This window comes from Rattus norvegicus, chromosome 17 (genome assembly GCF_036323735.1).
Source record: "Rattus norvegicus strain BN/NHsdMcwi chromosome 17, GRCr8, whole genome shotgun sequence".
Lineage (NCBI taxonomy): Eukaryota > Metazoa > Chordata > Mammalia > Rodentia > Muridae > Rattus > Rattus norvegicus.
Window position 1 is genome coordinate 57,779,221 of NC_086035.1, and position 71,482 is coordinate 57,850,702.

Genomic DNA, 71,482 nt, shown 5'->3' on the forward strand with positions numbered 1-71,482 from the left:
AACAAACCCCTTCCCCTGGTGACATACCTCCTCCAGCAAGGCCATACCTCCTAAGCTTCCCCAAATAGGGCCACCAAGAAATAAGCATTTAAATGCTGGGATCTGTGAGGTATTTTTATCATTCAAACCACATACTATCTATGCATTTTGACAAATGGCTGCGATTTCAACTTGGATTCCACAAACTCAAATGCATCTCCATAAAGCAAGTATTTCTTAATGCTGGATATAGTGAATTTGGGTTATTGTGGCACTATGAAAGGCTGAGGCAGGACTACCCCATGGCTATATAACAAGACTTTTCCTCAAAGCATGTGTGTGTGTGTGTGTGTGTGTGTGTGTGTGTGTGTGTGCACTCATGTGTATGCATGCTTGTATACGTATGTGTGTCTGTGTCTGCATGCATGCTTGAGTATATGCATATGTATATGCTTGTGTGTATGTATGTGTGTCTCTGTGTGTCTGCATGCATGCATGTGCATGCATCCATGCATGCATGCTTGCATGTGTGTGTGTGTTTCAGACGTAATTCATCAGCTAGCAGCCCTGTCTCTCAAGCCGATGGCAACAGAAGAAACCCAGAACAGGCACAAAGTGGTCAATGTGTGCAATAAGCCTCACTTGGCCATGCATCTTTCATTTCTTCATGTGATACTCCTTCAGTATGTGATACAGGACCCTCACAACAAGCAAGCGCTCTGTCATTTGAACCATTGCTTGACCAAGGAATAAATGAAGCCATTGAGGTGTCTGTTAGATGCACGCAAAGTAAATCATGACCACTGTAAATGAAACATTCTACAGAGTTTATGGTATATCCTGTCATACACAAGATGGAGCTGAGCCAGATATGATATGGGTGCAATTATGGTTGTCAAGAAATCCTCAAGGAAAAACATCTTTGCAGAAAAGAATCACTTATAAGCTTTGAATTGTGAAGCCCATGTTCATCCATTGAAGCTCACACAGAAAAGGCCATTCCCAAAGACAGAGGTCTAAGAGCTAGCTTCTCGTTGTTCTTCCCTGGTTTAAGATAGAAAGGGTAGGGCAGCTAGGCAAGATGATTCAGTCATCAACATGCACATTCTTCAGGGCGACTAGTGAGGTGGGTGGCTCAGTGACAAAATACTTGCTTAGCTCAGGGTCTTGGGAAAGAGGTGGGAAGTGAGGGGGAGAAGGAAGAGAGAGCATGTATGACCAGTACTTCTATATTTTTCTCAACAGCAGTGAGAACTTTCCTTTTGTTTCCTAAATTTCTCAGATTTAAGGTCAAACTTCATAAATACGGCCTCTACTTCTGCAAAATCTGCTTCTCACAGAGCAGTTTAAAAGACAGTGACTCCTCTGGTCTGTTGCCATGGTATAGAGCATTCATCATTTAAAAGTACCATCAACATTGCTTCTGGGGCCTGGTGCTTGAAGGTCTGAGTGAAGCAGCATTTGCAATGCTGGCTGGTTATCCGAAGTATTGTCCAGTGCTGAAGACCTCTTTCCAGTGTAATTAAGGAATTAATTCACCCAGGAGGAGAGTTAATTCTTCTCAATAGCTATCTAGGAAGAATTTGTGATAGTTGGTACTCTAACAACCTTCTTGATCCATGAGGTCCTTTTAGGATGGAAGCTACTGGCTGAGAATTCTGTACCAGAATCACCATTGAACCAACATGTCAGGCCTAGACTGCTTACTTCTAGGTTCCTTTAAAAGGTGAGAAAAATAAGCCCCCAATTTTGTTTAAGCCACTGTTGAGTACAGTAATAGCATGGCTGGCTATAGCCAATCCTCACAGATATGCAGTACATAGGAACTCTGCCTTTGTACTTCCTAATTATAGGGGTCCTTCTTTTCTCTTCTTAGGGTGCAGGAAGCTAAGATGGCCAGCAAGAACATGGCTATAGATGCAGGCTTGGGTCCTTGCTCTGCTGCTTGCTGTGCCTGAGTCCTCTTGGTGTCCCATTAGAATGATGATATACATGGCACACAGTAAGGAATGGATAGTTTGTTTCCTCATCTTCCCCTTGTCTTCACATTGAGTGTTTGATTTTAAGTACCTCAACCAAAGTGTTAGGTAGATAATGGCAGAGGAGCTCTCTCTTCAGAACTGAACCTGCTATCTTAAGCTCAGACTGTTCCAGTAGGGCTGAACTGTGGAGAATTGCTAGCAGCCAAAGCTATAGGAAGAACAGAACGCACAGTGGGAGAAGAAACAGCAAATGGAGTGCCTGGGCTCTCCCACTGAAACCAAAGCAGGGCTACTGGACCCAGGGAGCAACACTGTTTCTCATAGATAGCTGCCCCCAGAGCCCATCAACATCATTTACAGCCTATAGACTACTGGATGAACACCAAGAAGAGGCCACATATGGGATCAAAGCAAGCCTCATTTAGCAGGTTCAATGGAAGCATCTCTGCTGCTAAAAGTATATAAGGACCTCACACTCCACATCCAGGAGAAACTCTCTAGAGGCCACCACTGCAGCCAGGCTTGTAAAGAATCCCCACACCATCCTAGTTGAAGAGAAACCGTGGGTAGAATCAGTCTCATGGGGGGTCTGAGAGGGTGCAGTAACAGTGCAGGAAGGAAATAGGGAAAGGACACCCCTAGCTGAGGGAACAACAGCAGAGTTCCAGTCCTGGGGGAGGGGGAAACCCAGTTTAGACCTGAAATTTCCAACTGTCTTATTCTTGGCCCCTCTGGCAGGCCAGGGATCCCTATCAAGTCTAGGCTTGCCCAAAACAAGTCACCCGATCTCAGAGCTGGAAAGAACCTTCAGGAGTTCAATCCCCTTCTCCCATTCCTAGATGGGTGGTCAAGTTCAAGACCTGCAAACTGTCCTCTGACTTCCACAGAGCCAGACCTAGGGTGGGGTTTCCAGTCCCTGGGAGTTGTGTTTTGTTTCAGTGTTGCTTTGGTGAAGAAACTTTTGATTTTGTACCTTAATCTGTGAATGAAATTGTCAACCAAATGAGGAGAAAGTCCTTACTTTGAAACTGACATCTTACTGTGAACAGAAATTTTGAATGGCCTCCAAGGCCTCAAACATTCAAGCCACATACACACACATGCACACAGCATCAAGGCAGAGAGGAAAGGAGCCTGGAAATGCCAATGGGATAGACAGAAGTTCCAGCTGGAAGGGGAGGATATATTTATTTTTATAATTGTTATTACATTTTCGTGTGTGTGTGTGTGTGTGCGTGTGTGTGTGTGTGTACACATGCATGCATGTGTGCATGCTTGTGCAGGCCAGAAGACAAATTGTGGGAGTCTCCCAGGGATCAGACTCAGGTCATGAGATTTGGAGACAAGAACTTTTATCTCTTATCATCTCTCTGGCCCATTACATTCATTTATATGGGGTGTGTGTGTGTGTGTGTGTGTGTGTGTGTGTGTGTGTGTGTGTGTGTTATCCCAAAGCAACACATGTGTAGAAGCCAGAGGATAATTTTCAGGAGTATGTTCTTTCCTTCCACCCTGCTGGTCCAGAAATTGAATTAGGTCATGGGGCTCATCAGCAAGCACGTTTGCCCACAGAGCCGTCTTGTTGGCCCTAGTGGTTGTTTGAATTCAGGAACAGCAGCTTGGTTTGTCGGTCCATGGGAAATGGAGTCTCCATCTGCTTCCAGAACAGTCATGCTGGGCTGGCAGAGTGCCTGAAAAAACAAGACAGAACAAAACAATATACTCAGGGCCCCAATTTAAAGCCTGCAGGCTGCCCTAAAGGAACTTTCTCCAGAACACCCAAACTTGGCTACATTCTCCATGCTACCCACTCAGGCAAGGCCTGCTTCTATGTCCCACACATCTCTCCTAGCAGGAGCTGAGCACCCTGTGAAGTCTGAGAGTGGCTTGGAATGGACGCTAGGTCACTGCATCTGAGTCTCTGTGGAGGAAGCCACATGTAGGCCCTTCAACCCCACTGAGCTCTGGTAGAAAGTGAGTGTGCTGTGCCATCTGTCCCTGTGGTATCTACACCCTGAACCACGCAGCTGGCACCCAGGCAGTTTCTGCACCAGTTAGATGGTAAACTGACAGGTTGCAAAACCAGTTAAGAGCAGGTTAACCAGTCTGAGACAGTAAAGGGAGCTACACTGTGAGGAGAGGCGTGATTCCTCGGATGTGGACGTCTCCATCCTGCCATTCCAGCTGATACTTTGCTGTACTCTGCCTCCATCTGTGTGATTACTCCTTGTCTGTCTAAACCTCATATTACCCAACAGTCTCCTGATGGCTCTAGCCAGAGGGGACCACGGGGCAGTGTCCAGAATGCTTACCATTTGCTTTAAGTGCTAAGGCAGCTGGGCAAAAGATGAGCAGACAGGAAGTTCCTGTGAGTTCCAGGGCTTTATTCCTATCAAATTTTATGATTTGGGGCATGTTTGCCTGACAGGCCTCAGTTGAGGCTGGAGAGGCAGCTGACCTCGAGAATCAGGGCTCCTCTGATTTTTTACATCTGGATAGAGGTCATAGTTTTCCCTGACTCTGACATCTGGTTGTCATCACCGAGTCCTGCTTCACACCTTGAACTTGCCTTGGTCTCCCTCTTGCTCAAGTGTCACACTCGTGGGCTCTGACGTGAAGTGTGGGTGCTGGAATGTAGACATGGGAGATGCTGCAGCTGCAGGAGGGCCCCCTGACCTGGGAGAAGGCTTGCAGAAAAGACTGTAGACTGGGCTGTCTGCAACCACAATATCCCCTTCCTGGCCTCTGTTACATTAATAATTCCACTTGAGACAGAGGCTCTCAAGGTCAAGGCCACCAACAGGCAGGAGCCTCAGCTGCCTCCCACAATGTTGCTGAAGTCAGGACTGTTCTAGTGAGCAGGCGGTCAGACCACAGGGACCTTTTCAAGGGGCTGTGGTCTGAATTTATGGTCTTGAGGCCACCATTATTCTTTTTAACAAAACATACAGTTTAGGGACCAGTCCTTCTATGGTGGTATTTGATTGTTTCCCTCTTCTAATTAAGGGTCACAAAGTGTACCAGTCCACATTCTGGGACAAGGACCTCCCACTATTCAGGCTTGTCAAAGGCCATTTGGAATGTGTCTCTTACAGCCTGTACTCAGCCAAACTGTCTTCCCACACACAGGTGTCCAGAACACGCAGACTAAAGCAAAGTAGGACGAAGATGAATCAGCAACTACAACAGCTTCAACACTACTCACCCTCAGACTTCAGCCGATCCCACGCTAACAACTGTTCACAAGAGCTTTGCTTCCCTCGTCACTCTGGAGGAGCCATTGGGATGACAATGGTGTATTACCTAATCATTTCAAATGAGCAATCAAGTCCCAGTGGCCAGTGGGATCCAGAGTGTGATAAATGCCTTTGCTGCTATTGATCCTTCTGTGAGTTTCAACTCTGAGACCCTAAATCCACTGTCCCAGAAAGGGAGACACAATACCAGAGAGGTGATGCACATTCAGGGTCTTTATTAATAAAGGAAATAAGTGTTTATAATTATGGAAATACTTCTGGTGGTCCCTTGTAGGGGCTGGTTGCATCTTTAGAGGGTTCCTGGGGCTTACAGAAACACAACTGTAAGTATTTGTAAGAATAAGTAAGATACCTCGTTTACAGTCCTTCAGGCAATTTCCCCTAAAGAAGCCAAAGAAACCACTTCCCCATCATGTCTGTATGTTCCAAAACAACCACAGGCATAATTCCTCCTGTACTTTTTAGTTCAAATGGTTGAAATTAGAACTTTAAATTTTACAAACTCCAAATTATTGAATACCAAACCAACATATGTAATGAGAAAAATAATTACAAATACAGAATGTGGAAATCTTTTTCTACCAAAAAGCCACGGGCACACATGAAATTAACATATGGAATGGTGGTTAGGGCACACACGAAATTTACATACAGAATGTTGGTTAGTATTGACCTTAAGACCTTGGCAAAATGGTTTTTGGTCGGATATACATTACCTAGAAGTATAAAAAGTTACAGGTCAAAATTTCAAGTTTCTAAGTTTAACATTACCACTTCTTTCCCAAACATTTGCTCATGGGCTTGAATATGGGAAAAACTAGGGTTAAATTATAATGTTCATTACGTGACTGACCAGCTGCAGGAAAGTATAAAGCAATTTCAAACAAGACAATACGGAAACACAGCTTGTTTCAGACTGAGATACGTAAGGCACGACAGTTTTCCTTCAGGATCCTTCTCTCTCTCACAGTCTTTAGATGGTATCAGGTTACTTGACAGAGGTCATTACAGCATGTACACGGGTACACAGGTATGCACTGAGGTCTTCACATGTGTACACATGTGTACACATGCAAACGGCTGCTTTCACTTTTTTCTTTTAAGGAGGGAAGTGCAGCCCCACAGAGTCCAGTATAACTTAGCCTTCACTTGCCCCTAGCAGATGATTCAACCACCATTGCAGACCACCAGCCTGCTTACCCGCTGCCCCAGGGAGATCTACAGGCCACACCCCTTCCCATGAGAGCCAAGCTCTGGACAAGGGCGACCATGAGAAATAGGTGCAAACCAAGACTGCAGATGTGTGCGTCTCGGATGGTGTGTCAGGAAGACTGCAGATGTGTGCATCTGGGAAGGTGTGCCGAGGCTACTTGGACTCTGCTTTGTGTTGTCCAGTCAGTGCATGTGAGGTTCTTAGGTAATAAAATGATATGGTGTACATAAGAGACTGTCAAAGTCCTGTTTGAGCTTAGGACCAGAGGACTGACCAGCCATGGGCTCACACTGCAGAAACTTGGCATGCCCGAAAACAGGTTAACTAAATGTCCCAAAAAACTAATAGAGATAGAGAGGCAAGGATGGGGTGGTGGTGGGGAGGACAGGGAGATAGGTAAGAGGGGAAGAAAGGGGACAAAGGCTTTGGAAAATGTCAGCTAACAAGAATACCTTCCTCAGGCAGAAGGGTGAAATGGCACAAAATTCACGAACTATGCAGGCAAATGCAAGAGTGGAACCATAGGCCTCTTTATACGTCTGTCATGGTGTATGCTCACACAGTATGCCACCTGTGTACGGTTCCCAAGCACTTTTCAGAATATGCAAGATTAATTAATCAGGTCATTCTAGACAAAAATATATGTTTCTTTAAAGGAGCAAGGCGGTAGGTAGGCAGGAGAACAGTCTCTTCTTAGGGCAAATTCCCCACAGGAATACAAAGATGAAAGGATGGGGTTTGGCAAGTCTAGTGGGCACGGCTGCAAGGTGACCATGAAGTTGTGGGCTGATTTTGAGAATGGTATCTTCTAATGTAATCTTGCAGCTCTGCCTGTGCAAACATCTTTATGAGAATTAATGAACATGTGATTGGTTTTCGATGACACTGTGAAAAGGAGCAGAGCTGAAGTTGGAGCCGGGATAAAGGCTTTAGAGCCAGGGTGGGCCCTCTTGGGTCCCTCACACACACAGGGATAGACTCTTAAATAAAATAGCACTTCCTTAAAAATCTGCCACCTAAGAACTGTTTATACATCATAGAAAAATAGCAATTTTATAAAAAGCAATAAAGTTACTTTGTTACCATGGTCTATTTTAAACCAGCCATCATTTTTCATAGAGAGAATTCTAAACATTCACACAGAAGGTAAACCTATGGAGACTGAGTGCAAAGCAGAGCGCAGCACGTCTGCCCCGATGCCAAGGCATCACCTCGAGGGGGAGTGACAGCGAGTGTGACCCTTCTGAACACCGAGGAGCCATTGTGAGTTTCACGGCAGTTAGCTCACACGTTACTAAGATTCAGGAATAAAAACGGGTCGTATGTACTAATTCACATTCCTCTTACACTGTTCGAGGCCAAACTCCTGGGCCACGCTCCTAAATGTGAGCGAGGGCTGGGGAGATGTGGCAGGGAATGGATGAGATCAGGGTACAATCAGAATCACCCACTGCTTCCGTGTTTGATTTTTCACCTAACACCAGATTTATACAAAGCTATTTGCCAGGTTGGCCTTATGCCCCAGAAGGGAACTGGTGTAAATACTTTGTTCTAAATATATGAATTACATATCCATGCTATAGAGACAGACGGTGCCCACAGACCACCACTTTATCTCCGTAACAATCGTAGGGATGGCTGTCGAAGGATGAGTCGGACACTGCAAACCCCAGTTTCCAGCTTCAGCATGAGCAAGACAGGTGGCTCAACCAGAGAACGCTCTGCTAGCCGAGGTGCTGGGAGCTCCACGGGCAGCCGTCACACCCTCTCTACTCGGCTAGGATCATAGGAATCTGCAAATAAGAAAGACGAAAGGTCAGGGGTCATTCATCTCCCATAGTTTATGTTTAATCTTCAGGCTACAAGCAAAGTCGAGAACAAAACTCACATGTATAGAAAACTGATTTTCAGACACTTCTGCCAACTTATTTCACTAAGGAGTAAGAAATGACAGCTGGAATGTTTTCAAGGAACAGGCACCATCATTACCAAATACAGACTGATAAAGCTAAGCGATTCAGTATATTGATAGACCCTCCTGACACTCAAAGTACAGCATAAATAATAATAAACTTGCAGACTCTTCACTAGCAGCAATGGCCTGGCCTAATGCTAATTCTTTTTGTTGTTTTCTTTGTGTGTGTGAGAGTGTAGTGCACACTTGTGTGTGAGGTGAGGACAGAGACTGATGGGGGATACTGGCCATCTTCCTCAACTGCTTTCACGTTGTTCTTAAGTTTGTCCTTGTGTGACCGCCATAGTTTCTGAGGTAAGGTCTCCTGCTGAAGCTGGAGGTCATGGATTTGTCTGATCTGGTTGGCCAATGATCATCACAAATCCACAGTCTTGGCTGCCTCAGTGCTGAGATCACAGGCACGCTGCTGTAACTGGCTTTAGGGCTGTGGAGTTTTAAACTCAGTACTTTGCATTCCTATATCTCCCCTCAATCTGAATGACAGCATTTTTATGAACAAATCCCTCCCTCTGAGGCTTGGGGAACTGAACTGTCAAATACATGGCTAACAAGAACAGTTTTTCTGTCTCCAGCTGCCACCAGCCAACAGGCAGGATCAGAACCGGCTGCTCAAACTGAGCCCAGATGACCTGAATTTCTTGAATGGAGCACCATAGAAAGGGACAAGAATCCCAAACTGCCACTGGGATGGGAAATGTATGCTGTTGACCTGGACAGTCTGACCCTTGGCGCCCTGGAGACTGAGGCTCGCCTCTGTCATCAGAGTTCCCTGCCTTACCAGTCCTAAAATCTGTAAGAGTACAAGATAGCCTTTAAAATGTAGAGATCTCTCAAAAAATATAAACAGAAATAGAACTATTATAAAATCCAGCAACCTCACTCCCAGGTGTCTGGACATCCATGTGCGCTGCACTGGTTATGTCAGGAGGTAGAACCACCCAAGCGTCTGCCAACAGAGAGTGAGGGAAGAAACGTTCTTTCTGCAAACAAATGTCTGCACAACGAATCAGCATCAAAAAGGAGCACTCTTGTCATTCACAGTGACACAGCTAAGCTAAGAGAGCACAGCACTGGGATGTCACATGTGGGTTTGCTTTTAGGTTACCCCTGTAGTAAAAGAGTATAGGATGGTAGTTTCTAGGAGCTGGGTGTAGGGCAGAGAGGAGACAGTGGAAAGAGTACAAAGTTGCAACTGTAAGGTGAACTCCTGCCTTGAGGTAGCACATTACAGGGGACATAGTTAACAGAGCTCGTGCACTTAAACTGTGCCAAGGGACTAGGAGCTGATGGACATGTTGATTAGTGTGATTATCATACTTAGCATACAATACATGGTCACTCAAGCACTATGTGCATCCTAAAGAGAGTAGCATCTTACCCACTTACTGTCAAAACCTCAGTGAGGACAGAAAAAGTAACAGCAAGGCTTACCATAGCCTGGAAGATGATTTTTTTTAAAGTCTGCAGGATTGGTATGATTTTATAGAAAACAACCCTCTGAAATGCACCTGGGAAGTGACATCCTATGATGGGTGTCTGTCCCATCTCCTGCAGCCTCAGGTTTTACCATGTGTCACTGCAGCTGGCTGGCCACACCTGGATACGAGGCACAGTGATGGTGAAAACTAAGATTGTGTTGGGAGCACTGTGCAGCACAGGAGGGACAGGGCTGGCACTCAGACGTGCCACTGAGCCTGCTCACTGATGGACTGACTGCTCTGGCCCACCTGGCTAAAGGACGTAGAGCTCCCATGACTTAACACCTCTTGACACTGCCCCTAGCAACAGCCCATGTGACCACACAAGAAGACAGTTACAGCTCGGAGCTCAAGGAATGCTGCTTCTTGCGTGCTGAGGATACAGTGGAGGGTGGATAATGGAGGAGAATGCCACACTCCAAACAACCTCAGACCACACAGGCAACTGGAATTGAACTGGTCTCCTCAGTGCCAGATATGCTGGAGACACCACCACATAATGGCCCTCAATCCCAAGACCCAAAATTGAAGCTGAGGACCCAAATCCAGGAGCCATGTAAAGAACTCTCTAGAACACTGGGTCTGTCACAACCCCTTTGGGGGTTGAATGACCCCTTTCACAGGGGTTGCCTAAGACCACCCTGCATACCTGATATTTAGTTATGATTCATAACCATAGCAAAATTAAGAGCTATAAATTAGCAATGAAATAATCTTGTGGTTGGGGATCACCACAACATAGAGAAGTATTAGAAAGCTGAAGCATTAGGAAGGCCGAGAACCGCTGCTCTAGAACAGTAAGTTCTTTACTTCATAGGCAGGCTAGGTCCAACAAAACTAGTCTGAGTCATATAATGTTAGTTTAAAATTTCTGGTAAGTACAATAAAACAAATTATCTTTAATAATATACTTTATTTCACCAAATATATCCAAAATATATTCACTTAACATGCCCAGAATACTACCACTTCAACATGTAACCTTTAAATGTAAAATTATTAAGATATTTCAGATTTTCTGTGTATTTTATCCCTATACAGCTGTCTGCCACTTTAGTTCCAGGAGGTGCGGACGCCCTCCTCTGGCCTCTGTAGGTACTGAATGGATGTACTACACAAAGCATGCATGCAGAGAAAACACCCACACTCATAAAATAAGAAATAAATGAATGTGGATGAGTTGGGAAGTTGGAAGGATCTGGAAGGAGTTGGGGGAGGGGAAACGAATCAGAATACATTGTATGAAAAAAAATCTTAAAAGAGAAAAAAGCCTGGGTGTGGTGGCTCCCACCTTTAATCCCAGCACTCAGAAGGCAGAGGAAGATGGATCTCCGTAAGTCTGAGACTAGCCTGGAACACATGTAGAAACCTCATCTCAAAAAAGCAAAAATAAAAACAAGAAAGTTAGTAAAGAACAGTCATCGGGGCCATTTGGATGGACGTCTATTATTCTGGAAGAGAACGCGATGAGAAATGTTCTGTCTCCAACATGAGGCACTGAGCTGCCCAGGCCGGCGGAAGCGCGTGTCTGCGACACATTCTCACGTCCCATGCCTGGAGCACATTCAGAGGCCTGGGAAGCTCTTTATAAGAATAATTCTATGTAGCTGCTTCCCTCACCAATTCCAATGACGTAATCATTCAAAATACGTGGCAAGATCTTGATTCTTAATTGAGGAAGCTAGGTACTTTTTTGAAAACGAGTTTACTTTTTAAATGTATTCATTATTCTCGTGAATAATTATCCACAACTCCGTAGACAGGATTCTCTCCTGTGACCTTTACCCAGGTCTCAGAGATGGGGCTCAGTCACCTGCTGGCAACCTTGCCAGACCCTCTTCTTAAAAATTTTAATTGACGATATCTTGCTATGTAGCCCTGGCTGGCCTTCAAGTTCTTCCTGTGTCAGATTCCTAAGTACTGAGATGGCAAGTGTGTGTCACGCCTGCGTGAAGGATCATTCTATCAAACTGTTGCCAGCACTCAGGTGAGTACTCACCAACTCGCCATGCTTCTATGATCACATGACTCCAAACTAACACCAAACCTCTGCCCTCCAGCTCAACTCCTTACCTGCACACCACAAGTCCTGGTCTGACATTTTCTCCCTTATCACTTCAGGGTGTCCGTTTTCGTTTTGAGAGACAGAGGGCAGGTACTCTGCTTGCCAGGCCTGATCTTTACCACTCGGGGAAGTAAGGCCTTCTGACGGCCAGGCTGAACTCTTGATGACCTTTAAGGGGTCCGGCTCCTCCATGGAGTCTGCACTCTTGGAGCTCAGACACCTCATCTGAGACAAGGAGTTTACCTCCCTCATTCTGACCAAGCGAGCTGAGTCTGCCCTCTTAGGGAGTGACACCAGTTTTCCTTGTGAGCTCTCGATTACGTTGGAAGAGTTTCTGAGCCTCTTTTCAGGGCCCACCACATTTGTGGACTTTTCCATGAAATGGAACAGAGTGGACTTGAAGGGTGGTTTCGCCTCTTTCTTTTTCTCAGGCTCAGGACTGGTGGCCTGGCTTGTAGGGAACCCATCCACATCTGAGCACACAGCAGCCTGGGGGGCCCTTTCTCCTACAAAAAGAGGACTCTCAGTCCAGCCACACTTCCTCCTGCCATAGAAAGCATCAGTGGCCACTGTGGGGTCCTCTGGGGATGCCGAGCTGGGCTGTGAGTCCTCTCTGGATGATCTTGGGCTGCAGGCACTTGTACCAGGCTTGGGGAGCTGGCTCTGTTCTGTTCTCCTGGCACCTGGCAGAAGGGACTCCACGGCTACCTCAATGCCCAGGATCCTCTCTGCCCTTTCCTGCAGAGACTCACTTGGAAGGACTTCCACGGTGTTGTCTAGACCCTGACACTCTGATTTATAGGCACGCTGTTCTTGTCCCAGTGTGAGCTCTAAAGATGGAAAGTTCGGTGTTGAGAGTCCTCGACATCTGTCAGCAAGGGGCGGCAGGACACAGGGTAGGACCTCGGTGTCCCCACCATTATCCACCCTTATGGGAGTCTCTCTGCCCAGCTCCACAGACCCTAAAGCATCGTTGACTTTGGTGAGTTCTTGACTTCCTCTCGGTTCTGCCAGACAGAACAAAGAGGCTGCTTGTGTGTCAACCGGCGCAATCCTGCTCACAGGCCTTGGGCTAATGTCTCGCTCACACATCCCATTCAAAGCCTCCTGGCTTTTCTGCTCTGCAGACAGGTTTCCATGTCCCCACTGGACTGGAACGCCTCTGCTGTCTTCCTCCTGTGATGGCCCCAGAGCCTGTGAACGGGCACACGGGTGGCCAGGTTTGGGTTCCTTACTCCGACTCTGTGACTCACCAAGTCTTCCTCCTGGGGGCCCTGCTTCCCCCAGTGCCAGCTCTGCAGGCCGCTGTTCTCTTCTAGTTTCCTGGTGGCCCCTGGTCTTGGCACTGGAGTCAGCACAGTCCTCTGGCTGTTCTGCCTCACTGTCTTCACTATCGCCCCCACTGCTAACACCATGGCTTTCTTCCTCTTCCTGAAGCTCCTTGTTAAAGCTTTCTAACTGACTTATCAGATCCCAGGGCCGCCGGCTTACTGGTTTCAAGAGAAACTGACCAAAGAGTTGTGTGCTATTGCATTGGCCTACTGTGGACTCCCCCTTCACCACCTCTGGCTTGGGTACAGGGTTGGCACTAGGGAGCTGGCCAGAAGCCCCTTTGGGCATAGACGTCTGGTTTATGGTTGAGGAAGTCCTTGAGAAAGCACTATTTCGAGATGGGCTGAGGGACATTTGCCCGCGGAGGTGAGGTACACTGGGCTTCTGACTGGGGTCACTGGATGCTAAGGCCGCATGCAGGTGTACTTCAGAGGCAGTGTCATCTGGGCATGTTGGGGTCAGTGCTGCATTGCTGGCCTCTCCTGGCTTTGTGGCAGGGAGGAGCTGTGAGCTTTTGGAGTCTTCGGGGAAACTGGTTTGGGTCTGCTGATCTCTGTACTGGTGTCCTGGCCATGAGCCGGAAGCCCGGAGTTCTCTGGGTTTGATGAGGTGGAGGGTTCTGGGGTCATCAGTTTGGCCATCTTCTGACTCCCCCAGAACTTGCCTTGGGGATGTTCTTCTCCAGGCCATGCTTCCCATGAGGGCTTGCAGCTCCAGGTCAGTGGAAGACATACTCAGCAGACTCTGCTCCTCCAGGGCTGGACCCTGATACAGCCCATGGTTCTTATCAGCTCCCAGCTTTAAGTCATTGTTGTTTGTATCCGTATCTGGCACAAGTGACTCAGATTTAACTGGGACAGAAACCAAACAAAATATGGTTGCGTTACTTTTCTTTGAACTTTTCCTGCTCTGAATCCCAGTTTCAAACTTTCTGAGCTTCGTGTGGGTTCTGCAGGTTCCCTCACTCTGTGGCTGTGGAGAAGAGGCGTGGCTTTCTACCTTGCTGTCTCTCACATCAGCTGTTAATCCTCGCATGCCATGATGCTCTGTTTGGCCAGGGAAGCCTCCAGGTTCACTGGCCATGGGGAGCTGGCCCTGCAGCCACTGGGGACTGGAATGGGCGAAGGCAGACCCCCGCTCATTGACTGGTGGGAGTATTGGGCCCCGTGGTGCTGAAAGGGCATCATTGTACTGTCTTTTCCCAAGAGCTGGTTCCTGGGTAGCAATGAAACCAGAGTTGTAGGATGTGTCCTCGAGCCTTGCCTCTTCATAGAACTCTGGGGGCTGAGCTAGTTTGATATGTCGGATCCGTGGGTCATCAAAAGGAATGTACTGAATAGAATCCCCATGGGTGGCAATGGGATAAGGATGTGGAGGAGGACCTGGAGGAGGAGAGCCAGGCATTGCATTGTAGAGATCCCTAGCTGCAAGGGAGCCAGAAGGAAGCAGACAGTCGGCCTCAGGTTTCTCAGGTAGTTGCTGCTGCTGGCTCTGGCTGCTGCTCACATGCCTGGGAATGGGATCTTCAAGGTAGGGGTTTGGAATGTGCTGCGGGGGTGACCTGTATGAAGGTGGAGGCACATACACAGGGGGCTCCAAGCCAGTATCCAGCATACCCAACTCATGGCCAGGATCCTTACTCCTTGTTGGATGGCAGCCACGTGGGTCCCTGTGCTGGTGGTCCTGAAACCCACCTTCTCCCCTGGGCTGTGGTTGTGAGCCATGGCATGGAGTCTTAAGGGGTTTCCCAAACTTAGGCCTGGGAAAAGGGCCTGAGGAACTAGTCTTCTCAAGGTTCCTTGTGGGTTCCAAAGGCGGTGGGCAGCTGGGAGGGTATGGTGGCACTTTTGGGACACCTGTTATGTGACCATCATGTAGTGGAACAGGAATTTCTGTGAAATTCAGGCTCTTGGGGGAAAGAGCTCGGGGCAGTGACTGGGATTTCTTTCTGTTCTGAGATGTCAGCATGTGCTCTCCATGGACAAACTGGTACAGATCCTCGAACCTTTCCTGGGATCTTTTCTGTCCATCACCATCAGACGCTTGCCTCCCTAACTTCCTTGGCTGCTTCCAGCTTTCCAAGGTCATGTCCTGCCACTTAGCAGGAGTCGGCATTCTCAGCTCTGCTTCCCAAAGGGCATTCTTCATCACATGCTCTGTCCTTCTGGCAACTTCCCATGGACTCTCTCTCACATGAATGGGCAGACTGTGAGCCTGAGCCATTCTTCTGACCTCCACTTCTTCCTGATCCCTGGGACACAGGGAGCCACTGCCCTCCTGCTGTCCTCTGCTCCAGTAGATGTGGTCTCTACCACTTTGGGGCTGAGAGGACCATGCTAAGGAGGGTTGACTTAAAAACCTGCAAAACAGAGAGACAGATGTTATGTAAGACAAATACACCCTCATCTGCTTCAGTGCTCAGGGTGACACTTACGCTACCACCTTTGAAAATTAGCCCTAGGTGGTTTGAATAAGCACGGCCCCCATAGGCTTATACAACTGAGTGCTCAGCACCAAGAGCGGCGTTATTTGAAAGGATTAAAAGGATGAGGAGCTGCGGCCTCGTGGGAGGGAGTGCGTCCCTAGGACGGTCTTTGAGGTTTCAAAAGTCTATGACTAGCCCAGAGGCCGTCTGTCTCTGTCTGTCCTGTCTCTCTGCTTAAGGATCAGAATGTAGTTCTCAGTTATTACTCCAATGCAGCCTGCTGCCATGCTCCCCGCCATAATGATAATGGACTAAACCTTGAAACTGTAAGCCGGCCCCTGATTGATGCTTTCTTTCATTAGAGTCACTGTGTTTCTTCACAGCAATAAAACAGTGACTAAGACAGTCCCCAACTGCAGGACTTTGCCAGCTACAAAGAAAACAAGTCCCACCAGTCATGGTTGGAAGACAGCCTGTGTTACTGTCATCAAGAGCCAAGTGACAGCAGCAGGATATCCACCAGGGATGCTGGCTATCCTAAAGAGGACACAAGCCTCACAGCTCCAAACATCTGAATTAAGGGAGTACTCTGAAGGAGGAGTATTCTCCCCAGCAATCCTAGACCACAGGCCAGTCATAGCCCAGACCAACCGAGTAATCTGAGTTTGATCTTCTAAGCACTACATTACAGCATGGGCCAGAATCACCATGGGGATGGGGCACCTAGGAGGCACACGCTAGGGGTCATGCTCAGTACAATTGGATAGGGTACATTCCCACAGGGTGATGCTACTCCAAGTCTTGGAAACTTAAACTGCTGGGGACTGCACACTGAATCTAGGGTTTTAAAATCCTAATGCTGAGAGTGTCTTCAATGTGTTAGAATATGGGACCCTGGAGTGACCTGCACACACCCTGCAGGCTTTCTCTGCTAGTGAGACTCACCACACAGGTACGTTAAACAGCCATGCCCCACTGAACAACCATGTTGCAGTCAATGACATACCGTATATACTGACAGTGGCCCTGAAAGATGACAACAGAGTAGGACACCCCAGCAGTGCTGTTATAGCTATACTGACACTATGGTGCAACTCATGTGTTTGTGGTGATGCTAATGTCAGCGAGCAGTGCTTACTGCCTGAGTCGCACAAAGGTGCAGCAGGTACCATTATGTAGGCATGACACGTGATGGTAAGTGAGGATGTTTATTCATTCATTTATTATTAAAGGGTAGTTCTGGTTGGCTGCAATATGTTGGGGCAGCCTCCACAGTTTTTAATCATCTGACTTCTCGGCTCCACAGAGAGGCCTCTATTACCTAACAGATTTGTACAATGCCAAAATAAAATAACAACATGTCTCTCAGAATACAGTCTACCTTTTAGTGGCACAAGTCTGCATGCGGATTATCAAGACTCTCCTTGTGAAAGCTCAGACTCGGTAGATCTGGTGTGGACCCAGGCATCTACATGTCTAACTAATACATCAGGAGGTACCCCCTTCCTGTTTGTACGTGTGCTCGTGTGCGTGTGTGCGTGTGTGTGTGTGCTCGTGTGCGTGTGTGTGTGTGTGTGTGTGTGTGTGTGTGTGTGTGAACCCCTGTGCTAGCCAGCTAGGTCCAGGTAGCCCCACCTTTGAAGTCTGGATTACAAGAAGTCCACCACAGCCCATGGCGTTTGGATCTGAACCCTTGTTTCTCAAGCTCGCAGGGCCAGTGCTTTAACTACTGAGCCACCTCCTGACCCTTCCCAGCAGAGTCTTACTCTTGGACAATACTTCTAGGTGGGGATGTGAGTTTCTTCTGAAGTCTTTTAAAAAAACTACCAGTGGGGGCTAGAGAAATGTGTTTGTGGTCAAGAGCACTTGCTGCTCTTGGAGAGGACCCTGAGTTCAGTTCCCAGCATCTATGTGGTAGCTTACAGCTGTTTGTTAACTCCAGGTCCAGGGTATTTGAGGCCCTTTTCTGGCCTTTGTGAGTACCTGCACATGGTGCACATACATTCACTCAGGCCCTCCACATACACAGGAACAAACTAACACCCCAAATCCAAAATTACCAACGCCCAAGGCCCACTTCAGATGTGTGGATTTGAGGAGTCCAACATAATTATATCTCAAATCTTCCCAAATGATTCCAGTCTGCACGCAGGGGATTAGATCACAGTTTTAATCCAATTGAAGAGAGCATTGGGCAGTGCTACCGTGTGAGCACAGATATGCAGATGCTCCCCACAAATGACCAGGGCTGGACACAGCATAGAAAAGCCACTCCCTGAAAGATGCTCAGGGAAGTCCGCAGTTCTGGTCAGCCAAACAGAACAGTGTTCACACACTAATGTCATTGATTTTAAAACATAGATAACAAAATAAAACATATTCCTTGTTGAAGTTAATGTTGGAAGAACACACACGAGGACCAAACTCCGACACCACTAGCCATCGTCTCAAAGGCTGTGGTGAGGGGCTGTGGTTGTCCATGCATCTCATCCTGTGCAGCTTCCTAGGGCATGGGGGACAAGCAGCAGGGGGCACTGGTTCTTTGTTGGCTGCCTGCCATGTTCATCAGTTGCTCCCACACAACCACCTAAGCTTCCGGGAGGAATGGCCATCGTTCCTCCATCATCAGAAGAAACTGGGGCTCAGAAGTAACTCAACACTAACATTTATCAGTTGTACTGTGCAATGCATGGTGATAAGTGTGCCGAAGAAGTTATCTCATTTAAGCTTTAACAGCACCACCATTTTCCTCTTTGGTAGGTAAGAAAACCAGGACATAGAAAGATTAATCAGCTTTCCCAAATTAAAACATTTGTAAAGTCTGGGAAAGAAAGGGGAGCTGAAAGTCCAATCAGCTCACCACTGTGTTCTATTTTCAGTCATTATTAGTCTTTGCTACATTGTGTTTTGATTATCAACTTGTTGATGCAAGGTCTCAGGCAGTACAGGCTGGCCTTGAACTTCTGATCCTGTGTATCTTCCTCCCAAGTGCTGGGACTGCAGGCACATACCACTGAGTCTATGGCCACTGCATTTTATTTCTCCCACTTGAAGATAAATTCCTTCCAGCATTCAATTGTGATGGATAAACAGTAAGCTAGTAATATATACATCATGTGACCAGTGTCAACTGTTCATGTGGATTCTGTTCTAACATGCATTGAGGGACACTTAGTCCACTAACCCTTGACGCGAGTAAGCTTCAGCTCATTGACAATAAATTCTTACAAGAGGAATGAGTAGACCATAAGAGATGCTACAAATCCACTCTAGATAAGCCACCAAGTATGTGGAGCGCAGACGGCCCTGCAGAACTGTTTCAGCTCTACTTAAAATTACAGTTTCCTCATGAGGTAAATGAAATTAACTTCTCATTCTTTTAGTTTATGTTGTTTTGATTACTGGTAATGCCCCATCTCCACTGCAATCATGTGTTCTCTGCAATCATGGAGATACAGCAGAGGGAAGCCCATGAGGGCCTTCGGGGGACCCAAAAGCCACCAGTCCTGCTACCGACAGCACTTAAGCACATAAAGGTCTGGGAACTGACTGGGCAGACACGGCGGCTACGTAAGGAGCCCTTGGTAAAGCTGCGTGTTACTGGGCAGACACGGCAGCTATGGAAGGAGCCCTTGGTAAAGCTGTGTGTTACTGGGCAGACACGGCAGCTATGGAAGGAGCCCTTGGTAAAGCTGCGTGTTACTGGGCAGACACGGCAGCTATGGAAGGAGCCCTTGGTAAAGCTGCGTGTGACTGGGCAGACACGGCAGCTATGGAAGGAGCTCTTGGTAAAGCTGCGTGTTACTGGTCTTCCTCGGAAGGGACTTATCTGCCTCAAAGGGCAGAGTCAGTGTCCAAATAACTGACAAAGCAGCTACTGTGTGCACAGCCAGGCCATTTTTGGAAGTCAAGGGTGTCTCATTGTGAGGCCCACATGCTTCTGCATTTGCTGCTTCATGTAGGCTTTTAATCTTTTAGCTGCTTTCTAAATAGTGTTCGTCACACTAGCTTGACAAAGTACTGCTTGGCTTAGGTTCTCCCAGGACTTATCCCTTCGGAAGCCATTGCTAGTGGTCTCCTTGAATGCCCACACCCATGCCGGTGAGCCCGCTGGGCAGTTCTAGAAGCTGCAGTCCTACCCTGAGGAGCCTGCAGGAGACGTCAACCTAAACATCAGTGACACCGGCTGGAGGGTGGAAGGTGGTTATGGAGCACTCTCTGTAGTGCAGCAAGGCACAGTCACAGACTGAGCTGGGACGGAGCGGAACAAGGACATGTGTGACTGTAGCCTTGCAGCAGACACAGCCTTCTGCCCTCTGAGGTTCCTGACAGGGAGGGGCTTCATCTCCTACCACTGTCACTCCTCCATGGTCTCACCATGCTCTACAAGTCTGACTTTATGGAGGAAGTCACAGTGTGGCTCTGCTTTGTAGTGAGCCTGCCTTGCGCTTAGAGAGCGACTGAGATCTCAAGGCCCTGTTTGTGCATGCCCATGCCATGGCCATGACCAAATGACAGATAAACATGACAGAAGCAGGGCAAGAATACAGACTGTGACTTCCTGGTGACGGGATGTGGTCAGTTTTCTGCTTTGTGCAAAAATGCTATCATTCTCATTTTGTCAAGACTAATCAAAATCACTAGGCATTCTGGGCTAAATTGATTTGCATAATACTTGCCTATGCTTGCTTGTATGTGTACATGTCACATGGGTACAGGTGTCCACAGGACAGAAGTGGGTATTGGACCCCCTAAGCTAGGCCATGGTGAGCAGCTTTATGTGGCTGCCAGGCACAGACTCAGGTCACAGGTGCTTTAACTGTGCGGCCATTCCCACAGCCCCACAAATAATACATTTTAAATATCAGTCCACATGACACAGACAACGGTGAGGCAATACACACCTAAAACCCCAGTGCTTGGAAGGTTGAAGCAGAAGGATTTAACGGCAAGATATAACTACATAGTGAGACCCTGCCTCAAAACACCAAACCAAGGACAGAGCAGGACTCAGTAAGTTCTGACGCTTACTGCCAAGCCTGATAACCTAAATTTAATTCTTAGAAACCACATAGTGGAAATAGAGATCCAACTCCTGAATGTTATCCTCTACTACGTGTGCGCATGCACACAGACACACAGACACACAGACACACACACACACACACACACACACACACACACACACACACACAACTTGTGCATGCACACACGTCCACACTAAAAAAATCTATCAATCATCTAGCAACTGTCTACTTTGTACCTAGCCTCAGCCAGGTCATGACAGTCGGCAGAAGAACCCACCCAGGGAATGTTCTATCTCCTTCAGACAAATCACCAAATGCATCTTCTCTACTAGCTTTGAGACAACTACCTTGTACCACAGAAATCAAGTACTACTTCAAATGGCTTCAAAGCTACAAGGATGTTCACTAATGCTTTTGATAAAACAAGGTGAGATCAAATTTTTCTTTAAAAAATTAAGAAACTAAAGATTCAACACAGAAATGTTTACAATGGGCTCTGCATAAACATGCTGGGTACCCTGACATGGGCTGGCAGAGAAATAAGGTGAGAGAGTCAGTGTGACACCCTTCATGCACACAACACCGAAAGGCTGGGTGAGAAGACACACAAAGCTATGTGACTTGCCCCAGGATGGGGCAGGAGGAGGCAGAGAGAGCCTCTCTAACAGCCTCACATGATCATGGGCCAGAGCAATGAAGCCAACAGCATTGCTGGTAAACTGCCTGGAAAATATTTGAAATACAAACATTTGAAAGATAACATGTCTAAAGGAAATTGGCAGACTGACTCCCAGGGTCTGAGAGGTGATTAAGAGAGGTAGGAGGAGTCTGCGTTCCTCACAGGACTCCTTTTCACCAGAGAAAAACCTGTTCTTTATCTCCACCCTGCTGCGTTCTATGGCGTAGGATCAAACCTACAGTTCTACACATGCTTGATACCACTGAGCAAAGCCCCAGCCTGTCCTTTAGAATGTTTTACTTCATTCTGTGTGACTGTGTATGTATGTGGATATGTCCATGTCACAGAGCATATGTGCACATCAAAGGACAACTTGTGGGAGTCGTTATTCCCCTCTCCCATGTGTGTTCCTGGGATTAAATTCAGGTCAGCGAGCTTGGTGGCAGGTGCCTTTACCCTTTATCCACTGTGTCACCTTGCTGGGACACACTGTCTTCTCTTCAAAAGTAAGTCTAAAAAGCTAGGAAAATGGTTCAGCATCTGGGTTAAAGCACTTGCTTAGTATGTGTGGGGACCAGGGTTGCACACATAAAGGCAGGGTGGAGCAGCAGTCTGCCTGTAATTCCACTGGCAGGGAGGCAGAGACAAGGGTCCACAGGGCAAGCTGGTTATCTAGACTGGAGGATCTGGTTCACATGAGAGACCTGCCTCAAAATATTAGGTGGAAACCAATCAAGGATGACACGTGATGCCAACCTCTAGCTTCTGCATTGTACATACATATGCGCCCTCACACAATGCCCCCAACATACATACATACATGCATGTATGCATGCATGCACATACATACGTTCACACATATAGGCATGCACGCATGTAGCTAATGCACATGTATGCATGCATATACACATACATGGAACACACATACATGCACACATATAGACATGCATGCACATGCATAGACATGCACACATACCACACATACACACTCATAACAAGAGGTAAGTCCCTTAGAATGGAAGCAGTGATTTAATGGCTGTCACATGCTCTGATAGGATTATCGTCTCGGTGCATTCCAGGATCATAATGACTGACTTGTGACCATCTGGGCACAGGATGTAGGTGAGCTTTAGCAGGGTGCTGCCTCACAGTCTGATCTGGAGTGCTCTGTGTAAAGGGAAACATGAACACTGCAGTCCCCTCTCCTTGTTCCATGAACACCATCCTGAATCTGACCATGCAGTGACCCCAGGTCCAGTCAGTCCAGAAGGACTTCCATGTGGAGTTCAGGATGGGGATGTGGGGTGCTTTGTATATGCTTGGTCCAGGGAGTAGGACCATTTGGAGGTGTGGCCTTGTTGGAGTAGGCGTGTCACGGTGGGAGTGGGCTTTAAGACCCTCATCCTAGCTGTTTGGAAGTCAGTTTTCTGCTAGCAACCTTCAGATAAAGATGTAGAACTCTCAATTCTTCCTCCACCAGGCTTGCCTGGATGCTGCCATGTTCCTGCCTTGATGATAATGGGCTGAACCTCTGAACCTGTAAGCCAGCCCCAATTAAATGTTGTCCTTATAAGAGTTACCTTGGTCATGGTGTCTGTTCACAGCAGTAAAACCCTAACTAAGACAGGATGGGAGGTCCCATAGTCATGCATGCATCTCCTGGTCCAGTGGTGGCTTCTTGGTTTCCACGAGTGTAGCCTGGTAGATACAACAACCTACTGTTACAGATCACCACAGCCTGCTCCTTCAAGTGACCCGCCTCCTACTGTTACAGATCACCACAGCCTACCCCTTCAAATGACCCGCCTCCTGCCTAAGGGGTCAGTGGTTTGCAGCTAGATAAGCTATGATATCGATAAGCTAGATATGGATAAGCTAGACATAGAGACCACAGGCATAAAGACATAAAGACCTGGGAGGGGTACACACTCCTCCTAGGGCAGCAGAGGGCACAGCACTTCACAGTCTGCTCACACATGCCGGCCCCAGCACTAGGTGCTCAGCAAGCTTTTGTGATGGGTCCACCATCTACCCCTGTAGGACTTGGTACAGGCCTGGGAGCCTATGGTTTCACTTTTCAGCATGTTGTAGTCATTCAGTATACACACAGCACGTGGCCCTCCATCACAGAAGAACGAACGGAAAGAGGAAGCAGGAAGTGGGGAGAGCACAAATACTAAAGAGAGGGTAGAGGCTAGCATGAACCAAAACCCAGTCAGGTGGCCTGGTGGTGGTGGTGGTGCATGCTTTAGTACCAGCACATGGTAGGCAGAGGCAGGAAGATCTCTGAGTTCAAGGCCAGCTTGCTTTATAGAGTGAGTTCCAGGACAGCCAGGGCTACAAGGAGAAACCCTGTCTTGAAACAAACACAAGAAAAAATTAGTTGCAGGACAAGATAAGGCTGCTACACAAACTCACTGTGCCACTGTCCAGCCAGTGCAGCTGTGTGGGCACTGTCCTAACAAGAAAAACCACCAATGGCTCTAATGCTACAGCCTGGGTCTCACAATGCTAGCAATGGCTGCCATCACAGAGTGCCTAATGTGTCTAATGACATTTCCAATATCTTTGTTTGTTTTTTAGTTGTATATGTTTGGACTTTCAAAGGATGCTAATTGTATACATCTAAATGAGGAGTGAGGGAGATCTATTCAATGGACTCAGATAGTGCATTCAGTAGTTCACAATGGCAACTCTGAGGAATGCTTGTTGCTAATACCTGCACAAAGGCCCTGGAAGTCAGTTAGCAACACCACAGGGTGCAGTATCCTGTGCAGGAGCCTGGGCTTCGTCAAGATAGTTCAGAAGAGTACAGCCACTTGGAAGCCACCCCTGCCATGCTGCTACAGGCTACAGTGTCTCTTCCACACTGAGCTAGCGCTGGGCTTTAGTTGCTCTCATGTGAGTTTCAAGCTTTTTCTGAATCCCTTCACTGCCTGGTAGAGCAGTGTCAAGTTAACAATCGTGGGCGAGTGAGATGGCTAACCGGGTACGGAGACCACCCAGCCTGGCCACCTGAGTTAGTCCCTGGGCTCCACATGGTGGAGGGCCAGAAGTGGCAGGCAGCTCTCTGACTTCCACTCACATGCCAGGACATACCCCACTACCACAAAATAAATAAGTGGGCTTTTTATGCAAAGAGATAGAGGATCAGTAAGGAGGGTAGGCATGCAGGACTGAGAGGCAGTAAAAGAAAAACAGTGGGTGGAGCAGGCAGAGGACTACCTGGGCTGGCAGCTGGCACACAGAGTGGGCTTCAGGGTGTGTGCATCAGGTCTGTCATCTTGCAGAAGCACACTTCCTGAGAGAAGAGAGCCTGTCGCATATGTGCCCCCACCTCTGAGTCATGTCAGATGCTTAAGGGAGTCCACTCATCCTACGGATTAAATGGCAGGGACATGCTGATTATGGCAGAGTGAAAGGGAAGGGGACGCTTTACAGACTTCCTTATTCCAGAAGCAATCAACCCATGAGGAATGTGCCGGGGCTCCTGTGCCCACAGGGATGGATGCCAAAGGCACGGCGCTTCTCGTTTCGGTGAGAGGTAATTCCAGAGACTCCCCAGCAGAGCAATGGCAGGTACCTCTAGCCTGCAGGAGAACCAGCCTTGGGGCTTCTTTTCAGGGAGAGAGGGGCACCAGAGCACTAGCTCCCCAACCCCAGCAGCAGGGACCTAGTGGCAGAGTCTATCCCCTCTTTGGATGTGGCCTGTCACATCTGGTGCTGGTTGCAGCACCCAAAGTACTATTTCCTGGTACCTCTCTGATTTCAGGAAGGTGACCAGATGCCAGGAGTGTTGGCCTTCTGCACTGGCGTACAAAGGACGGCGTGGGTTTGAAGTGTCAGAACCACAACTTTCTAACTGCGCACACCTGCTGAACCCTTAGCCTCCCCATCTCCAGCACCTTCCTCTATACAGAGAACAGAAACACTTCTGCTTCTGGGAGCTCAGTGGGGGAGGATCATGTGGAATAATGCAAAATGTCTCACACAGTACCCAACAGAGAATATTGTTTTAGCTATTTCTAACCTGATTATGATGAACTCTTGGTGGAGAGGCAATGTCTACACTCTTTCCTCTTATCCTAGGGGGAAGCAGCACAAGGAAGCACAGAGGAAAGGGGGAAGGAAGCAAAACGCCCGTCAGGAGGCGATAGCTATTTCAGTACATGTTTTCTTGTTTTCTAGGTTGTAATCCATAGGCCTTGACAATAGCAGGAACTGATGATCCAGCTGAGTGTCATAGCAAGATGCTGCCCTGCCCAGCACAGCTGTTCCCTAAGGAAGAAACTACACCCGTCTCCACAGGACAATGCAAAGCAAACCAGTGTTTGGTTTATTAAAACAAAACAGGAAGGGCAAGCATCCACTCATCTGTTCTCGTGTAAATGCAACAGGTAAGGTAGACTATTCCAGAGTGTCCAGCTTCCTCTAATAGGAATTAATGATTTTTACCAAGTCAAACTTTCTTGACCAGTACGGTCTGCTCAGTGCCACTGAGGACATGTAAGAACTCGCTGGCTTCTCACTCCACCCCACGTCAACCACCCTCCTTGCCTCTATATCCTCACTTACTCAGCCGCTATGTGGGCGGGCGTTTCCTCTCTCCAGCCCCCTGTTCTTCAGCAGCGGAGTTCACAGCAGGCAGAGGAAAGAAGTGCAAGAGAGGATCACACAGAGACTTTACGGCTAATGACAGAAGCCACCGATGGCCACTGCTGAGCTGCATACTACCTAGGTTCTTTGTTTCTCCTGAAGAATTTAGTACAGTCCTCCTGAGGGCGAAGCAGTGATGCACAGAGAGTCTCTCAGCTCTTGCTCAACCCCACCCCTACCCCCTCATCCCCTGCACAGACTGTCCAGAGGCATTTCCTACCTCTCAATCTTAGCCGGGTCCGCAGCTAAAGACAGTCCTCCTTATGGACATGGACTAAGCCTCTTGGCGAAGCTGTGGCTGCCAAGACACAGGAAGGTCTCTGGAAGTCCTTCCTTGACAGTGTGTTTCTGCAAGACACCTGTCCAAGGATTTCACCACCACCACCACCACCACCACCACCACCACCACCACCACCACCACCCCACCACCCCACCACCCCTGTTGAGCAAATTCTGCAGCAAAAGGAAATGTGGCAGTGTGAGCAGGAGATACTGGGGACAAAAGTGCTTCCCCAGAAAATGAACAAGTACCTCGGAGGAGAGGCCTGGGGGCTTTGCTAGCATGCTCTTATTTAGCCCAGCACTGTCCCCTGGGAGAAGGTCGAGATACAGCACCCTGTGCTGAGAAATGAAGCAAGCCCAAAAGTTAAATTGTCTGGGCTTAGAATTTTGGAAAGAGAGAGACGCAGAAACTGGTGTTAAATGTAAGCATTTACTTACTCCCTTTAAAGAAAACAATTATAAGTAGGGTATGATTTGAAAGAAGTTGAAAAGAAAGAACTGTTTACCATATCCAGTAGCACCAGTGAGAAGGGATGTTTATCCACCTGGTATAAACCACCCAGGACGAGAGCCTGGAGCCACCACATCAGAGGCGTCCTCGGTGGCTCAGTCTCTAATTAGTCATACTGCTGCTGCTGGATAATCACAGGTTAGCCTCACAGTAACTGACAAAAGAAGGAAGGACAAACGGACGGACGGACGGACGGAAGGAAGGAAGAGGAAGGAGGAAGGAAGAGAAAGGAAGGAAGAAAGAAAGAAAGGAAGAAAGACAGACAGACAGAGAGAGAGAGAGAAAGAAGGAAGGAAGGAAGGAAGGAAGGAAAGAAAGAAAGAAAGAAAGGAAAGAAAGGAAGAAAGAAAGAAAGAAAGAAAGAAAGAAAGAAAGAAAGAAAGAAAGAAAGGAAGGAAGAAAGAAGGAAGAAAGTAAGTGACGGAGTTCCCTGGGTGAAGCAGAGTTGAGCCCATTAAGATGTGATTCAGATTCAACCCTCCGCATTGTTAAGTTATTTACAGCCTCCAGCTTCCTCTGATTACACTATTCCACAGGAAACACATTAAGGAAACCCGTGAAGACTGATAACAGCATTCACATATTTTAATGGGAGGTAAAGATTGACCTCACCGGAAACATGAAGCTTCTGCCCCAGTGTCCCACCCATTTTACTGTGTGCACGAATGCATGGGTGTGCTCATGCATGTATGTGCTGATGTGTATGGACCATGCGTGTGTGCTTATACATGTGTTCCTGTGTGTGTGTAATTCTCCTGTGTTCTCATGCTTGTGTGCTCATGTATGTGTGTATTGTAGTTGTGCTCACATATGTGTGCTCCTGAATGTGTGTGATCATTCTTAAGGGTGCTGGCAAGCAAGCTTGGGATGTGGCCTGTGGGTTTTCTGTTCTGTTTAAGTGACTTTCAGTGGAGCCTGAGTCGCCTGGGAAGAGGGCAGCTCAGCTGAGGAATTGCCTCCTTCAGATTACCCTGTGGGCACATTGTGTGGCATTTTTGACTGTTGATTGATGTAAGAAGGCCTAGCCCAGTGTGGGCTATCCTTGGAGAGGTGGGCCTGGACTATTGGGGGTGAGCCAGGAAACAGTTCTCCTCTGGGGTCTCTGCCCTGACTCCCTTGAATGATGTAAGACGTAATAAACCCTTTTTTCACAAGGCTGTTCTTAGTCATGGTGTTGTATCACAGTAACAGAAAGTATACTAGGACAGCCATCATGGAAGAGAATAAATAGTACAATCACCAGGAGTCTGTTTATGGGGCTCACTGTCCAGTGACACTGTTCTACTGTCCATGCAGGGAAGGGGCTACCCAGCAAAGGGGGTTACACAAAACCAAGAGCCAAGGCCACCCACAAGGAGAGGCAGGGAGAATGATTCTTCCGGTAAGGATCTATAACCTTATGAGGTGTAGGCTAGCTAGCAGACCAGATTGCTGGGGGATCTTGAAGGTTATACTTACTTCAGGCTCTGGCTCAACTGCTCTGTGCTCTATATGAACAACCTGTGCCAAAAGCTTTTGCTGCCACGGACCAGCCTCTCGACTCCATGCCAGTCCCACTGTGTATACTGTGTTCTCTGGACTGTGATACAAAAGAAGCCCTTCCTCAAGCTGCAGTATCACAGGGGAGAGGACAGTGGCCCCTTCATCTGCCTAGCTGAGAGGCCAACCCTCCTCTTCTTTCTTACCATGGAAGCTAACCCTGCGAGCCTCAATGCAGGCAAGTCCCTCCCCTGCCCCAGATGAGCCTGACATGTAGAAATCTTAGTACTTCCACAAATGCCTGGACAGCAGAATGAATATTTATGAAGTAAAAGCATCAGCAATAGGGTTGCCGATGTAGCAGGTAAGGTACAGCCTTCAGGACAAGGCAATCCCAGAGGCTGAGAGGACATGTTAGAGCATCAGGGGCAAAGGAATTACCATGAGGTGGACCTGTACACATGGTGCTGGACAACAGGAGTCTAGAGTAGGTAGGGAATTGTTGTGACCGAGCAAGACCAGGGCCCTGGCAGCCTGAAGGGCAGGCTGGTCAGGCAAGGAGGCAGCTGCAAGGGCTGCTGTGAAGCCAGGTTTGTCATCTTGGCAAGAGAGCCAGGCTGGGCCCTGGGGAGTGTCATACAGTTGGGGTTTGACGCCTATTTTCTGTGTTGTCCACCATAGAAGCAGAGTCCCAGACATATAGCTGCAGAAGGCAAGTTCTCTCTAGCCACTAATTTGGATAAACTGTGCACATGTGTGAGTCGACTCTTGGCCTCATCTTTGCCACTTGAGTATAAAAGCTTTTTAGCAAGTTCACACATTCCTTTACCCCTGTTTCCCAAACCTGTTAATCATTCCTGTCTTGGCTGCTCAGTCTACTTGATCTAATATCGGTGAGAGTTCTGGGCAGTGTCTTCAAGGTTAGGAAACAAGTACCTTGCATGTTTGCTAATTATGTCTAAAGCAGTCCTTGGTCAATGTTTCACTTGAGTACCAAGCTGCAGGCAACTCTTCCTTGCAGAGATATGTAACTGAACAAGCCCACTGACAGCAGGACTGTGCACTACCTAACAGAGGTATTAGCATGCTTCCCTTCAATGCCTACTAACCGGAAAGGACCGAGCCATGCCTTTGCAAGAGGGTAGAGGACAGGGAGAGAGTCCAGCACTTGGCATCTGGAGGAAGAGCTGGGCTGAGGCCAGGACCTTCCCTGATGCAAGGTGGCAGCCACAGATACCTAGCTTCTAGGCTCCCTCCGTTGCCACCCAGAGTAGCCCTTGACAAGCAACCAACACTCTGGGCATCCTGCTCTTCCTCTATAAAACAACATGGCTGCCCTGCCTGTGTCTCTACAAGCTGGCAAAATAAAACAGGCTGGTCTCCAAGCTCACTCTGGGCTTCCACATGTACTGGCCTCTATCTTTCTGCGAACAGTAGCTAGGTGGTGAGGGCCTAACTCAACAGGTGAGGACCACTGTAGTTCAGACCTTAGGCAGAGGGAGAGTTACTAGAAGAGCTTTGTATTTTCCCAGTCTCCTCATAGCTTGGAGTTGGACACCCTGAACCACACATGCCCTGCAGATCTGGAGACCAGCCCAGCAGAGGCCACTGTTGGGACAGGACCAGCTACAAGCCCACAGATGCACTTGTCAAAGGGCCAGAGGCTGGGAGATGGTGGAGCACCATTTAGTCATTCAGATGCAGGATTCCTAAGTGCTGTGGTATGCTTGGTTTCATCTTTAGATTGAAATGTTGTTCACTACTGGCACCTGCTTCTTTCCTCCCAAAGCAACATCTTCTTGATGGGGAAACAGTCCTCCCCCACGCCCACTTCCTATACCCTGCCTCCTAGTTTCAAGTATCACTTGGCTACCAAAGGAAGAAAGTGCCCTTCCAGGTTATCCAGGAAGACCTGCCTGGGCAGAGATTTCTGCACACAAGTACGCATTTTCTCTTTCTACTCCACAAGGGACCCATTTTATCCAAAAGCCACTATTTACTTTCTGGGTTAATCAGTAAATCTTGGAAACACACAGAAGAGGTGTCTCTGTCGTCTACAGGAAAACACACCAGTGTGACACATTGCCACAGGGAGGCCACTTTCATGAGACTGTGCCTACTTGTACAGGGCTGGGCAGGGGTATCTGGTGGGTCTCAGGAGTCCACTCCTATACAGGGAAGGGAAAGCCCTGAGTCCAGGGTTCAAAGGGGTTCTCTAAATAAAAAAGGATGGTGTGTGCCATTCAAACTCAGTGGGAAACACAGAAGAAACAGGAGTCTAGGCCAACCTTGGTGCTTTGTGATCTGAGATGAAAGAAAGACAGATGCAGCACCAAAGCAGAAAGAAGACGAGACCGGAGAAAATCAAGCCCAAGTTTACCAGGCAGTAACGTTCTTGGAATGCTCCACCAATGTGCCTGTAAGAGCTCCCCTCCAGAGACTCTGAGCAAGCCAGGCTTCATAGGAACAAGGCTGAGAAGCCCAAGAAGCAGCCCACAAAGGGGTGGCTTTGGAAGAGAGCAAAGTTAAGAAGGCCCTTCCTACTTACTTCCAGCAGGGAGTCCCTCCTAAGCCTGCCCCAGTGGTTAATGGAAAGTCAGCCTGCCCAAGGGAGCAAGAACCCTGAATGCTTCTGTGCTGACCAACATTCAAGGCATTTAATACTCTTCAAACAAATTCCCTTCTACTGCTGTCTGGAAGCTGGGACCCAACTATAAAACATCTTTCTCTAGAAAAGTGACCTGTGACCACAGAAGGCTAGTTCTTGCCCATTCTTTTAACCCAATAGCATGTTTATTTCTTTGGACCCTGGATTCTCCTGTCACGTTGTCCCCTCTGGCTGGTCACAGCCAGCCCCAGAATACACTGCACACCCAGAACTCTGCCTTTTATATACTTTTACTGTCCCAAGATAAGCACAGTTTGATGAAAGGATGGCATTGGTTTGCCTGAACTGAAACTGCCTGGGAAAGTTTCAGAATTCCTTTGCACGGTGGATGAAATTCCCGTTCTCACCAGCATTCTCCTGCCAACTCACCCCCCTTTTCTTTCATAAGGAGGCCCCTGCACAGGTATAGCTGTGTTCAGATGGGACAACCACACAGGCACAACACAGGTGTAAAGGTAAGACAGGTCAAAAGCCACCTGTGAACATGCAACAGAGGGAGCATGTTGTGGTTTGCCCTGAAGTTACCTGTATTTTGATGCTAATTCCACTGCCCCAAGGACAGCTGCCTAGTCACTACTCAGGACTCAGGTGACTTCACCAGAACCACCATTGAATTTGTAAATTACAGGTGAGGGGCAGGTACAGGATAGAAGGAGGCCTGTCATTGGAGGAGAAAGAAGGATGGGCAGGAGAGAAGTTTGAAGGAAGAGGAGGAGACTAGAGGAAAAAGGAAGAGACAGGAAGAAGAGAGGGTGAGAAGCCATGGCAGGTGATGTTAAGATTCTGCTCTGTGTATTTACAGGTTGTTATTAATGTTCCTAAGGGATGGATGGTACTGGGCTTTTTATGTTTAAGTGGGCAATTATATCTTACCAGTTGGGTCAAAGGTTATTGTGTTGTGTATTCTTTTATGTGATGGTTTGATTGTAGGAAAGTGTGTGGTGGCAGGAGACGCTGGGCCGCCGAGGAGTTGGGATGTGTTTCCACCAAGATATCTAGCAGATATCTTTGAGCACCGCGGTGCCTAGCGGGGAAATAGACAACCATGCTCTTTTATTTTTATATTTTTACAACAACAGGAGCACATGCTCCCTTCCAACTTCCTGAACTCTACATTGTACTTGCGTGTCGTCAGGGTGGCCATGAATGAGCTCTAGGTAGCTCCAGGATGCTTCCTATGTGACTGAACACTTTACAAGAGAAGAAAATCAGAGCCAGGAGATGCTGTGCTTGCCTTGGTGGAAACTGTTTATGGGGAGTGCAGGTCTGCTACCCAGCTCCGTGCAGACTACCACCAGAACTCAGATCCCAGATGCAGCCCAAGCAAAATTCATCCCCATCTTTGACCTCTCTTTTTTTCTCTCCCAACCCAGCCAAACAGGAAGAATTGATTTATTTACATATAAGCCAATGCCAAACTCCCAAGTCAAAAACAAAACAAACCACCACCACCACCACCACCACCACCACCACCAACAATAACAACAAAACCCACTGGGCCAACCTGAAGCTTACCCCGCCTCGGGAGTTCTAGAAGAAGAGCTTTGGTACTCCTGGTGGCCTCTTGGCTTGCTGCTGTGCTTTTCAGAGTTGCTCACGTGTCCTGTTCCTAGGGCTGTCCTACTGTGGGCATGGGCTGTAGGGCCATCCTTGTACCCATTCAATAGGCCTTGGCCAGCTTGGGGTCCTGTCCTTCTTGACCTGCATCGCTCTGATTTGTCCTCACGTGGCACTGGGGCATCTCGGGCTGGTTTGTATCCATGAGAAATCAGGAGATCTTCCACACTATACATGGTGCAGCGTCATCAAACCTCACAAGCTTGAACCATCATGGTGGCAGGACGCATCACTGAAAGGACAACAAAGAGCTGCATTTATGAACAGTCCCTTACCTGTACCAAGTGAACACCCACCCTCCCCAGCATCCACGTGGGAAGGTGGCGATGCACTTGCTGAACAGCCCAATACCAGCAGCCTGGTCCTTCCAGAAGAGGCCAGCGGGGTGCAACACTGTGTCGTAGGAAGTGCTGCCACATCTGCAGGTCTTACTCTCTGGTCCAGTCTTTTAATGCTCTGGAGGCAAAGGCAGGAGATGCTCAAGGCTTGTCTAGACCTTGTTTGAAAAGGATGAGATGTCACTTTGAGAATCCTCCTGCCTCCAGTTTTCAAGCACTGGAATCATGGGCATGTGATAACAGACCAGCTTGAGTCCATGTGAAACTTATGACTCAAATCTCTTCCCAAAGATTCTGTACAGTTTTCCATCTCTCATCCAAGGGTGGCCACAGATAAATTTGGCCTGGAGACCAGCATATTTAAATGCTGGTTAACCCTATGTTAATGACTAGACCAGAGGTTCTCACCCTTCGTAATGCTGAGACCCTTTAATATAGTTCTTCATGTTGTGATGACCCAAACATAAAATTATTTTTGTTGCTATTTCATAACTATAATTTTGCTACCATTCTGGATTATAATGTAAATACCTGTTTTCTGATGGTATTAGTAGACTCCTGTGAAAGGGTCATTCAACCCCAAGAAGGATCACCACCCATGGGTTGAGAACCACTGTACTACAGGCAAGAAGACTAAAGTGAGGGAATGAAGCAGTCCAGTGAGGTCAGAGAAAGTAGGGCTGCCAATCACCAAAATTGGGGGTAGCCTTGGCCTGGGCACCATGGCTCAGGGAGCTCTGTCCCTAGCCACTTCACTGGTGAAGTGAAAAGAGTCACTGTGGCTGTAGGAACAATGGCCAAGGAATGAATGCTGTCCAGCATGCAGGTTTGAGAAGGACGCCTCATATCCTGCCAGTGGGAACTCTCGCTGGGTCCCTGCACTGGTCACATGTCATCCATTGGAACACACAAGCAGAACCATCTCTGTGGTCAGCTTGGGGATGCTCACATTTGTAGGTCTATAACTGTCCATTTAGTTTTTGAAGGTTGGAAATCTTCGGAAGTTAGTGTCCTCACAGAAAAATCCCTGCCACCATTCCTGCCACAACTTTGCGGTTTTGGGGGAGTCACAAATGGGCCATTCATGTATATAGCAAAACGGGATCATGGAAACAAACCTAAGTTCAAGTCAGCTTAGCAAGGACCTTGGCTAAGCAACAGAGAGAAGAAACCACAGCACAATTCAGGGCTGTGTGAATGTGGGAGAAAGTTATTTAGACAAGGGTTTTTGCTGGCAACATACCCAGCATCCAGCACTTAATATGCTTCCTGGAAATGCTTGTTGAATGAACACATAAGTGAGAGAAGGGCCCCTCACATACTGTTTTGAAGAATAGTTAAGAGTTAGATAGATACACTGCATAGGTTGATATGGGAATAGAAAACTTGGCACTTTAAGAAGACTCTGGGTATAATGACCTCAGGAGTAAAAGCATGGCTTAGAGACAGACTCCTGGTACCCCAGAGGAAAGGCCCCATGTCCATGAGTCTGCATCTTCATATGGAGATGCCTGTACTATTCCCCTTCCTCACAAGACTTCCATATGAGTCACTGTCTCATTGGAGTTTGGTAAATCAGTCCAACCCCTATGCACTACAGTTATATTCAGAAAACCCTCAATGGGACAACAACCCACACTAAGGCTTTTAGAAGAGATCCAGCTTCATCAAAACCAGAGTGATCTTAGATGACTGAGGTCGAGGGAGCTCCGACTTGGGAAGTCTTATCTGTCTTCCTCTCTGGGGCCTGCAACTCACAGTGAGTGGGAGTAGAGTACAGGCTTCAGTGCTCAGCGTGGAGCCAAGGCCTAACCACAGGCCTTACTGATAACCCTGAGGGCACCACTACCATTCAGGTTCATGAAAGACTTCTGCCCCTTAAGTACTCTCCACCGCTACCCAACTCAGCTTAGCCTCTATCTCATCTCCATATCCATGTGAGCACTGACCCCTCTCCTCACAGGCTCCTACACACTATTATTCTGACACCTGATGTATTTGGCTGGCTTCTTTTATGTCACTCTCATTTACAATGGGATGGGTTGCGCCAAGAGGTGGCAGTTCTCCACTAACAACACATTAATTGCAGTGGCCTCCAAGGCAACCAATGAGGAGGGGCCCAGGCACCCAAGGCATTTCCATTTCCTTCCAGTTCTGGGATACCAATACTGCAGGTCAGTGGCATGCAACACTATCCCTCATGCACCACTCGACGTGGCTGTAAAGACCATGACAGAAGCTGACCTATGCCAGGCTCTCACTGTCATCAAAGCTGTTTTGTAAGCTGGGAAGTTGAGAGTATAGCTAAAACAACACAGGATTAAACATGCTCTGGGGCCTGGTGAGCTACCCTTATCAGGTGTGATCCTTGAAGCAGGTGAGGAATCACCCTAAGCTTTTCTACATGCAAAATTGCAGCAAACAATCTTCCCAGATTCCTGGACTATTCTGAAAGCCAATAAGAACACATACACATCAATGCAAACATCACAGACAGATGCTACGTCACACTGTCAATTTTCACCATGTGCCTTTGCCATTTTTGTCTCTTTTGGTCTCATTTGGAGTGTTGCTCATGATTTCCAACCTCATCCTCGCTTGGCGTCATAACACACTGGACACTCAGCCTCTGCAAGTACCCAGGAAGAGAGCTTTGCTTTGTAAGAAGGACACATCAAGAAACACTTCCTAGGAGCACAGAGTACAGCGAGCTCTGAACTAGTAATGAAGAACAGCCATTCTCTGCCCGTAAGGATCTGGCTGAAGACACAGCAGAAGAACAGACAATTAAAACTAGGCAGATGAGTGTCAAGACATGACAGGAGCCGCCACCTCCCCCCATGGGGTCATAATTCCATGACATGGATGAAGACAGGATGACTGGAAAGAGACCCTACCCAATCTCAAGGGATTGAAAAGGCCTCCGGAGATTCTCTCTTAGTCCATCTAAAACACTACCCAGGTTGTAGTTGGTATTATTTTGCAACCAGTCCATTCAGGCATGGTGGCTCATTCCTCAGCACCCAGGAAACTGAGACAGAAGGATTGTCCCAAGTTTAAGGCCAGACTGGACTATCTAGAAAATTCTAGGTCAGCCTGGGATACAGTGTTGAGTCCTGTCTTAAACAAAGTTTTTTTTGGGGGGGAGGGGCTCATGGTAGGGCTTGAGTGTAAGATATTACTAACAGGTTCTTGTGTTTTGAGCACTTTTCTCCAGTTGTTGGTGTTATTTTGAGAGGCACTGTGGGTCCTATAAGAAATAAGGAATAATATGGGGGTGAGGCCAGTGGGTTGTAGCTCCACCCACTCTGGCTGGAGTTCTCTGTTCCCTGACCCACTATGATCCTTGTACACCTGCAGCTGCAGCTTCCACTGCCATGGTGGGATGTGTCCTGTGGAGCATAAGTCAGTCACTCTCACTTAGGTCACAGCACTGACCATGTAACTAATACATTTTGTTACATTTATTTTCTTGAATTAAGCACTCAAATGGAAATATATAAGAAGGTAATCCAGACAGCTACTAGGTCATCATCTACTAAATCACTTCACAAACCACTAGTTTGAAGGCTACCATGTGGATGCCATCCCTCTGCTGGTCAAGGAGTGAGGCGATGATCTCCCAGTATGTTCAATAGTACTCTTACTCCATGAGAAATTTGTTGGCCTAACAAGTCCCTTGCTAGCCTCTCAACAGCAAATAGAGTATCCAAATTAGGTTTTTCATGGAAGGTACAGCCACCACATGCTGCTGCTTTTCTGATCTTCAGAGCACACCTGGAGGAAGAATCAGTTCTGCCTAGAAACAGTACCACCATCGCTTTCCTTCCTCACTCTGTGAGAACACCTCAGCTTGAAGCTGAAGGTTCCGGTCTACCACTGACCAGCACAGCCAGCATGCAGCAGAACCTACTTCACTCTGGTGTCTGGCTTAAGAAGGCCACCAAGAAGCTTTGTATGTCTGCATATGTTGGGCTTTTCTGTTCCAACATTCCCTGAGGGACTCCACCACAATGGGAGCTGACCATCTAGTGAAGGGACCCTGCCTTTGGGGGATGGGGGTCCAGCTGTTTCTCATCTCAGAATCTATCCCACATGTTCTGCTTCGGCAGCTGAGGTGCAGGGCAGATATGAAGTGTGCTTGTGATCCCAGAAAGACCAATGCTTTCATATGTTAGGTGGCCTTCATATTCAAGCTTCAATTTCTCATCTATAAATGGATCTGTCACTGACTCCAAGAGACAATGGGAGGATGTGGACTTAGTCACTGCTGTTAGGCTCTGAGGCACCCCTGTGTGGATGAGAGGAATCGGGGTAGTCCCACAAGGACAAGCTGGCTTCTCGAACTCCTCATGAGGCCTTGAGCCACATGCCCTTCCCTAGTTTGCTCTTGTGCAACTTGGCGTAAGCCAAACAAGCCTTTCACTAAAACAAATGTTGTAGGGCTATATACACAAAGAAGGGAAACTGGGTCTGTAAAAATCCTCTATTCTTGTATAAAAAGTTTTATGCTGAACATGTAATTAATATTTTAAGAATAGTTAAGATAATGCAGACTTTGGGAATTTCATTCCTGTGTTCTATACATTTATCACTTAGATTTTAAAGGCTGCTGTAGCAAGCTGGAGAGATGGCTCATCAGTTAAGAGCACTGATGGCTCCCTCCCTCTGTGAGAGCACACTGCAGCTTGAACCTGAGTGTCCCTAACCACCACTGACCAGCCAGCATGCAGCCTCTTCTGGAGGACATACACATAGACAAAATACTCGTGCACATAAAATAAAAATAAACAAATCTTAAACAAAATAAGGCAGGTGTGGCCCTTGGGAAACAGAAGCAAGAGGGTCTATGCATTTTTAAGGCAAGCCAGAGCTAGTGAGAGCACATGTTGGAAGGGAGAGAGAGAGAAAGCGAGGGAGAGTGAGAGAGAGGAGGAAGAAGGAAGAAAAGAGAGGAAGGGGAAGGGAAGAAGGAAAGAAAAAGAGAGAAAGAAGGAAGAAGAGAAGAGAAAAAAGAAAAAGAAAAAAACAAGCAAAACCCCAAAGAACAAACCTTCCATCTCAATGGACAACACAGAAACCAAACTAACACTGAGTAAGAAGGAAGGCCATCTTTAGCCCCCAGCACCCTTTGTTTACTATAGGACTCATTTAAATTATGCTTTCATGAGAAGGTACCAAAAAAGAAACCCTTATTAGCATGCAGGGTGTCATTTAGGAGGAAAAGAGAGGTGAGCTAGAGAAGTCAGGAGTCTGAGGAGCCAGGGTTTTCTTTCTGGGCTCTGTCACTCATTCATGAGATCTAGTTTATACCTTACGATCCCACTGTTCTCCTTGGGAGTGTTTGTGACCAGCCATGAACTATTCTAAATACTGTCCAGTAGGTCCACAAAGCCTTTCTATTCATAGTTAATTTATTCTTTACTGTCCTTGCCCCATAACCCCAATAAACTCTACACAAGAAAACCTTGCTAGCACTACTGCTCTTTCAGAGGACTCGTTTGCTTCCTGGCACCCACACCCACATCAGGAGGCTGCCAGAAATGCTAGTTCTATCTAAGGGTCTGACACTGTCTTCTAGACACATGTGTCTACACACACACACACACACACACACACACACACACACGCATACATACATACACACAGATTAAAACATAATAAATCTTTAGGGGCAGAGAGAGACTGCTCACTGGTTAAGGGAACTTATTGACCTTCCAGAAGACCCAAGGTCAGTTCCCAGCACCCATGTCAGGTAGCTCACGACTGTGTAACTCCAACTGGGGAGAAACAGTTCTGTTCTTCAAGGGCACCTGCAGTCACATGCACTCACCCACACATGCTCATACACACATGCACACACATATTTAAAATAATAAAAGTACTTTAAAAATAGTAATAAACCTGAGAGAGACAGAGACAGACAGACAAACACACACACACACACAAACACACACACACACACAGAGACAGAGAGAGAGACAGAGAGAGAGAGACAGAGAGACAGAGACAGAGACAGAGAGAGAGCCAAGAGCCTTGCATTATATCCCAGGACACTTGGGAGACGGGACAGACACTGAATGCCTGCCAGGTGACAGAGACTGCACTGGCTGCCTAGTATACTTGTTGTCCTTTGAATTCCCAGGAAGAACATGATGTAGACATGGCTATTTCTACTTCACAAACAAGAGGACTGCGGTTGTATCTCCAAGGCTGCACATATTGTAGGTGGCAGCTGCGAGGTCTCCCAGGTCTGTCTAGGATGGAGGTCCAGGCTAACAGTTTAGAGTCCCCCATTTATCTCTTCCTCCCTACCATTAACCAGATTCCCGACTTACCAAATAATGAATAAATGTAAATGAGGAGGGGGAAAATGTGCCACCAGGCTTACAACTATATCTTCAAAAGAACCCAGGCTTTACTTACTGCTCAGGGTGAAGGAGGCTCCTGCCGCTCTCCACACACACACACACACACACACACACACACACACACACCATTTCTCACTTGACTGTCTCCATGGCATTAATCAATATGCATGCTAACTGTTAGATACACAACAAAGTGAATTACTTGGAAACACACCGTTCAACAGCAGACCACATATGTCAGCTTCTTCCTAAGTGGGCCCATTATAAAAAAAACTGACAAAAAGCACACAAACCAGAAGGACAGCCAGGCCAGATGAGGAAGGGGCAGCAACAAGAGCCTTGCATTTTCACAGCAACGGAGAGCTTCTGCCTGGAAACAGCCACTGCTACCTGCGATGCTGACAATCTGGACCAGGAACTGCTTGAGGAGATGGGGCTGCTGTGTGGTGGGCCTGATGAGAAAGGGAAGAACCAGAGCGCTGAGGAAGGGCAGAGCAGCAGCTAGAAAGCCCTGGACTGCAGCATGCAGGGTGCTGATGGGGAAGAGGATGGGAGAGAGGGAGCAGGAGTGAGCAGGACTGAGCAGGAGTGAGAAATCACACTTAGTGTGTCTAAGGCAACAGTCAAACTGTTTGTACATAGTATTATTGCTTCAGAAGACAATCAATAATTTGATTTTGATGCAACCAACCTGTGCCGGTCAGTTTTATGTCAACTTGACACAAACCAGAGTCAACAGAGAGAAGGAAGTGTCAGTTGAGAAAATGCCTCCATAGGATTTCTTAATTAGTGATTGATGTAGGAGGGCCCTGTCCTGGGCTGGTGGTCCTGGATTTTGTAAGAAAGCAGGCTTAACAAGCCATGGGGAGCAAGCCTGAGCACTCCTCCATGGCTCTGTACCAGCTCCGGCACCCAGGTCCCTGCCCTGTGTGAGTTCCTGCCCTCACTGCTCTTAATGAAGAACTGTGAATGAAATAGACCCTTTCCTCCCCTAGTTACTTGGTCATGGCATTTCATCACAATAGTAACTCTAAGACACCACTCATTCCCCAAGTTTTCCTTTTCCTCCCACTAACCCTGAATAAAATTTTATCAAAGACCATTTTTTTTGACTCTCTAAAGAAGCTGAGTGAGACAACTTAGAGCAGAGGATCTCAACCTGTGGGTCATGACCCCTTTGGCAAACCTCTGTGTCCAAAAACATTTACAGTGCGATTCATAACAATAGCAAAATTATAGTTTGGAAGTAGCAACAAAGATAATTTTATGGTTTGGGTCAGTGCAGCATTAGGAAGGTTGAGAGCCACCGACTCAGACCAACTTACTGAGGCTTATTTCTCAGCTGTGGATCATCTGTGTCCTTAATATTCAAAGGACTGAATTATAAAGTAGGAAGCTGTAGGTAACATTGTCCTTGCATCGGAACAGAGCTGTGCTTACCACCCCTGCGTCAGTGCAAGTGTAGGAGGTGGTGAAAGAGTGTGTGTGTGTCTATGTGAGTGTGTGTTGTGTGTGTGAGAGAGAAAGGGGGTGTGTAAGAACATATGCTGTGTGTGAGAGGAGAGTATGTCTGCATGTTAATGTGTGAGCTGTGTGGTTCACAGTATATGTATGTGAGAAAATCTGTATGCGAGGGTCTGAGTGTATGAATTGTGTATGTTTAGTCTGAGAGAATTGTGTGTGTGTGTGTACAAGTTGTGTGTGTGAGTTGTATGTTTTATGTGTCTGTGTGTGTGTCTAGATGGAACCTGGGACACTGCAGGAGAAAAGCAGAGCTTTAGATCCCTCAAAGAGCACACTGGACAACATAGGCTCTTCACAGCTCAGGAAATCTGGACCTCCCTCCAACCTGCCTCATGTGATGAACAGCACATATTTTTCCCAGTCAGCTGGGCACAGAAAAGAAAAAAAAAAAAAAAGAGTACAGCTCCTGGCGGTGACATGGAACAAAGCTAAATAGGTCATATGCAGATAGACCCTCTGACCTTGGCCTCATTAGCGCCCAGCAGAGGCCACACCAGAGAGCAGAGGCCACACATTGAACACAAGCAACAAGCGACTCTCCATCCAAAGAGCACTCTTGTTCCAGCCTAAATTCAACAAAGGTGCTTGTCTAGCACCGGGGAAGATGGACATTAGGTGTGCTGGCTCTGGGCACAGAACATAAAGACAAACCCCCTGTCCACACCTTCATGGGGACGACGCTACAGTGTTGGTGGTATTATTTCAATTATGCAAAGTCCCATCACTTGAAGCACAGAGCAGCGAATGGATGCCATTTAAGAGTTACCAACCTCTTCTCATTGGTAAGAATAGCAGTATTTTGTTTTCATATTTATAGCCATAAATCTTCCAAAGATAGGGAAGGGAACAGAATATCAATAAACTCAGTACCAAAACTGAAACTTTTCTTTTAAATTTTTGATTAGAATATTAAAAGACAAATGCTCAGTTAAAAATCTGAGAGAAATTCATTCATCTAAAGATAAAAAAATTAAAATTAAACCAAATTGTTGAAGACATACAAATTAAACCAAATTGTGACCATTCACACCCCAGATTATCAAAGCTTTGAAAATACATTAAGTTTTATTTATGTGCATGTGCACATGTGTATGTGCCTTCAGAGTGCCAGTAAGGGGGTGGGTCAAGCAAGCTGCCTGTTTGGGGGCTGGGAACCCTGAGTCCTGTACAAGACCAGGACACTCTCTAAACTCCTGAGCCATCTCTCCACTTTGTAGCTGCTGATGGTACAGAACTCTGTGTTTTGAGTGTGTGTGTGTGTGTGTGTGTGTGTGTGTAAATGGATAGTTCCTTATCCAACAGGAAGCCCTAACTGAGGATGCCTGCCTTTAATTAGAGCCAATGAGGAGCCAAGGCAAGAGGAAGGGCAAGTCAGCCTGGACAACACAGCAAGATTCTATTATAGTAAAGTAAGACAAGCAAATGGGTACATGATATATCATAAGACCCCTGACAACCTATGGACTACAGTTTCATTTCTTGGGACCTGTTCTAACGGCACAAGCAGAGGTGCAAACATAAAGATTTAGTGCTATTTACACAAGTTAAATTCAAGGAAGTATGTTAACATAAATGTCTGTTTAGTGGAACATTATCTACACGGGGAGCTGAAGTTTGCACAAACGTGTGTAAAATTGTATTTTCAGGTATCTGAGGCACAGAAAAGTGTCACACCTGATGTGGGGGGAGAGAATTGAACTTGGATCCTCTGAAAGAGCAGTAAGCATTCTCAACCACTGAGCCATCTCTCCAGCCCAGTATGCTAGTTTATCATTAAAGCGACACTTATATAGCCATCATGTATAACTAGGTTATACATTAAACTGTAACTTAAACCATATCAATGTAAGTTATTAGTTTAATATGATTACTTATATTGTCAATACGGAATGATATAGCTCCTAATGCAGCTCACCACTGACAATATTGGTTTTTAAAAGCTTTAATAATCTGATAAATGAGTTTTCAGTTAGTATTCTAGTTTTAAAACAAATCTTTAAAAATAAAGGATTGTTAGGTACAATTAACTGTAGGCATCTTTGAAAATATGTTTCATATCAGAACAAATCAATGGCCATAAAAGAAAATGGAGAAAAGAATAAAGAACTAAGAAATGATATGAAGTCTTAATATAAGGCAAGTGTCCCCTCCGTCAAAAGCTCTTGATCTGCTTCCTGAAGCCTCAAATCACATGATCTGATGACGATCACAGCTAGCATTCTAACAGTCCCACAGACAATGATTCCCTCTAAAAAATACCCCAAACTCCTCAGCTGTGTCCACTGACATTCCACACTTAAGATGTAATTGGTTCCTTAAACTGTTGTCAGTTCATTGTAAATATTTCCTCAACTGACAACATGTAGGTTTAATGTTATGACTAATATATAACAAAGTGCTTTTTTTAAAACAAGGGGTAAATAGGGAAGACAGGAAAGAAAAGGCATAATGGGCTATGTTGTTAATGGTACAGGCATTTGTAAAGCTTTCTGCAGCTTTCTCCTCCAGTGATGGGATGGTGTAATTTATCATGAACAACAAGTCGTTGCCCTCTCTAATCCTAATCATTAAATGAATAACTGTACAATTCCATTTTAGGTCCTGAGAGAAGTTCCCACAAACTTGTTTCCACACCTCACAGTGTGACGACCTGCCATGGCGGGGCGCTCTCCGGTTGTTCAACTTATGGAAGCCAAGAAGAGCATATGTACTCAGTGGTAAGACAAGTATCATTGAACTGACTTTTCTTAAGGTAACAAGAAAAAAACAGATGGAAAACTGGTTTAAGATTTTAAAAAGGTCTTGGAACGCTATTAATGGCAGTGAGTGGGACTGGTGCTAAGTGGTTTTTAAAGGAAAGAAGGGGGAACACGATGTCAAATGTCACGTGCTTAATTTTTAAAACAAGTATTGCCTCTCAAAATTCCCCATTTCCTTTTACTACTATTAGAGTCAGAGTGACACACACACACAACACACAACACACAGCACACATATATACACACACAGAAACACTCATATACACACAATATACATGCACATGTTTATACACACATGCACACAAACACACTTGTACACATACATGTACATGTATGCACACACCCGTCATGCACACACACATATACACACAAAACACACACAAACACACATTCATACACATACACACAACACACAACACATACACATGCCCTTCCTTTCACCTCTAAATTAACACAATTAGTACTTCAGTTACTTCACTCCAGCTTTATGAAACCCTAAGTACCTCATTACCGTTTCGGAAAGATTACATGTCATTAAGAAAAGACAACACCAAGTATGTTTTAGTTAGTTAGTTAGTTAGTTTGTTTGTTTGTTTAACCCTCTGGAACTTGTTGTGGTTGTTTGGGGAAAAATATAAAGTCTGCAATTGTCTGAAATTTTCTAATTTTATACCATATCACCAACTGTCCCAGGACAAGCTTTGATTACACTTTTAGTGATTAGGGTTTATTTAATTTTAAAATATCTCCAGAATAAAAAAAGCAACATTTTATAAAAAATATGAAGGCTCAAATTATTTCATGCAATTTTTACTTTCTAATTATAAAGTAATAAACTTATCGAAACTCAGTGATTCAGTAAAAGAAAGAAAATAGTTCCCAGTGACCTCTCTGTGACGGGGGTGGGGTGGGGGTCAGTTTGTCCCCTACCTCCCCAGCAGATGCTGGCTTCCGTTCTTATTTCCTGATATCTTTGACGTATATCTTGGTACCTGCTCATAACAGTATGACCGTGCAGAAGAGCCAGGCTTCATCAGTTAGGCTATAAAGGTATAACACAGTCAGACTCATAAGAAAGTAGTCCGACATCTTTGAATAGTGAAATCACATCATCTACAGAAAGTTGAATGTATTTATAGAAAATAAAGGTGACAACTTTTAAACAAGATCCTTCAAGTCAAATGAAAATTAATATAAACAGGGGAGGGGCCTCTATTCTGTGTTAAAGGACGAGGAAAAGAACTAGAAGGTAGGTCTTCCTTTCCCTGGCTTCTGGGTTTAGCAGACTGGTGTGTGAGCATTCATCACCAAGAGGTATAAACTAACATCTGCTAGAACCAAAAGGAACTGCAGCTAGGGTTTAGCCTCAGCCCAGGGAGAGTTCAGAGATAAAGTCCCGGCTTATCAAGTAAAACCCACAACAGAACAATCATTTCGGCCCCACACTCTGTTCTGAACTCTCCGGATTAATTACCTTCAAGTCTCGCCAAACTCATTAACACAGAAACTGGCCTCCAACCATGCTCCCTGTTTGCTGTTCTTCCAAAGAAAGATGCCTCTCCCAGCAAAGACCAGCTCTGGACCCTCAGGAGCTGCTAACTCCAAACTTCAGTGCTCACAGTGAATACAGCATTTATCTTTAAATGGCATCCCACACAGCAGATTTCTAATATTTTCGTAGATGTGCCCTTTTTAAGCTGAAAAACTGACCCGAATCTATTTTTCTTGTGTATCTCCAAAGGGCAGTTAACATTTTATAGAGCTGGAACAATACCCAGCCGGCCTCTGGAAGCCATGACCTCTCGGATGAGTTATCAGATAACTCTGATGAGCCTGTCAAGTCCTCCAGAGCTTGTGGCTGCTCTGGCGTGGCCTATGTTCCAAGTGGCTGGAAAAACAAACTTTTCCCTCTCCTCCACCAGACTTCTTCTACTACCCTATCTCCCTAAGTCCCTTGGACTCCCTGGGCTCTCACCTCCCAGTATCAGCAGCATGGGGTCTGCAGGAGGAAGGACCACAGATTAAAGGCCTCTGTTCAACAAATATTTGCTTACCCACTGCCGTGGGAGTGAAAGTCTGCCCCATTGTGCTCTGCCCAGAATAACAGGGACAAACCTTCAGGAAGCTTGTTCAAGAGGTGATAAAAGAATTAGACCTACCATCAAGAAAAGACCAAAGACACAGAACATTGTGGAAAACCAAGGAAATTTCTCAGATTCCCAATTTCACAGAAAAAGTCCAACAACACAACTCCCATGAAATGGAACCTTCATAAGACTCCCAAAGTCCTCTGTAGGTGTTCCTGTTGTGTTAGTCTCAATCCAGCCATCGAAAATTCTAAAACCACCTGACAAAGACTGGTTCCTGGAGTTTTACCTACTCCAGCTAGGCTTACACCATTGAATGTAGTCTACTTTTTCTTTTGTAACTCCAGAGAATTTCTGGATGCCAGAATCCCACCTCTCACCTCCCCCTCAGGAATCCTCCCATCTTCTAACGCTCTGTCCCAATCCCTGGATATCTTTTCTTTTCGAATCTGAAAAAAGCAAAAATCCAAAGAAAGAAAACACGAATCTGGGAGAAACAGATTAAACTGTCCCAGGCAGGAAAAGCCTAGGAGTTGTGTGGTCCAGCCAGGGCCGGCCATGCAGACTTGGGCAGGGAGACCACAGGGGAACATGGAACGGACAGGCTGCGCGGGCTGAAGTTCCCCTCTAGACATTTTCCTCCCCAAGAGGTGCCGGAGGCGCTCAGCCTCCTCGGCCAGAGACAAGAGGGTGCTGCTGGTGAGCGAGGAGGCTGTGCTGGTCTGGGCGTGGGGGTGCGGGCGGCTCCGTCCCGTTGAGCCGCTTAGCGGTCTGCCAGCCACTCCCCGGCGGGTGGTGGGGCCGGGCGGGGACCTGAGCGGGCGCGGCCACTCCCCATGTCCCATCGGGGGTCCCGCGGGCCAGGGCGTCGTGGGAACCGGGACTGTCAGTCCTGGAATGGAGGGTCGCGGCACGGGACGAGAGGGAGACCCACAGGAGACCCGCGCCCTCGGGAGCTAACACCAGCCGGGCCTCCTCCCCGCGCCGGGCACCTGAACGGCGGCCGCTGCCCTCGGGACCGGGGGCCGAGCTGCTACCCGCGGCGCGGGCGTCCCTTCACGCCAAGGCAGGGACCCAACAATATCCGGGCTAGAGAAGTTGGGGGCGCGCGCGGGAGGCTGAGGCGGGGTCCGCGGAACGCCGTGGGAGCGACCCAAACGGACGGCTGCCAGGACTTACCGAGAGGTTCCCGCATACTGTCCCGCGCCGAAGCCGCTGCCGCTTCGGCCGGCCGGGGACCAGCACGAGCCACCCCGCCTGCTACTACTCGGCGGAGCATGCTCGGAGCACAGCCGTACGCCCCGCCCTTCGCCCCGCACAGTCCCGCCCACCGCCCAGCATCGCTCCGCCCACCGCCCGACCAGAGGGAGAAGGCTGCACCTGGACCCAGGCGCTGATGAGCACTTCAGAGAGGGACAGCACAACTGGCACAGGGCTGTCCATCGTTTTCCCTCATCTTCTGTCACTGTGGTGTTTGGACCATGTCAACCCTGGGTAAACGTCCATATATACACTGATACACATGAACACTGATACACTTATTAAGTCACACGCTGATGCACACAGACATTCAAATACAGACACACACACACACACACACACACACACACACACACACACACACACACGATGGCACGAAAGGCAGAAAGCAGCCTAGTCTTTAAGGGATTAGGTGCCACTGTCCCATCCTCTTGGGTGAGGTGAGGAAGAAAAGTGTAGGGAAGGATTTGCCACATGCAGGCTGTGGACATAGTAGATGCCTGGTAGGAAAGTTCAGACCCTGCTGAATATTTCCTGATGCCAGCCTGGACCCTTGTTTCTCTCTTGCAACAACAGGGCAGAGAGCTCAAACTGCTGTCCAGACCTGGTAGGTGAGGTTCAAACCTTGGAGAGCAAAAAGAGGGCCTCAAATATAAAGTTGTTGAGGATTGGAGAGAGTACAGGGACACTGACTGACCCAGATCCACCACGGCAAAGGACCAATTATTTTGCCACTTATTATAAAGCCATCATGCAGGGATGGGTTGTTACAATAGCATATGCCACTGCCCACTCAATGAACTAAGAAATGTGTTGGAGGGCAGTGTATTAGTCAGAGTTCTCTAAAAAGGAACCTAATAAATAGCAAGAAGAATCTAAAAAGTTCCACGTATATATTTGGTTGCTTACATGCTTTGGTCTGAGCAATCCAACAATACCGATTTCCTGACAGACAGGCCAAAGATCTGCGGGTTGTTCAACATACAAGACTGAATGTCTCGGTGGTCCCATTGTGATGCTGGACTTCCAGACAGGTCCCAGAGAGCTTCAGATTTCTCATCTACATTGGAATCCTGAAGACTGAAGTTCTCAAACCACTGAGGAAATGGATCAGATTCAGTGAGACGGAGGGCGAGGAGGTGAAAAGCAAAGCTTCCTTCTTCCCTGTCCTTGTAGGTGGCCTGCCACCAAAAGTTGTGTCCAGATTTAGGGTGGGACTTCTGACCTTAAATGATCCAACCAAGAAAAACCCCTTACAGGCGTGCCTAGCTGCTGGGGTTTGGGTTAATTCCACATGTGGTTGAGTTGACAACCAAGACGAACCTCTGAACACACCCACAAGTACCTCTTTTCTAAGCCTATGATCACAAGTGTGTGTAGACCCAGACTCCCCGTAGAGTATGTACATCCGTGTCACACTTACGTGAGTCTGTCTTACTCACAGGCAGCCAAACGCTCTGCACGACTTTATCAGCCATTGACCTGAAAGGAGCTGTGTCTTCCCAGAGAACATGGTGTTGTTGAGTTTCTGGCCCAACTCCACCAAAGTTTCATAATGAAGTAAAGACGCCATGTAGTTGCAGTCTAAAAGCAACACTGATGCGAGACAAAGACACTGAACCGGAAAGGAAGACTGGCAAGACAGATTTAATCAGAGAAAGTAGTGAGACTGAAGTCCTTCCATTCAAAAGAAGGCGCAACCACAGATTCAAGGATTTTCGTGTTTCCCAGTCCCTCCTGGACCCCTCCCTGAGCCTTTAGCTTCCCCTTCATTCGTGACTGGTGTATCCCCTGCCCTGCTCCAGTGCACTGTAGCAAGACCTTACCTAGGCGATATTTCACACAAAAAGAGAAGGCAAACTGGTTAGGAGAGGAGAGAGTAGTAGCATGGGTGGAGGCGGGGAGAGTTTGAAGACCTGAGAACAGGAGGGTAAGGTTGAAAAGGAAGCATATGAGTGTGATTGGCCCCTCGTTAAACAACAGATATAAGGAGACCAGGCAGTGTGACAGGTGGTGGGGACAGTCTCTTCAGCGAATTTCCACATTGGTCACCAGTGTGCATACATGATGTGAAATAGACATACATCAGTTAAGTATCTAGAGCTTGAACCCCAGCACCCAGGAGGCTGAAGCAGGAGGATGACTACTAGATCAAGTCAGCCTGACTACGTAACAAGACCCTGCCACAAAGACTAATAAACACATAAATAAAATGCAAGCAGCCTGTGAAAATATTTATAAAACTCAGTCTATGTAAATATGCATGCAGTCTGTTTTATATGTACATTTATATGCACACACATGTTTGTGGTTATGGTTTTATATATATTAGAGACCGTTTCTTCATAAGGCAGATCTTGGCAATTCAGAAAACACCTGTATATATTTTATTTTCACCCTAAAAGGACTAGCTTGCCTTCTCCTAAACTCCCAGGTTCCCAGTCATCACTTTCCAGGATCTTCAGCTCCTTTTCTCTCATCGACTTGATGTTGGAGGATTAAAAACAAGAAGGGAAATAGCCACTGGTTACATACTGTAGAATATAGACCTTGGTGGAAAAGAACTCATCACAGTAGCGCTATAGACATAGGCTGGAGAACAGAGCTCACCCAGCCCAGACCTCGTGTCCTCACCTCCCTCTGAATCCTCCACATGAGGTTTTACAGACTCAGGAAGGAACTTGGATTATTGAGTCATGGGGAGGATGTACAATGACCAGAGAACGAATACTTAAGAAGGAAATTAAAAAAAAGAAAAGACCAAACTGTGTTTCCTTAATTCAATGCCTTTTCAAGAACCTAGACCAACCCTCCCATGCCCTTCCTTCAGGGCTCTTCTCTGATGGCCGTAAAGTGTTCTTTGGTTAATTTAGATAGTCTTCCCCCCCCCCTTTAATCTGTAAAGTACTACCAATTGTCTTATTTATTTGAAAAGGCTAATATTCTTGGTAAAAATTTGATTCCTGCCTGTTGACTTGTGGAATGGCAAGCCATGATGGTTAGGAATAGAGAAGAAGGCGTTCTGTATCAACAGTAACATAAAACTTGATTAGATATTGATATGTTACAGTAATTCCTCTGTACTGCCTTGTTACTCTTTAAATTAGATATCAATTTTCCTGGAGTGTTCTCTGGTCCAAGATCCACTGAAAGGGTTTGATTAATAGATTCCTGGGATTTACTGACAAGGGATATGACCAGCGTTCGTCTTACATGTTTGAGTTTCTGGAATCTGTACTTCGAGTATCCAGATCATTCCTAAACACAGCAAACTTTGAGAAACAAGGCCCAAGCACAAAAATTGAAAATACCCACTGTGGTGGTTTGAATATGTTTGTCCCAGGGAATGGCAATATTAGGAGGTGTGGCCTCATTGGAGTAGGTACGGCCTTGTTGGAGGAAATGTGTTACCATGGGGGTGAGGATTAACACCCTTCTCCTGGCTGCCTGGAAATCAGTCTTCTCCTGTTTGTCTTCAGAACAAGATATAGAACTCTCAACTCCTCCAGTGCCATGCCTGCCTAGACGCTGCCATGCTTCCTGCCATGAGGATAATGGAATGAACCTCTTAGCCAATAAGCCAGCCCCAATTAAATGTTGTCCCTTGTAAGAGTTGTCTTGGTCATGGTGTCTCTTCACAGCAATGAAAACCCTAACTAGCATACCTGTCATGTGTAAACCCCTAGGTTCAATTTCCAGATGGGGGGGGGGAGACCTGTTAGAAATAACCTGTGTTGAGAATATAGCAGAATGATTAACATTTAACACACATTGGGGATTCATCGCCATTGGCATTGCTCACTGTGTGAGCACAGAGTCCCACAGGACTGTCTTCCATGTTGGCTTAGACCTAACACTGAAACATAACTCATGAACTTGGGCACTAAGGAAAACTAAGCACTTTTCAATTATACTTTAAAAAATTGAATCTGCATGGTTATTGCAGGAGGTTAAAAATACTTTTAATTATTGGCGATGCGGGTGTCAGATTTTTCCCTCCATTAATAATGGAGAACAGCCTCTCCCAGCTCCCAGACTCTGTCAACACTAACCACAGCAGAGCTGCTGCTGAGTAGAGGTGGATGGGACATTCCAAGTGCCTCTGGCTTGCACTGTCACTCCTTGCCATATTCTTAAGGAAAACACGTGAGTGCTGGTCTCTCCTGAGAATGGCTGGATCTGCCTGGTATTCCACTGGGATAGAGGATGTCCGCATAGCTTTCGGAGAGCAGAGGTGTGATCAACATTAGAGGGGCACCTTGGGCTCCTCATTCTCTCCTCACACCAGCCAGTCGAGAATCAATCAAAACTAGTTCAGTACTCTTTAACCCCACGTGACTTTATTTTTTAAATAAGAAATAAGTGGGAGTCTGCAAGATGACTCAGTAGGTGAGGGTTCCTGCTGTCAATCCTGATGACCTGGGTTTGATCCCAGAGCTCACACACTGGAAGAAATGAACTGGCTCTTGTAAGTTGTTCTACAACCTCGCTGTGGAATGCACACACATGTGCACAAACATGCACACACACATGTGCACACACACACTTGCACACATGCATACACACGTACACATGCGCACACATGTGCACACACATGCATACATGCACACACATGCACACACATGTACACACATATGCACACACACATGCACACATACACACATGCACACACACATGCACACACATGCACACACATGTACACACACACACACATGCACACACACGTAAATAAAGGCACACAAGAATTAAGATGGGAACTGTATGAGCAGCTGAAGGGGCCCACAGTGCAGTGGTGGAATGCCTACCTATCATTCTTTGGACCCTGGTGCTCATCCCGAGCACTGCAAACAAAGACCTTATATAATAATCTCGAACCAAGTAGCTAAAAACAAACGAGCAAACAACCTTCTGGGCTGGGAATGCTCACAGAATTCTTGCCCCAATTCAGTCTCCAGCCCTGTACAAAACTTAATGTGAGGAAAGTTCCTTATAGTCCTAGGGAGTGGTGACTGGAAGATCAGAAGTTCAGAGTTATCCTTGCGCTATCTTTTACTACATAGTGAATTGGAGACCATCCTGGACTACAGGAGGCCCCATGCCAAAATAAATAAATAAATAAATAAATAAATAAATAAATAAATAAATAAATAAATAAATAAATGATAATAAACGCAAGCAAGCTTCTATTAAGAAGAGATTATGTGACAGGTTTGTTAAATCTGTGACATAAAGCAAGACACAGGGACACTGAGGTGGGACAGTCATCAAGGGTGGGAATTACTTTTCCTTTAGTCGCTCTGGTCGGCCAGCCCATCCATATTCATGAGCACAGCATGCTTCTGGGTTGTTTGATATTGAATTATTCTATTTAAGCACTGGAAAGGAAATTATCCTTTAGAAGAAGCCTCCGTCCCAAACCTCTCCAGACCATCTGTGGCACATTATGGAAGCTATGTATTAATCACTGTGACAAACGACCAGAGACAATTAGCTTATACACAGAAAAGGTGTACTTTGCCTCCTGATTTCAGCTCATCATCGATTGGCTCTGCTGCCTTTTAACTCCTTTAAGGCAGAATAGCATGAAAGGTAGTGCACTGTGAAGCAAAACTCCCCACCCCATGGCTACTAGAGGCAAAATAAGAGGGGAGGGGCCAGGCCTTCCTGGCCCAACTCCTTTCTCCCAGGTCTTACCTACTGTCTGAGTCAGGGTTATTGTGAAGAGACACCATGACTAAGGCAGCTCTTATGAAGGAAAACATTTAAGTGGGACTGGATTACAGGTTCTGCAGTTCAGTCCATTATCATCAAGGAAGGACCGTGGCAGTGTTCAGGCACCATGGCACTGGAGAAAGAGCTGAGAGTGCTGCATCTTGTTTCAAAGGGAGCAACAAGAAGCCGACTTCCATGCAGCTAGGAGGAGGGTCTCAGAGTCACTCCTACAGTGACATAATTCCTCCAACAAAGTCACGCCTCCTAATTTGCCACTCTCTGGGCCAAGCATATACAAACCTCCACACCAGCCAAAAGTTTCACCATGCCAGTAGCACCACTGGCCAGTGACTACTTCTTCAACAGGCGAGCCTTTGGGCCATATTTAAGGTCCATGCATAAGAAGCCACTAGCATTTCAGCATGCCCACCTTGGATTTATCTTTTTTTATTCCTTTACCACTTTTTTACATGCGTGTGAGTGTGTACATATGCATGTGTGTGGGTGCATTTTCACATGCCTGCGCATAGAGACCTGAGTGTGCTAGTTGTTTTTTTTTACACGCCTGTGAATGTGTACATATGCATGTGTGTAAATGCATGTTCACATGCTCCCACATAGAGACCTGAGTGTACTGGTTGGTTTTTTTACATGCATGTGAGTGTGTACATATGCATGTGTATGGGTGCATGTTCACATGCTCCCACATAGAGACCTGAGTGTGCTGGTTGGCTTGGTCAACTGGACACTTATCTGGGAAGAAGAGCCTCAACTGAGATGGTGCCTCCATCACATTGCCTGTAGGCAAGTCTGGAGAGCATTCTCTTAATTACTGATTGATGTGGGAGGGCCCAGCCCATTGTGAGTAGTGCCCCTGGGCAGGTAGTCTTTGGCGGTTTGAGAAAGCAGGTGAGTGAGCCAGCAAGCAGCTTTCCTCCCTGGTCCCTGCTTTGTTCCTGCCTCCTGTGTCCTGCCTTGAGTTCCTACTCTGGCTTCCCCCACTGATGAACTATAAAGCATAAGCCAGACTAAACCTCTTCTCCACAAGCTGCTTCGGCTTGGGGTGTTTATTACAGCTGTAGAATGCCCTGTTCTGTAGAACATCCTGATTTTGACCTACACCTTGCCTAACCAAGGATTTCCCTGCTAAGTTAAGCTAGGACAGGTGCCAACTTGGGGCAACTAAGTCCCAACTCTCTCTGAAATGATGCTATGTAATGAACCACCAGGGAGCCGTCCTCTGTCTGGCTAGGCCTTTGAGAAGGAAGCCCCAGTAAAGGCTGATGATGAGGCCAGCCCCTAAAACTTTCTACCTTCTGCCTGACCCAGCATTTTCTCCTGACCCCGCTGGACTCAGCATGCCCGAATCTTTCTGTAACATTGACCTTTTGGTATTACCGCCAGTAACCTTCATAAGCTAAGACTCGGGACAGGAAGTGGAAGAGCACTGTGTCTGAGTGAGGTTCAATCTCCAGAATGAAACAAAAAACAACAAAGATACATGGGCAAATGAATAACAGCAACAAAGTTAAGTTACTGCTGAGGCACTAATCAGGAGACCCAAGCAAATGCCCAATGCAGCCCTTTCAGAAAGTGTTTTCATTTTGAATTCTTTGTCAATTCCTTTTAAATCTTGGAGTGCGGGTGTGGAAGGTAGCGGGAGGGATGGCTCAGTGCTAAGCACACAGACTCCTCATTCAGAGGACCCAAGTTTAATTCCCAGCACCCACATCAAATGGCTCACAACCACTGGTAACACTAAGAATTCCCTCACCCTTGGGCTCCGTGGGCACCTGTACCCATGTGCATATACCACCCCCCACACGGACACAGCCGTACAATTTAAAACAAAAGAGTTAATTGAAAAATACATTTAAAGATTGTGGAGCTGTGTTCCTCTTTGAGTCAACGCATCGTCCTCTCATTGTCTTCTTGTGAGCCTGGATGCTGTGTCCATCAAGCAGCCTGCACGCTAGACCTGTGCTCTGTTTACCGTAACAACAAATCACAGTTTCTAAATGAAAATACCGCGTGAGTAAGAGATGATTAGCAGTCTGCAGGAAGGCAGCTGGTGCATACGGAATACAACTGAGCAAGAGTGATAGAGAAATCAAATGGAAGGTGACTTGCACCATTAAGAGTTCCAAAAATAACAGTAAAACTGTGCCCAGGGTCTTATCTAGCTGAGGCGGGATCTCTGAGCTCGGGCTAGCTGGGGCAAGGCTTCCTTTGCTCTGTTTCCCTCCCTTCTCCTAATCACTGGCTGCATTCTTCCTTACCAGCAACTGATATGCTCCTACTGGATGCCTCCTTTCTGCTTGTAGCCTCCATCTGTGTACCGATACCTGTAGCAACTTCTCGAAGGGACGCTTTGAAAGCAGTTCCCAGGTCTGCCAGAGCTGCCGGAACGTCTTGGTTTTCCTGGTTTATGTACACATTCATTCTTTGCTGTGTAGTTTTAAGAGTCTCCCCTACAGTTTTTGATGTCTGGAATATGAGTTAGAACTTTTGCTGAAACCACCAAATACCTAGAGGTTACCATAACTAACAAGTCACAGCTGTGGCGTCGAGTCCACTGCCACCTCTCTCTCCCCTATTAGGTGCGAGAACCTGGAGCCATCCCCGGGTGTGACCTTGGAATGTAGCACAGCCAAACAGACACCTTTTCTGTGGGCAGCCCTGTGTTTACACTTAGTAGGCCCATTTAACGCTGAAGTTATCATAAAGTTTGTATTTTAAGGATTTATGTATCATGTTTAAAGGTGCGTGCGTGCGTGCGTGCGTGCGTGCGTGCGTGCGTGCGTGCGTTCGTGTGTGTGTTGAGGTGGAAGTGGCTTTGGGTTAGAAAATGGTGTCAGATGTCCTAGAGCTGAAGTTACATGTAGTTGTGAGCCCGATGTGAATGCCAGGAACCAAATTAGGTCCTCTGCGAAAGTGGCATGTGCTCTGAACTGCTGAGCTACGTCCAGCCTTTGGGTTCTACATTTTAAAGGCTGACTCAAAGTGTAGAGAACTTCTGAGTTACTAATTCATTCATTCATTCACTCACTCATTCATTGGTAACGCAGCCTTGGGTTCCCTTTCCACATTTATTTTATTTTAGTGTGGGTGTGGTTATAAAATTACTTGTCATGGCACACACATAGGGTAAAAGGACACCTGTGTGAGTTAACTCTTTCCTTCACCACATGGGTTCCAGGGACCAAACTCGAGTTTGGGCAATAAGCGCTTTTACCTGGTGAGCCAATGGCTGGCCCACAGCAGGTACATTTCTTACATGTAATTTTAGACACTAATATAAGCATAGTAAAAGGAATCCCACAGATACTAACGTTACTGCTTTTGAAAATAAAATACCTGCTGCTGGTATTAAAAGCGATTACTCAGGGCCAGATAGTGGTGGTGCTGGCAGTGGTACACACCTTTAGTCCCAGCACTTGGGAGGCAGAGGTAGGCAAATCTCTCAGTTCAAGACCAGTCTGGTCTACAGAGTGAGTTCCAGGACAGCCAGAGCTACACAGACAAACCAAAACCAAAAGGAAGTGCTTATTCAGCATTTATAGTAAAGACCATGAAAGATCTTTAACTCTGCAGCTAATAACCACCACTACTCAGTAATGCTTATGTATTTAACCTTCCCCCTTTGCAGTAATACACTCCTTATTCGTGCTACCCCAGTCACTTTTACAGCAAGGTTCTGTGCAAGCATTCTCCTGCGTGTAAGACCTTCCTCACAGTCCAGCCTGAGCATCCCTCCTGCCATTTGCAAGTTAAGCCATTGAGACTAGAAAAGTCCTGGGAAGGGCTCCTGAGGCCTCCTGACTGAGGAGCCCTTGACAACCGATGGGTCTGGGAAAGGAGAGGTCATTTTTGATCGAATGGTGAAGCCACTGTAAGTTGTCCATGAAGTAGGAAATAACTTACATCCATGCTTATAGTTAAGCTCAGTAGATGACTGGGGAGGGGGCAAGAGAGTAGGAAGAAGACTGACTGGGAAGAAGGGCTCAGAGGGCATGGGAGGGGGATAAGAGGAGTCAGTGGGGGTGATCACTGTATGTAAATATATGAAAATGCCAGTGGACAAATAAAAATAAGTTTTAAAAGAAAGAAAGACTAAAAGCGCCATAGTCAACTCTGCTGAATCACGGATCAGTCAATGTAGGGAAAACAGTAGTGGTGACTAGCTAAAGGCTCACCAGTCTGAATCTTAAAAGAATCTTGGATTCTGGTGCACACATAAGCCACAGCTTGTGACCAGTGCCAGCCACAGCTTGCCATCGACAGGTGCCCTTAAATTCTTAACCCCTAACCCTTGACTGACCAAACAGAGGAGCTGAGTGTGTTCCAGCAAAGTGCTCTTCATAGTCCCTGTTGTCAGGCGCCTCTGTTGACGTCCTCGGGAGGAGAAGCATGAAGCATGCGGGCTCATACATTTTGCCTCAGACTGTAATGCTGCTGCCTACTTTCTGTCTTTAGACAAATCAATTTAGATGTTCAAGCCTCAATTTTCTTAGGTAACATGAAGCCACAGACTTTACACAGAGACACTCGGTATATGTAACGCCCTCCTAGAGATTATGACAAAGGTGGGAGCTGCTGAAACACCTGGCACATCATAGCACAGCGCTAGAGGAAGTGACCCGCCAATCTCTGGAGACTCAATGGCACTTTTAAGCACCATTCTCTCATCTTTTGGGGGGAAAATTACTGTCCTTTTTTTTTTTTGTTAACCCTCCTTCTAGCTCTATTAGGAATTGAACCCAAGACCTCATCCAAGCCTGGTGAATGTTCCTCCACTAAGTGACATCCCCAAACCTTCTTATATCTTTTATTTTGAAAAAGGATCTCACTAACTACACTAGCTTAAACTCACAGTGCAGCCCAAGCTGTCTTTAAACTCAGTCTTCCTTCTTCAGTCTTTTGAATAGCTGGGATCATGGATATAAGCCACCGGGTCTGTGACTCAGAAACTTTCTATATTCATTTGCCTTTTGTAGGAAAAAAATGTTACAGAGACGGCATGATGAACAAATTTTAGAAAAGATCATTTGACTTGGCCTTGGAAAGCAAGATTGTAGTTACCATTTCCCCTTCCTCCCTTCCTCCCTCCCTCTCTCCTTTCTTCCCTTCCTTCCTCCCTCCCTCCTTCCTTCCTTCCTTCCTCCCTTCCTTCCTTCCTTCCTTCCTCCCTTCCTCCCTTCCTTCTTTCCTTTCTCCCACCACCTGTGTTTTGAAACAGGATCTCACACCTATCCCAGACTACACTTGAATTGCCCATACCTGGCCACTGCCTCCCTCGTGCTGAGATTACAAGCACACATTCCTTCTTTTCTGATAGAATATACGGTGTGCATTTTCAGGTCAAAACCAAGCATTATGACTCGTTTAACCATCCCAAAAGAGCTTAGACAGTTGTGCTCACATCCTGAACGACAGAATATTTAGAGCTACCTTCACTCTGTCACCCAGCCCAGACAGCACAGTTCCCAAAATAACACTTTAATAGAAGGACTCCTATTTAATGTGAGATATGGAGTCTCAGGCCTTAATCTGAGCATAAGCGTGTGTGTGTGTGTGTGTGTGTGTGTGTGTGTGTGTGTGTGCGTGTGTTGTGTGTGTGTATGTATGTATTTGTATATGTAAGTGCATATGTATGTATGTGCATGTGTTTATATGTGTGTGTGTGTGTATTTATGTGTATGTGCACTACATGTACCAAAGTGTATGAACAGGGCAGTAAAACTAACTTGCAGAATTCAGATAAGAAGAATAAATGCTGTAAATACTGTTATTGATATGATCATAGCTAGGCTGAAGGTCAGTGGCAGAGTACTGGCCTGGCATGCTCCAGGACATGACTTTAATCCATGGCACTGTGGACGAATCATAGTCTTGGTCTAGAAGGCATGCAAGACTGTTATAGATGTATTTTCCTTGGAATATTTGCACACAGCACACAAGTGGTAAGTTTCATGGCTTCTCGCCTGTCCTGGTGACTAGGGGAGTTTCAAGTAGGGCATGTTAAAAATAATGTAACCATGTTCTCAATGCATTGAAAGTTCCCTCTGCTTCAAGTTCAAGCATTCACAATGTGCCTTTAGCCAAATTCTCTGGCCTGAATGTTCAGAAGACCAGCCTGGCTATCGTTGCCTGGCTCCCATTGGTTCCCCGGCTGTACATGCATGGGTTGAACAAGTTGCACATTGGTAGATCATGAAGTAGGGTGCTGATGTGTGTAGATGTGCCTGCATCTCCCCAACGTAGCGGGACAATGATTTCCAGGGAAAGACGATGCAATCTGAAGCCAAGCTCACCCTCGCTGCTAGTGATAGCCAGGGAAGGAGAAGCCAGGAAGGCCTTTATTTTGGCCATGGCAGCATTGAAGGTGACTTTTTTTCCTGGAGGAAGTGACACCTTTCATCTTCCATGCCAGACTGGTTTTTATAGGTTTCTTTGTTGTATTAAATTCTGTTGGTATTTCGAAAAAAGTATCCCCGTTTACTGTGTTGAGTTGGCACTGTACAGAAATTAACAGCCATATTGGTCTAGAAATGTTGAACTTAAGTTTTTTCCATTTGTACAGGGGTAACACACTGTATTAAATATGTAAGGTCTTAAAAAAAATTCTGTTGGTATAAGCCAGAAGTCAATATAGACTTCTAAAGGTCATCTTACTCTGTGTGAGGAAAAGACTTTGGGATGCAGAGTGGGAAGGGTCAGGGTTGTCCTGACCTCTGAAGTAAGTATCCCTTTGTTGTGGTAAAAAACAAACAAACAAACAAACCCAAAACCACATGTTTCAACTGTTCCCGTGTGTACTGCCCCACACTTTCTCTCCTGTGCGTATTTGTCACTATGCAGGTGAAGGCAGACAAGATAAAACAAGGCCTGTCATTGGACAAGAAGGAAGGGAGATGGGAACAGAGGTTTTAGAAGGAAGGGAGAAGCAGGAGAGAAGGAGCTCCACAGAGGAGAAGGAGCTGGGAGAGCATGGCGGCAGACGTTAGGATTCTTCTCTATGCATAGATACAGGTTGATATGAATACTTTTAAGGGAGGGGTGTATGCAGGATTCTGTGCTGTTTAGATGGGCAAATTATATCTTACCAATTGGATAAGAGGTTATTGTGTGGTGTGTTGTTTCATGTGGCAACTTAATTGAGTCCACAGTATGAGAGCTGCTATGAAACTGGGGTGGCGGCGACCCACCTTGGGAGCTAGATAGGTAGAGAGATTGCTGCCGGGCTCAGAGAGGCCATCAGCAGTGTGAGATGGGATGGCGCTTCACCGGTGAGATGCTTTGCTGACTAAGATGAAAATATCCCGCACACGCCATGTGGCCCTATGGCGCTGGCACAAGCACAAGATAAAGAAAGCATTTTGTCATTTTTACTGCCACATCCCTTGACCACGTGGAGTTGATGCAATGGCTGTCAGGAAGAACCCCTTCCGTGTGCACTCCTAACAGGCTCGATTACGCACTCTCTATGTCTCCAGTTCTCATTACCTTTCTAATTCTGATGACACCTCACACAACTTTATCGCAACCCACAGATTGTCATCCTTAGCTTCATGGTCATGTTTGCCCCAGTGACCCTGGGAAATTATACTTTGCACAATGGGTGAAAGGCTGGCTAAGGAGATAGCTTGCCTGGCTTTCTCTAACTGTTCGAATTTTACATTATTTATATTACAGTTGGGGGGGCATGGTATGGAATGCACTTGGGAGTTAGAGTACAAACTTTGGGAGTCAGCTCTCTGCTCCACCAACAAAGTTCCTGGGATTGAACTCAGGTCATCGGGTTTAATGGCAAGCACCTTTCCCTGCCGAGTCGTCCCCACTACCTCCAACTGTTAGATTTTCACCTACAGTTGCACTCTGAGGCCATCCTGGGAACTTGCATTCATTCTGGACAGAAATCCCCTCGTGAAGTCAAACAGCGTCTCGTGGGAAAGGCCAAACACCAAACACAAGTGGGCATCATCCTGGGAGGACCATGTTGTCCAGTTAGAGAACAGCTCTCGGAGAAGAACCTGGCGGGAGCAGGAAGAAGAAAAGCACTGGAAATGCCAGTGTGAGGTTTTGCTTACTGAGGGTCTGTGAGCGACAAGTCCCTCCAGAGAAACAAGCCAAGCAGAGGCGAAGGTACCACCACGCTGTGCCTGCCCTCTGAGGCAGCAGCATTCTCTCCAGAGTGTAACACTTCCCTCCAAAGGCTGTCACTTGTTTTTAATCTCCTAGACTAGGATGACAAACGGAGTTAGCCTGATGCTTCCTGGGGCAGGCGTGTTTTCACTTCTAATTTACAAACATGGTTCAACAGGGGTGTTGTAAGCATTTGGTATTTGCTAGACTTTGGATCCAAGGCCAGAGCCATTCGATGAACAGTAGTGAGGTGCACACGGGAGGAGGCAGGGCAGAGCAGGAAGTCCAGAGATGGTTTGGAGCCCCCTGTAGAGTGGGGGCTGGGCGGTGCCCTGTCTCTTTCCCTTGTCTTAGCCCTGGCTTGTTCTGTGAGTTCTCTGCCACACTGGCTTTCCCCACCACAATGTGCCACCTCACAGATTCAAAGCAGCACGGATGGTGGTATGTTCCTTTAATCCCAGCACTCAGAGATAGAGGGTTATCTGTGAGTTCAAGACCAGCCTGGTACACATACAGAGTGGGTTCCAGGACAGCCAGAGCTACATATGAGACACCGTGAGACAAAACAAATAAACATAAATAAAACAATGAACCCAAACAAGCCTTTTTCGAGGTGAAAGCTGCCTAACTCGGCACTTTCACCGAGACCAGCTATTTCTTACTAGAGTGAGAACAACATTTTAATCCATGTACTTAGAGCAGCCAGGCAAAGCAAACGCTGGCTGCAGAAGCCTAGTTTCGTCTTGTGACCAGCCAAGGCTGTGGGTCACACCCTGCCATGTACAGGAAGGGGTTTCCTTTTCCACGAGGAATGCACACCTGTCAGGGTTGCTGGGCTTCCCTATCCCAATTTCGCCATGGCATGGAGAAGGCCTTGCAGTTAGGGATAAGGGCCTGAGCATAGTCCTGGGTAGAATGTTGTTGCCGATCATTAAAGTCTAAATTAAACCGGTGCGATGGGATTGACTGACAGCCTGTTATCCTCATCTTCCCGGGAATCAGAGCGGCTCTTGAGCAAAGCCATCACACCTGTCAAGGGCAGAAGAAAACAAAGCGTGGCAGAGGCGAGGAGAATCTGCGGGAAGCCTGATGCTCCCGGCATGTTTTATTCATTTTAAAAGGTTTCTCCCAGGAGAAGAGGAGGCCCAGCCCCTGCACCACACACCTGCCCAGGACAGGCGGAAAGGTGGCCTCACGCTGCAATGAATTTACACAGTCTATGAAGTCATTTGACCAGCAGTGTACATGAACAGTTCTCCAGTGAAACTCCCTTTCCTGAAGCAAATGTCTACTCTTGTAAGGTCCCAGTACATTCATATCAGAGACTTCTTGGCCAGCTAAAGACACGTTTGCAGAAGTGGGCAGAAGATTCTAGATGGAACTGAGACACCTCAATCCTTGGCAAGGACCTAAGCAAATGAACTTTAATGGGTCTTCCCCGATTTAACCATTTTAAGAACATACATCTCCAGCACTCAGTACCCTTGCAGTGCTGTCCACTGCATGAGTGTTGTACGGCCTCAGCTCTGTCCATTTCATCATCTCCAAGAGAAATTTGTTTTTTAACCAATAGCTCCATGATCTTACCTCTCATTCAGACTCTGGTAAACTCTACTGTCTGTAAAGTTCTCTATCCTATATCTCTCATACAACTGAAATTGCAATATCTTACTTAACATATTATCTTCAGGGCTGGTGTCTGTAAATCACAGCTTTTTAGGGCTAAATAACCTGTCATGTTATTCATCCACCTATCTGTTGGTAGACACACGATTCTCTCCCCATTTTGGTGGCTATTGTGACTGGTGCTGCCATATGCATTGTATTGATGTGTGTTAATGTAACACACATGTTTATGTGTGTTATGTGTGTTATGTAAGCACCGAGTCTGCTATGGTGAGCAGGCATCTGCTTGGAGGCACCACCTGCAATTCCTCTGGGTCTATACCGGCAGCAGAATTGCTACATCATATGGGACTTCTATGTTTAACTCTCGCAGAAGCTGCCAAGCTGCCTTCGGAAGCAGCTGCACCCCTTTACAGTCCCATCAACCCTGGAGGATTCCAGTCATCCCACATTTCTGCGAGCACTGGCTGTATTGTGTTTTCCCCTTTAAACCGCCATTGGACTGGATGTGAGAAGAACTAAGTGGGGATTTCATTTCCATCCTCATACTTTTTCTAATTGAGCCACTAAGGATGCTGCTGCCTTTTCCTCTAACTCCTTCCTGGTAGCTCCCTTGGCACAAGCTATGGAGAAGCTTTCCTGACAAGCCTTGGGGCTGGACTGCAGGGATGTCAACTTGTCACTGTCATGCTCTACTTGTAACCGTCATGAGCCCCACACCACACAGAGATGGACTGCGACTGTAGCAAGGCGGACACCTAATTGAGAGGGTGCCTTGCATCTTTTACAGGACAGGATGAAGGGGTGATTTCTTTTTTTAAACATAGAAGCATCAGAAAGCTGCCTTAGCGCCAACAGGCAAGTCTCCTATCCAGCCTGTGAAGATAGTGAAGGCAGACAGTCTCATGACTGTCTCAATAGAGGGACAAAAACACCCACCCAGGCCACAGCCTTTTGAGAAAGAATCTGATCGCTCTGAGCTGACAGTAAGATCAGTAAATTACACCTAGGGTGACTGGAAAGAAAGAGATCGGGAGGCATCAATCACACGAGTCCTTCCTCTAATGATTGGCCCATGGCAACAGGCCTCCTTTATGCCTTGACATTAAAAAGGCCATAGACCAGACTGCATTTCTCTTGAGAACAAGCCATAATGGAGCTGCTGCTGGTATTTCTCCTTGATGATACTCCAGAGGAAGAAAGGAAGGTGCTGCTGATGCTGGGACGGATAACAGCGGGCATCAGGAGGGAGGGCCATCAGGAGGGAGAAGTCATGGCCCATGCTCTTAAGTACAGCAATGAAGGACAGTCGGATGATGTCATCCTTGCATATGCATGCTCCTGACGCTGGGAGCTTTATTTGAAGCCATGGAAGTGGAGGGAAGAGCTGTAGCAGCAAAGGTTCAATGCTGGCTTGAGGCTTCATACTTGAATTCAGACCATCAGCAGTGAAGCTGCCCTTTGTCTGCCAAGCTGACCCAGGTTCTACCTTATCAGTGGCTCAGGAAGGGGCATAGGTACAGAGACGGCAGAGGCAGAATCCAGCTCTGAGTCACAGAGGGGCAGAATTCACCTTTAAAATCCCACCACTAGGACTAGGTGTGGTGGTGCACACCTTGAATCCCAGCCATTCTGAGGCAGAGGCAGATGAGTCTGGTTTAATGCCAGCCTGGTCTACGAAGTGAGCTCCAGACCAGCGAGGGTTACATAGTGAGTCCCTGTCTCAAAATAAATAATAAAATAAAATAAATAATAATTTATTTTAAAAAGCCCACAGCTCATCATTAGTGATCCTCTTCCGTCAACCAGGTTCTAAATGGTAGGAACCTCCTAAATGTTCCCCAGCCTTCAAAACGGCATTACAAGAATGAAAATATTAGCCCAAGAGGGATCGTTCACATCGAAACCATTGTGGTTTGTAAGGAACTCCTGAAGGAAGCCACTCTTCCCGCTTGCCCTCCGCCAGGATGTTCTTTCTCGTTCTTGCTCTCTCTTTGGGGGTCATTTGAAATGTCAAATAACCAATGAATGGTGATAATGTCAGGACAGATCTGACCTCAATTATTTTCATTACCTAGTCTTATAAGCCATGGAAACATTTTAAAATTTAGGAGGCAGTGCAGACATGCTATGCAGTGGTCTGGCTTTCAGAAGCCCACAGAAATATAAATGTATCAGAGCCATCCATCACATACACTATACCCAGGATTGTCTCTAAGGAAACACTTCTGCCCAGCTGCCCTCTCCTTTCATGTTACATGTCATGTGACCCACCACTTCTGAGGCTTCCAGCTTTGAGTCAAATTCAGCCCCCATCCTCCTGCTGTTTCCTCCCCTCAAAGCCAGAAAAGGCTGAATCGGTGTCTATATCCTTCCAGTCCATCCCTTCCTACAGATCCCTGCAATTCTGGCAATGCTTTCCCATCTGGAGGCTGCTCTCCACTCTTCCTGACTTGATCTTATAGCTTTGGCAGCACTGAGTCTGTCTGATGAAAAGCTTGCTCCGAACAACCCGCTGCTCTGCGAATTAACAAGAAGCCTTTGTCCATCCAGGTTCCCAGATCCCAAGTGTCCTAGAGTGAGGTTCCTAACCCCAGATGACCAGCCTCTCCCTCCTTGGAGGACATCCTCACCTCTCATCACTCTGTAGTCATCCCCCAAACAGCTTCTCTTCAGGCCATCTCCCTCACAGACTGCCCCTCCCTGTCTGACCCTCCTGGGCTCCCTGCAATTGCCCAGCATGAGGCCGCAGCATGCTCTCCTCCAGCTGCCTAGTCAGGCAGAACCAGCATCTTCTTGCCCTGGGTGTCTGCTGCTCATCTAGCTTCCTTAGTGCTGCTTGCTTATGACACCAGGAGTCTTCCAAGAACAAAGAAGGGAACAAATTCTCCTTCCTAGCAGAGCATCCCTAGTTCAGATTTGCAACCAAATCCCCTGGAAAACAATGGACCACAGGAAACAAGGGATCCTGGTTTCCCAGGGTGCAGATGCTCCCTGAGGTTGAGCTTAATTAAAGGGCATCTGTATCACTCAGGAGTGATAAAACATTATTGACACCTCATGGGTTCACACTACTACTAGATGAGTTAGACAGAGGACAAAAAGGGAGTAGGCAAAAGGCAGCTATATATTGGTATTTTCTATATCAGTAAGTGGGCAGCTGGGGGTGGGGTGGGGTATGTAGAACTGGCAAAACTGATTTGAGCTCTCTTGGTCGATGTCACATGGAAGATTTAATTGGATCACAACTGCAGAAGGAGTTGAAGAGAGAAGCCAAATAAACGAAGGCACAGAGCTGGACTGGAGCCCAAGGTTTGAATACCCAAGACCTTCCCTGGAAGACTCTGTGTGCATCTGGAGCACGGTGGCTCCTGCAGTGAGTGGGCATCCGTTTAGGACCTATGATCACAGAAGACCCCAGAATTGCCCACGGCTCTGCTGCAGTCCGGCGTTCTTCTGGTTACAGAGGCAGTAAATGTGTGTCTAGCTGGAGGGTCAGCAGGTATAGGAATGTCTTTACTTGATGAAATGTAAACTTAGCTCCAGTGTTTAAATAATATCTCTTTGTGTTTAACGGTAATTGTGCTTTTAACTTTTGTTCTTGGGAATAAGAAATTACGAATATATATTTATATATCTTACACATAATAGAACTGGTGGAAACCTTAGAAGTGCCATGGGAACAGATGGTAGTTTTAGAACAAAACAGATCATTAGCTGTCAAACCCAGTTTTCCCTAGGATAAAAAATAGAACGAGTTCCCAGGTGGTGCTAAGAAAAGCTCCCACTTATTCCAATACCTTAGAATATCAATTCTTTGTCTTAAAAATGATATGGGAAGCCCCTATGACAATTCACAATTAATGAATGTCACAGATGGCAAAAAGAAAAATAAAATGTTTATCAGATCAAATGATGTGAGACTTAATTTAAACAATGCATTTAAAAGTGGTATACTTGACTTGGGACCAAACGGCACACATTTCCAGATAAGTATAGTTTTCCTGTCTCCATTCACAAAAGGGAGAAATGAGCTCCCATTTTATTAGAGCATTTTTTTGGTGACGAGAGAAGCATTTATCATCCTTACAGATAAAGGAAATAGTTTCTCCAAGGCCAGACACTGTTTCACGTACGAGCAGGAACTGAGAGTCAAGTCCCTGATCCGGTTCCTTTTTCCCACCTCCAGCAACACTAAGCAGCCATTTCCCAACAGGATGCATCCTCAGACACTCCTTCCAGAGAGGCTGTACATGTGCATCCTTGCAGCTTTCCTTACTGATTTGATTAACAACTTCACATGTATGTATGCATGCATGCATGTGTCCAGGGGGAAAGTTGATATAATATGTACTCCTCATTTAGTCTCTGATATTGATCTCTGTTTTCCACATGTGCAGTAACGCATGTGCATGCAAATGCCCATACACACACCTACAGTCTGTATGCACACATACACACTGTCAAGGTAAAGACACTGCTTGAACCAGGGCCTGCTTTCCATCAGCCTCCTTTTCTGACTTGAACCTCTCTTTGCCCAAGGTTGGTGGAGTTGGTGTGAGTTGCACAGAGAGAGCACTGCTCAGGGCAGGAAACAGAATCTACTCCTGAGTTTGAGATGGACTGCATTGGGCAATCCAACTGAGAGTACGGATCCACTTGTTTGTGAATATTTCTAGGATATTAGCAAGCCCAGGAGGAAGCTCTGTTTATTCGGAATGTGTTTTACCTTTGAGTTTCCAATGGTGCACTTTGCATGTAAGATCCATGACCCTGGTCTTTGTGCTAAGCCAGCTGATGTGACGTTACTACTGCTGAAGAAAGTGTTCTGTTGCTTTGTTCCTACTGATTACTTCTGAAACCAGGAAAGTTTCTCATAGTCATACACTGCAGGAAGCAATGGTGGTGTCTTGAGAACACTTTTATGACCCTGTTAGACAGACTGGACCAGCCCAACATCAGTTTTCTGAGTGGGCCATAACATTTCACCTCAATACTTTCAAGTCACACAGCAGACTCCTCAGTTTTGGTAGTTCCTTACTTGCCTGCCACAGGACTCCTGCAGGTCAGTGGAAGAAGGACGGCTGAACGGCCCTCAAGTTTGGGGCTGAGCTACTATGCTTTGGATTGAATTCAATTGTGCCCCCCAAGGCTTCGTGTGTTGACAGTCAGTCTCCACTGTGAGGATTAGAGTGTGGAAACATCGCCTGCCTGTGCTGTTCAGAGATGGGACTTAGGGAAATTGGTTGGGATTAAATAAGGTCATTAGGATAGAGCCCTCATGATTGAATCATATTGGCTTTGTAAAAAGGCAAGCATGCATACACAGGACAAGATCCGATCTTTTCCATGAAATGCTACCCTGGGACTCTGCCAACAAGAATACCAGCACCAGATGTGAGCATCTGAAGCTCCAGAACAGTGAGCTATATAAACCTCTTCTCTACATAACGTGAGCATATCTCCGGTATTTCATTACAGCAGTGGAAAGCTAACAGGAGCCTTGGATAGGATCCTGGTTCCTCCCACTACGAATAACACAGCAAAGCAGAGTCATGTTCCAGACTCTTCTCCATTCTTTGTAGTTTTTGCAAAGGGGCCAGTGGTGCCCGATTGACAAGTCTGAGACAAAGAACTGAACATAGTATTCAGTATTCTCCTCCTCCTCTTTGAATCAACACATGACAGATTCTCCATGTCATGAAGCATTCATATTGTTGTTGGCTAGGAAAGCCTATCTAATTGAGAGGTTGGATGGTTAGTATAAATTGCCAAGTTGACAGACTCTAGAATTACCCAGGAGAGGTCTCCAGGCATACCTGGGAGGAATTATCTGGATTAAGCTATGCCCTGAAAACGTCTGTAAAGAATTATCTTCATTGTGTTCAACAACTAGGAAACCTACCTCAGCTAGAGGCAGGGAAATTACTGGATTATGGACATAGAGAAGGTGAGTCACACACCACAGGGGCATTCCTTATTTCTGCCTCTTCACCATGCATGCCGTGTGACTAGCTCCCTCACACTCACTCTGCTGTGACTCCCTGCCACAGTAGACTGTGACCTGGGACCATCCGAATAAACCTTTCTCCCTGTTATCGGGCACTTAACCCAACAGGTAAGTGATAACAAATAAGTCCACTGTTTATTTTTGTTTTTCTAAGACAAGGTCTCACTATGTAACTCTAGCTGACCTGAGACTCACTATGTAAACTAATCTGGCCTTAAACTCAGAGATCTGCCTGCTTCTGCCACCAGGGTGCTGGGATTAAGGTATGTGCCACTGTACCTGACCCAAAGCCCATTTTTTGTCTAAAGACTTAAATGTCATTCTTCATTTCTTTCTACTGATGGCCAGAGAAGTATTTCTTACTTAGAAACACGGTGTCGGAAAGCCTCCTTGGCAACTTGGCATTGTTCTCCAGAATAATTCTATCAGCAATGTGATTTCCTGACTCAACTCACTCCGAATGTGGGAAAGGAGAATGGGGAGCGAGAGGCTAAATGGGTTATTCATTCCTCCCCATTGGGAAAGAGTCAATTTAATACCTGGAGCTTTTTCTAATATTAGTAACTTCTTGTTTAATGTTACTAAAGGTAGAGAATGGTTCTAATGAAAATATTCAAAATAACCTGGGCACAACATTGTAACTCGAAAGGCTGTTTTAGAGTTGATCCCACTTCAAACTCCCAAAGAGTTCATTAGTGTTAGGATAGAAAACCAGGCAAGCATCTCACCACCAGAAATTTGGGGAGGAACAAGCTTTAGAAGTTCCAGCACACACAAGTGTTCTTGGTCTGTAGGCCTCCAACTCACGCAAACCAGAGCAAACCCAACAATTAGGCAGCCTACCATCAGGCTCTAAAAGATAGTTTTGGAGATGGCAAGATAAAGGCCCTGATTCAATTTCAGCCTCTTTTTAAAAGCATAATAAAACTCAGAAATACGATGATTCAAAGGCAGGACCTGGATGAAGTCCATTTGTTTTTCAGATGTTTCATGGGAAGAAAGAAGACAACACGGAAAAGAAGCTCCTATCCCAAAGAGGGGTGTATGAGAAACATGCCCGGCAGCCCCAGGGATCTGAAAGTCCAGTCTGCACGGGCAATCTTCTGAGCCTTAGCTGACAGAGGGTTGACAGTTCCTTGAATCTTTTGAGGTTCTAGGATAGATACAATGAGTTGGGGAGTGGGGGTGTTGAGCCCTGGGCTGGGCTGATGCCAGGGCAGCTTCCTTGATAAAGTTATCTGTCTGTACAGGAAGGATGGCAAGGGGTCTGGGCAGCCTTCTTCCACCCATGCTGAGCCTGGTCTCCATCCGACAGTGGACCTGAGCTGTGATGTGGTACTGAAGACCCCTACTAGGAAGCAGAGTTCAGGAGACAGCCTCATCCTCCAGCACTCAGAAGAGGACCTCTTCCTCCCCACCTGCTTGGGCTGCCCCGGCTGGCAGCCACTTTCAGAATGACTGCTGTGCCTCCCCAGCAGAACATCAGGGATAGAGATGCGCTGTGTGTGCGGATGCTTCCCTTTGCTTTCTATTTTTTCTTTTCTATTTTTTACCAATGACTGCCTAAGGACAGACATATTGGGAGACCTTTTTAGGAAACCCCTTCTGAAATATACAGAAGCTGCTAGAGTTCACTGGGTAGTCGCTGCGTATGACAGCCAAGGGTCATCATTCTCTTAGCTTGGGTTATCTGATTTATTCAAAGTGGGAAGAATTCATTGCAGATGAGTTACCCCTTGGAATAGAATAACAGATGCCAGATGTCTAGTGAACAGTAGGCTTTTCTTTATTTTGAGGTTTCTAAAATGCACAGATGCTCATACAAACACACACACTGACACACTTGTATACACACTCATATACACACACTCACACACATACTGCTTTGCTATATATAAGTTATGAGCAGCACACGAAGACACAAAAACTTTAGAATACATTTAAAATGGCCACTTGCTATCACTCTTGCTTATAAAACATCAAAAAGACTGTTAAAGCCTGCTTAATTTTCACCTAAAGTGGGAGAACATCTCAGTTTCACTGGGGATTTTTTAGCTACATGCGACCATCTTTAGTTTAGGAAAAGATGTATTTTTTTCAAGCTGCAGAGCAGAGCCATGTGTTAAATGCCATGTGTTAAATGGTATTCTGTAGAGTCCTTTGTGTCAAAAGCTAACAATACCCCCGAATGCCCTGGAATCTATAAAGTCTAAAACACTCTTCTCCTCACTTGCAGCATGCTTGGGAAACCTTTTAGTATAAGGTATTTTCAGAATTGATAGACAGCTGCCTGGGGCTGAGTGGGTAGAAGAGGTGATTAGGAGGAGGGCAATGAGAACCCCTGCAATCTCTTCTCATCTCCACCCAAATGCTTTTCCACATTCAGCCAAAGATCTGAACACACACTAGAAACTGAACACTATCAGAGAGGGGCGTAAGACTCAGAGTCCTCATTTATAGGGGAACCTGAGGCTGGAGGAGCGAGAATTTAACATTAGCCTGGGCTACATACCAAAACTTTCCACCAAAGCAAGCAAACAAAACTATTGAAATCCATCACAGTAAAGCTAAGCCTTCATGGCTGTGGAAATGGATACATGCATGGGTAAGAGCAAGAGGGCCTGAGATCAAGTCCTCAGTGCCAACATAAAGCCTGGGCATTACCATGTATGCCCGTGACCCCAACATTGGGAGGTAGAGATACCTGGATCCTGATGGATTGCTGGCCAGATGGCTTAGCTATAGTGTAGAACTCCAGGCTCAGTGAGAGACCCTCCCTCAAAACTTAGGAGGGAGAATGCTAGAGAACATCTAACATATTCCCCTGGCCTCCCCATGGGCAGTCATGGGCCATGGCACGTGTTTATACTCCACGCTCCAACATATACTCAAAGCATTGACAACGCCTGAGAGTCAGTGAGATTAATGCAAACTTTTGTGACATAGCTAACCCCACAAGCTGGGAGGATGGGCTCAAGGTTGGTTTCTGATGAACACACTATTGATAAAACTAGCAGGGGACAAA

At 46.5% G+C, this 71,482-nt stretch overlaps 2 protein-coding genes across 11 annotated transcripts; one reads left to right on the forward strand and one right to left on the reverse strand.

The window, feature by feature from the left end:
* Positions 1 to 5,413: 5,413 nt before the first annotated feature.
* On the reverse strand, positions 5,414 to 46,993 carry Jcad (junctional cadherin 5 associated). 8 transcript variants are annotated; one of them, XM_008771786.4, is made up of 7 exons: positions 32,524 to 32,659; positions 26,289 to 26,427; positions 25,988 to 26,187; positions 24,638 to 24,788; positions 22,993 to 23,110; positions 11,958 to 15,640; positions 5,414 to 8,224 (listed from the first exon to the last, which is right to left on the reverse strand). In XM_008771786.4, exons 6-7 carry the CDS (start codon positions 15,502 to 15,504, stop codon positions 8,190 to 8,192), a joined length of 3,582 nt encoding a protein of 1,193 aa, XP_008770008.2. In that variant the 5' UTR covers positions 15,505 to 15,640; positions 22,993 to 23,110; positions 24,638 to 24,788; positions 25,988 to 26,187; positions 26,289 to 26,427; positions 32,524 to 32,659; the 3' UTR covers positions 5,414 to 8,189. The 8 variants fall into 8 exon arrangements, with proteins under 8 accessions (XP_008770008.2, XP_038952374.1, XP_008770010.2 ...); XM_039096446.2 differs by lacking the exons at positions 22,993 to 23,110; positions 24,638 to 24,788; positions 25,988 to 26,187; positions 26,289 to 26,427 and adding exons at positions 39,628 to 39,786; positions 46,884 to 46,993 and having other exon boundaries at positions 32,524 to 32,857; XM_008771788.4 differs by lacking the exons at positions 25,988 to 26,187; positions 26,289 to 26,427 and having other exon boundaries at positions 32,524 to 32,655.
* Positions 46,541 to 49,179, forward strand: LOC102557539 (uncharacterized). Of its 3 annotated transcripts, none has more exons than XR_005495859.2 (3): positions 46,664 to 47,198; positions 47,917 to 48,103; positions 48,409 to 49,179. XR_005495859.2 is itself a non-coding variant. In XM_063277009.1 (2 exons), the coding sequence occupies exon 1, from the start codon at positions 46,541 to 46,543 to the stop codon at positions 47,099 to 47,101; it is 561 nt and encodes a 186-aa protein (XP_063133079.1). In that variant the 3' UTR covers positions 47,102 to 47,198; positions 47,917 to 49,179. The 3 variants fall into 3 exon arrangements, 1 of the variants encoding a protein (XP_063133079.1); XR_005495860.2 differs by having other exon boundaries at positions 47,921 to 48,103; XM_063277009.1 differs by having other exon boundaries at positions 46,541 to 47,198; positions 47,917 to 49,179.
* Positions 49,180 to 71,482: the final 22,303 nt, after the last annotated feature.

Excerpts from the sequence above, each read along its gene's own strand:
- Jcad (XM_039096446.2), bottom strand. The coding sequence starts at position 32,801 with ATGTATAGTGTGGAAGATCTCCTGATTTCTCATGGATACAAACCAGCC. Across the intron at positions 15,641-32,523 it reads TCTAGAACTCCCGAGGCGGG|GTTTTTAAGTCAACCCTCCT; the intron begins GTAAGCTTCAGG and ends TCTGTTTTGCAG. Across the intron at positions 8,225-11,957 it reads CCAGGACTTGTGGTGTGCAG|ATTCCTATGATCCTAGCCGA; the intron begins GTAAGGAGTTGA and ends TCTTATTTGCAG.
- LOC102557539 (XM_063277009.1), top strand. The coding sequence starts at position 46,541 with ATGTCCCATCGGGGGTCCCGCGGGCCAGGGCGTCGTGGGAACCGGGAC.